Source organism: Phyllostomus discolor, chromosome 8 (assembly GCF_004126475.2).
Source record: "Phyllostomus discolor isolate MPI-MPIP mPhyDis1 chromosome 8, mPhyDis1.pri.v3, whole genome shotgun sequence".
NCBI lineage: Eukaryota > Metazoa > Chordata > Mammalia > Chiroptera > Phyllostomidae > Phyllostomus > Phyllostomus discolor.
The window spans coordinates 42,018,091-42,090,179 of record NC_040910.2 but is presented as its reverse complement, the minus strand read 5'-3'; the positions used below and the strand labels follow the sequence as shown (position 1 = coordinate 42,090,179).

Here is a 72,089-nt window from a genome sequence, read left to right as displayed (position 1 = left end):
CCATGGTAACTTATTTAAATATAGAAATAAGCAAGTTAGCCTGCGCTATGGTGAAAGCCTTAAATACCACCTCTCAAACTATTAGTGCCACATGCTGAGTCTAAGTACTGAGTTTAAGTATAGTCCTTCCCACTGTGGGAAAGGAACCAGGATTAAAAGAGATTGATGGTTAAATCTGGATGTGTAAAAGTTATGTATAAAGGATGTGAAAGTTTTAAACCTGAAGTAAAGAAAACCTGAATTGTTTTCTGGTTTTGTAGGAAATGAGCAAGATTTCTAACATTGGTGTTGTTTCTGATCAGAAACCTTCTGTACTTTAAGACCTAGGAAAGGTTGCCTGTAACTGGTTGGGGAGGATGCCTTTGCCACTCGGGACCCAGGCAGGGTCATTTGGGGCTGATAAGTGCTTCAGCCATGGGCAAAGCAGCATGTCTTTGCCAAAAGACCGGGCCTGAAGAAGTGTGTCTCTGTGCAAGAGAATGCCCCTACCTGTGCACTGTTCTGGAAACTCTGTGTTTTGGATTTTGCTCTGTATTTGCTCTAAAAAGGAAACTGAAAATTCCAGGGAAGGTTGAAACTTCATACTCTGTAGGAAAGTAAATAAGAAAGTGAAAGATATATAAATGAAGAAGGTGTATAAAAAAGAATAAAGAGTTTGTAAATGTTAAAAAAGGTCCATAGAAAACTATAAAAATAAATAGAAAAGTTTTAGAAAGAAATTATATGGTGTTAGTTAATAATAGAAGGTATAAGGCATGGAGTTCAATCTTGGTGGATATCAGAAGCTGTATAAAATAAAGGGTTTGTGGATGTTGCAGGAAGTCTGTGGAAGTAAAGGTTTTAAGAAGCCCAGCGGATATCAGAAGGGAAAAGATTTTCCTTCAGGCTTTGTATTTTTCTTCCTACCTGATCCCTCTAGAATTTGGCAGTCTGAAAAAGTGAGTAAAGACATAAGGTTCCTTTGCATAAAACCAATAAGACCAGTCGTTAATAGTGGTTTTGCTAACCAAGACTTTGACTGGAATGTCACGCATGAAGGAAGCATGTATGGGTTCTGGTCGTCACCAGAAAGCCCTGAGGAAGTATGATTGACTTTTGAAGCCACGAGAAGAGCCTGGTACTTTGGTTGGTTGTGCAGTTCATGGCAGTCTTTCCAGGGAAGGAACGAAGGTTGCTTTCATAAAAGATAGCCAAAAAGGAACCTGTGGGCACAATAGAAACCTCAAGGATCTGAGTAAAACAACTGGTACAGGCTAAGCCAGGTGGCAGATGTGTAGCTCTGCTTCTGTGCCCTGAGGGGCAGACTGAGAAGTCAATCTGAAGGTTCCCTGTGTGAGTTCCAGCAAAGCAGAATTAAAGACCATAAGTAATCCAGGCTGCTCTTGGTGTGTTTATGCAAACGAACAGTCAAAATAAAAAACAGAACTCAAAGTAGTCCCTTTGATAACAGTAAGGGTGATCTTAAGGAGAAAAATTATGGTTCAAGAAAAATCACACTGCTCAGTATTAAACACCAGAATAACGCAGCTAACTGTCTTAAAAGTTTGTTTTCATTTCAAAGTTGAAACTGGGTTTGTAATATCACCAAAGATGTTCAATTTACAGGCATAAGGGACCTGTCAAATTGCCACTATTAGATGTACCTTGTAGCAAAGGCCTTGCAACTGGATGTCTTCCCAAAAGATAGTCTCACAGGCACAGAGACTGGTTTGGGGATTGTTGTGTAAATTAACCTGTGTGTTTTTCTGCTTTCATAGGGCGTATGCCTATAACCTCATTACCTGAGTAATTTCTTGCAATATAAACCTCATTTAAGGAGCCCATCATCATCATCGCCCCCTGAGACTCAACGGTTTGGCTAAACTAATTGGTTGGGTTGGTAAACAGTTTGGGCGGTCTGTGGGCTTCACTTAAAACTGATTTTCCCTTTTCTGTCCCAATAGCTTGGACAGAAAGGGCTCAAAAATCTGAAAGGAGGGAAATCATAATATAATCCCTCAGCCTGAGTAAAGTACAATGGACTACAAAAGCTTTGGATAGGTGTAGCATGTCTTGTACACCTTCCTCCAGATAAGCCATACCTAAGCCCCTGCCTTTGTCATTTAATGGTTATGATTTAATTGTGCCTTCCAACTCTTTCCAAATCTGTCACCTCCAGGATGCCAGCGGTCCAGTAATGCCAGCCTTTGGACACCGAGCCTGCGACTTCCTAGTAATAGCCAACTGACCAGGATTCTGTAAGGTCCTTCCCCTTACAGGAAGGACTCCCTCCATGCTGCACCCCCTTTCAGGGCACCCCAAACCCACGGGTAGGTAGAACAACGTCCATTTCCAGCCAGAAGCAGTTACAAGAAGATAAGACATTCGTCCATTGTCCTTTAAAAGAATTTAAAGTGGGTATATCTGAAAGGAGGGATTTGTAGGAGGGTGCAGCCAAAGGGTCCCCAAATAGAGATTTGGAGGACAAAATCCCCAGAAAATCAATTAGAAGAAAAGTGGACTGGACCTTGGGATATACTCCTGCTAGCAATCACTATAGGGCCTATCATCCTAAATATAATTCTTGCCTACATCAAACAAAGAGTAGAAATAGTCAAACTGATGGTGCTTTCCCAGCCTTATATCATCCTCCCAGGTGATGAAAAGTCAATGGTTTGACTTATTTTAAAGAAAACAGGGGAATGTTGGGAACAAGAAAATTAAGAACTAAATGTGACCTCAATAAACAGGAACCTCATTGTAGCTACAAGGAACTAACGAGGGAGACAGAGTGCAGGATGTAGTTGAGCAAACACCCTGTGTTGTGCAGATGTTCTCCCCTGCTGGGTATGGTAGATAAGCAATGCCTTGTTTAGTTTTAAAATTTTGAATTTTACCCTGTTCCCGTGCGTGGTCTCTGTAAGCAAATAGCTCACTCCCACATCAGCTTCCTTGAAACGCTTGCTTGCTCGCGCCAAAACCCCTATATAAGGACTTAGCGGTAAGCACTTGGTGCGACTCTCATCTGCAGCCCTTGTGGGTACCATGTCTCCGGACACTTTGAGAGTTCGCCCCTGTGCAGGTTAAACTTGGCCAATAAAGCAACATCTTTGATACCCTGAAAGTCTCCGACATTTGTTCTCGAGTTTCCTGGATGCAACATTCAACACTTGCAGGGGCACATAACTGGTATAGGTTGTCCCAAGGAAAATTTTTCAGCTTGTTGTAAGAGTTCGCAGGTGGCTGCCATTCTCAAGTATGCTGGCCAACCCTGGACAGTGTGATCTAATTTCCTTGACAATTAACCAATGGGCTGCAAATGTCACTAAACATTTGCGTGAGGAAACCTGGGGCAATGCCCTATCTCTCATGCTCATATCATTGAAAGGGCTCCAATAGGTTTGGAAGCCCCAATGCCAGAGCAGAAGCCAGGTGAGCCTTCAGGGACTCAAAAGCCTGAGTGCACTCCTTTGTCCATGCTAAAAGGCTATATTCTGGTCCCTTCCCAGCCTCATACAGTGGTTTAGCAATGAGTCCAAAGTTTGGAATCCAAATGCAGCAGTCACTTGCCATTTCCAGGAATCTCCTTAACTGTTTCCTGGTGTTGGGAGGGGTCCTCTGTGGACTTTTGTTGCACTGCCTGCACCGTACTCAGACTTTTCTGCTCAGGGATGCCTTTCCCCACTCCCTCAAGGAGGCATCTCTTATAATGCTCTAAGAGAGGAAGGCTGTGCCCATTAGGGTCCCTGTTGGACTCGGTTAGAGGTATTGCCCTAGTAGGGCCCAGAGCCCCATCTGGATTTTCTAGGTGCAACCTCTGAGCCTCTTCATTTGCCATATCCAACACCAGCCTCTCTGCTGATCACCCATAAGCGTAAATTCTGTAAGGCTTGTACTCCTGCCCAGTTGGGATGATGAGTGGCCAAAATTGACACAACCAAATCAGTCATTTTAGCAGGATCATCTCTATAAGAAGGGTCTGAGCTTTTCCAGTTTAACAGATCTGATGTAGAAAATGGAGTATGTGCCCAATAATATCCAGCAGGCTGGCCCTCTGGCCCTACTCTCACTGGAAGTCTCAGAAAAGGATATTGCCCTGCCCTGGTAGTGGCTTTTCTGCCACCAGATTTGGTTCTGATAGGGGACACAAGAGTTGGAAAATTTTAGCTTAAGGTAAAAAGTTATAAGCCTAGAAAGTAATGTATATGTTAAAGCTTTTGTTTCAGAAACTACAGATAAGGCCCATCCTGGCTCCTGGGAGAACAGCTGACCTCCTGGGGCACAACTAAAGATTACTAATTGGGGACAACTGAAGGGCATCATGGCCTTTGTGTTCCAGGGGGAGACAGATGACCATTGCCCTTGGGAGCAGCTAAGTGCCCAGGACAGGAATGTTGCAGCTTCTGAATCTCAAAGCTCTCACTGCACCTGGTTTACTCCCCCCATTATAAAAAGTCTGGCCTGGAAAGACAAGACAAGATGGTCTGTTAGGTATGAACCCTCCATCTTCTCAGATCACTGGCCATCTGAATAAAACACCTATGAAAATTTAATTGCTGTCATTGCTTATTGGTTTTGGTAGTGATAGGCAGCCCGAACATCTGTGTTTTTTCTTGTTTCAGTTCCCTGACTGAGTCAAGATAGTGATGCCAGTTGAGGCACACTTTCCCCTTTTCCCTTATCTGAGTAGATGCCCTGGGGCTGCATGAGCTCTTAGCAGCTTGCAGTGCGAGTAATATCTAGATCTTCCTGGTCCCTCCCCTCTGAGCTTCTATCTTTCATATGCAAATTCCTTTTTTCTCTGAGCCATTAACTTATTTTCTGTTTTTTTTTAAACTCTGCATTTTTATCATGTAAACTCAAATGAAACAAAACAAAACAAAACACAACACCAAACTTCAAGGTAAGGCATTTTGTCCCAATTCCTTCATTTTTGACAAAACAACATTAGTTACAGTATAATACAGTAATTTAAAGACCCATTCAGTGACCATCACTCTCCTGAGTCTAAATTATACAGGACACAAGCAGAACAGTATTACAATAAAACCACATATGCTCTAGATATATGCTTATAAGTTGATGAATTAGCCAGTACTGGCCCCAAAGTGCTGTTTCTTGGAACAGGGGCTGTTTCCCGAAACAGAAGCTTTTCCTCCCATTCTATCAGATGGAGATCCAAATAGAGGGTACTCAAACCAGATCAAAAGATGTCCTTTTCCAGACAAAGCTCCTTCAGAGAGTACCCAAACCAAATTGGATGCCATTTTTTTCAGACCGAGCTCTTTAACCAAGAAAGGTACCTTTACCAGACAAACTAAGGTGTGACCCAGGATTTTAAGCTGAACCAGAAAGTGCAAAGATTCAATCAAACATGATGAATGACGAGAAGTGCTGGGAGTGGGCGGTATCCCCAAGTGAAATCACTTAGCAGCTGCTTGGGATTCTCCAAACCCAAACCCCCGGGGCCTCTCAGCCCAGGCAGCCAATGGGACTCCCCGCCAAATACCCAGAATTCTCAGGGAGTCCCAAAGTCTGTCCTGGAATGGAGTCACCAAAACATGAACCTGGAAAAGACACTGGCATTTGGGCTACCTGTCACTTCCAAACCCAATAAGCAATGACAGTGATTGAAACTTTATGGGTGCTTTATTCAGACCGTCTTGTCTTATTTCTTCAGGCTAGACTTTTTATAACTGGGAATAAACAAGGTGTGGTGAGAGCTTTGAGATTCAGAGAGCATTAGGTGAAAGAAACTGCAACATTCCTGTCCTGGGCAGTTATCTGCTCCCAGGGGTGGGTGGTCATCTGTCTCTCCCTGGAACACAAAGGCCCTGATGCCTCCAGCTGTCCACAGGCAGTAATCTTTAGCAGGGCCCCAAGAGGTCGGCTGTTCTCCCAGGAGTCAGGATGGGCCTTACCTGCTGTTTCTGAAACAAAAGCTTTAACAAATACATTACTTTCTAGGCTTGTAACCTTTTACCTTAAACCAAAATTTTCCCACTCTTGAGTCCCCTATGAATACCTTTGGCAAATATCTTCTCCTAATAGGTAGGTGTGGTTTGCATTTTGTTGATGATTTCCTTTGCAAAAACTTTTTAGTTTGATGTAGTCATATTTGCTTATTTTTCCTTCTGTTTCCCATACCTGAGGAAATATATCAGAAAAAAATATTACTAAGACCAAGGTCAAAGAGTTTACTGCCTATGTTTTTTCTAGGACTTTTATGGTTTCAGTGTTATGTTATAATCTTTAATCTATTTTGAGTCTGTTCTTGTGTATGGTATAAGAAGGTGGTCTAGTTTCATTCTTTTGCATGTACCTGTGCAATTTAAGGCAGGAGGATTTTTAAAGCTAGGGTGAGCCAACAGATAAGTACTGGAAGATGTTAGCAGGAGGTTGGATAATGTGATTAGGCCTTATGTGTTTACTGATTGCTTCTTACTGCATTTAGACTCCTAGCCTCCTCCAGAAGCTGGGTGATAGGAATGGTCCCCTTCTTGATGACTACATTTCAAAGGGAAAGCTTCCAGGTGTTTAAGAAAGATATTCTTTGGTTGTGAAACTGACCAGAGGCCTGAGGAAAACTTATCTAAATTTCAAAGGGGCTTAAGAACTCTGCAGTGAGAAGTTTTCCAAAGTAAAGGATCTGAGCAAAGAGAGGTCAGGGGCCTAAATCAGGACTAAATGTGCTTGGGTTTTTAATTTTGAAAAACATTTTCCTTTAAAAAAAGATTTTATTTTTTTATTTTTAGATGGAAGGGAAGGAGTAGAGAGAGAAAGAGGAGAGAAACATCAATGTGTGGTTGCACTCACACGCCCCCTACTGGGGACCTGGGCCACATCCCAGGTCTGTGCCCTAACTGGGAGTTGAACTGGTGACCCTTTGGTTCTCAGGGTGGCACTCAATCCACTGAGACACACCAGACAGGGCTATGCTTTGAGTTTAGCTGAGATGAGGTAAAGGTTAAGTCAATTGATATCCAAAATTTCCACAGTTGTTTTGATATTGTAATTCTTGGTTTTTGAATTTGGTCCCTTTCGTGCAACTCCTAACCAAAGTAGAGGCCTTAGATTATGTTTCCAAGTATCTTAAGGTTTAAAATCAGATGGCAGCTGGAACTGTGAGAGGCAAGGTAGGTAGATGATTGAACAACAAATCCAGAATGGCAGCCGGGGTCTGTGACCCACAGATCTGTCCTGGTGGCAACATATCATAGACAAGGAGACATGAAAAGCAGTGCTCCACTTAGACAACCCCAAAATATCGATGGCAAGCCAGAAACTGTCAGATGTCAACTATCACAAATAAAAGTCAGGATTCATTTTCCAGTTTCCAAACCCAAGCTTGATTTCATATTCAAATCCTAAAAGTTAATTGGATGCAGTTCCCCCCTTGGAGGCCAGTTGGTGGCAAGGTGACTCCATTGGACTCTGTCCATTCTGGAGTAGGCAGCAATTCATGTTTACCAAGGTGAATATTCATGCATTTATGTCATCCTTTCCTGCCTGCAGTGCCTTGGGAAACACCACTATCCAAAGATTTAAGACACCCAATTTCTTTATGGTGAAGAAGATATTGAAACCGGAAAAAACAGGCATTTGTGTTTCCTGTCATATACTGAACTCAATAAGCAGAGACAGGGATTGCGTCTCCATGGGCACTTTATTCTGATGGTCAGTGATCTGAGAAGATGGTGGGTTTGCACCCTAACAGACCTACTGACATCTCCTTCTAAGCCAGCCGTTTTATAACTGAGAACCACGTGTGGTGAGAGGTCTTGAAATTAAGGGAAAAGTAGAGTAAAACCGAAACTACAGCATTCTCACCCTGGGCATTTTGCTGTTCCCAGGGGTGGTAGTCTTCCCAGAACACAATGGTCAGGATGATTCTCTTGTCCCCTGGCAGTAATCTTTCGTGGTGCCCCAGGAGATCAGGTTTTTCTCCCAGTAGCCAGGATTGGCCTTATCTGCAGTTTCTGAAACAATAGATTTAACATATGTATTACTTACTAGGCTTATAACTATTTACCTCAAACTAAAATTTTCCAAATCTTGAGTCTCCTATCAATATGGAACTAAACATGATATATCAGGAAATCTACGGGTTCTAACATATTCTGTATCAACTGAGTCTCTCAGCATCACATACCTGGAGTGCCAATTCTGTGGTTCAATTAGTGCTCTGGAGCTGTGAAGCAGTGCTCTGCCCTGGAACCATACCTAAGTATATGTCCCCTTTTCTGGTAGACTGTCATCATCTGGATTCTGATATTTGTGTCTCAAGGAATTGACCTGAAAATTAGACTGGACTGAGCAACTTACTAGTTTTTGATGAAATGTGTGTGTTTTATAGAGTCACCTTATTTATTTATTTATTTATTTATTTATCTATTTATACTGCTCACATTTTTAATATTTGTAAATTAGATATGTACTCATTTTCCATCTTGGTGAATCTTTACTGAGCAACATGGGGGGATCATGGCATTAAATTTTGTGGAGAATGCCATCTTTCTCTTTTTTAAACTTTTTCATTCAGTTACAATTGTCTTATCTTTCCTCATTTCCCACCTCCGCCCTGTCCCACTATTCACACAGCCAATCCCCTTCATTGTCTGTGACTATGAGTCCTCTACTGGTGTTCCTTTTCTTTCCCTTTCTTGTTCTTTCCCTTGTTATCCCCTTCCCCCTGTCATTGTCAGTTTGTTCTTTATTTTGAACGAAATGGAAAGGGAACCAACTGTATGGGAAAACATACTTGTTAAGGATACCTTGGACAAGACTTTGATCTCCAAAATATATAAAGAACTCACATCATTCTGCACAAAGGAAGAGAAGCAATCCAATTAAAAAATGTGCAAAGGACCTGAACAGACACTTCTCCAAGAAGGACAAACACAGGGCCCTAAGTCACATGAAAATGCTGAACATCAGTAGCCATCAGAGAGATGCAAATTAAAATCACAATGAGATACCACTTCACACTGGTCAGAATGGCCATCATTAATAAATCAACAAACAACAACTGCTGGCAAGGTTGTAGAGGAAAGGGAACCCTAGTACACTTTTGGTGGAAATGTAGACTGGTGTAGCCATTGTGGGAAACAGCGTGGAATTTCCTCAAAAAGCTAAAGATTGAAAGGCTTTTTAATCCAGCTATCTTACTGCTGGAACTATGCCCTAAGAATTCTGAATCACCAACTCTACAGAACCCAATGTTCATAGCAGGTTTATTTACAACAGCCAAGTGCTGGAAACAGCCTAAGTGCCCATCAGTAAATGAATGGATCAAAAACTGTGGTACATTTACACAATGGAATGCTACATAGCAGAAAGAAAGAAGGAACTACTACCCTTTGTGACAGCATGGATGGAACTGGAAAACATTATGCTAAGTGAAATAAGCCAGGTGGTGAGAGACAAATGCCATATGGTCTTACCTTTAAGTGGAACATAATCAACAAAACAAACAAAGGAGCAAAACAGAACCGGCCATTTACAAATGTGTTTTTTTAATCTCTAGTACTTTTCTGGCAATGTACTAAGAAATCATATAGAAACAAGTTCAACCTCATGAATAGCCAAATAAATAATTTATCCATCATTTTATATTTTATTGAACATATGAGGGAAGTCACTCCTCAAAAAAGGTATTTATTTATAAAATATTGTGTAATTATTATTACATGTTAAAACTTCAGTCACCTCAAAATATTACTGTATTTGATGTAATACACTTATTGAGACATAGGCTCCAATGCTCAGAATAGATTTTGAACTTCGATTTTGATGCAACTTCGTGCTTCTGCTGTTTTTTGTACCATCTCTTCCATATTGGCAAAACATTTCCCTTTGACAACTACTTTCATGTGCGGAAACAACAACAAAAAAAGTCACTTGGGGGGAAGATCAGGTGATAGAGGGGGTGGAGCATGGAAATCATACAGTTCAAGGTCAAAAACTGCTGAATACTTAGCACAATATGGGCAAATGTGCTTATAAATCACCTATCATGAAATAGGCAAATACATTGAAAGAGTCTTAAAAAAAATTAACTGAAGCCAAACGTAGCATCTCACAACAATGCCAGCTGGCACACTGATACAGATCAGCTCCTACACCACTCATCTGTGGAGGAAGCCTCTACTACAGGGGGCCCACCCTCTAGAAGATAATTCCAGTTTTTTGGGGGGGGTCCTTCTCATACAAAGTGATATAATGAACTCTGAGATGCAAGATTTAAGCTGTACGAGGCCAAAGTAATTTTCTTCACTGCTGTATTCCATACACCTACAACAGCATGGCACACCAAAAGTGTTCAATAAATATTGTTGAATGAGTGACTTTGGTGAGAATTAGCAATGGTTCTGAACAAATTGTACTATGTCATAATTCTTATTCAAGTCTTCCCAGTAGGTTCCTGAAGTGGCTGGTATGGACCTGCAGGGCTGGAAATCCAAGATGAGGTGCAGTAATACATAATAAAAAGAGGGTATGAGGAGAGTAGAAATGAGAATAACAGAGGAATCACCATAAGAGGTTAAGGCAAAGTGCTTAAAAAGCCATCCTAACCAAAGTTACTTAGAGAATGGATGACAAGCAAATTCAATGTGATGAAGAGGTGGGATTTCTTTAGCTAACTCCTCCTACCCTTGTCGGCTAAGAATCCCAGGATGTGTGTTCCCCTTATGGAACATAGAGCTTTCCCCCAAGAACTTTCTGTAGAGCCCTCTTGATGTCCCTGTTCCGCAGGCTGTAGATGAAGGGGTTCAGCATTGGCGTGACCACAGTGTACATCACTGAGGCAATCATGGTCCTCCAGGAGGGTGCATAAGAACTGAGATACACACCAAGGCCTGTCCCATAGAATAAAGAAACTGTGGACAGGTGAGACCCACAGGTAGAAAAGGCTTTATATTTGCCATCTGCTGATGGGATTCTCAGGATTGAGGAGACAATTCGAAAATAGGAGAAAAGAATCCCTGAGAAGGGAACAATGCCAAGAAGGCTAGTTACCATATAGAGTAGGATGTGATTGATGAGTGTGTCTGAACAGGCTATGGTGAGGACCTGAGCAAGTTCACAGAAAAAGTGTGAAATCTCCCAGTTGGTACAGAAAGACAGCTGCAATGTCAACAGACTCTGGGTCAGGGAGTATGTTATGCTGATGAACCAAGACATGAGAACCAGCAGGCCACAGAGGCGGAGGTTCATGGTGAGTGTGTAGTGTAAGGGGTGACAGATAGCCACAAACCTGTCATAGGCCATTATTGTTAGGAGAAAAATATTTGTAATTCCAAAAATATTAAAAAAACACATCTGAGTGATGCAACCTGCATAGGTGATGGCTTTGCTCTGTGTCTGGATGTTCACCAGCATCTTTGGGATGGTGGTGGAGGTGAAACAGATGTCAACCAAGGACAGGTTGTAGAGGAAGAAGTACATGGGTTTGTGGAGGTGGGAGTCAGAGGTGATGGCCAGGATGATGAGCAGGTTTCCCAACACAGTGATCAGGTACATGGACAGGAACAGACAGAATAGGATGGGTTGATTCTCTGAGTCCTGGGAAAATCCCTGAAGAATAAAATATGACAGTCTTGTTTGATTCCCTGCTTCCATACCGCTGACATATCAGCTAGATGATTGAGAAAAGAAAATAGCATGAAATAAACATTCATCATGTAATGGAGAATGAACACTCTACTCATATAAAGCTGCCCCTAATAATTCTAGTAAATGTTAAACCCAGCATGTTACTCTAACCTGATTTTTTTCCTCAAAGTTAGATCTTGCATGTTAAATTTTTTTTTAGTATGTTTTACAGTTCAGCAGTTTCAGATCCTGTGTGAATCTGAGGAGCAGCCTGACCTCACGGCGCCTGCCAATGCCAACTGCCCAGACATAGGAATGCAACTGACATAAGCCAGAAGGCCAAATCCAGGACACCGACCATTAAAACCCATATTGAGACCATCAACAACACTGCCTGCATATCCACGGCCCTGCCTACATCTCTTTGTTCTGCTTTCCCTCTCCCTCCTATGAAAACCTTTGCCTGCACTGAGATGTTATGATTGGCTTTGGGACCACAGACCCCATTTTCTCATGTGGCCAGCAATTAAATATACCTCTTTCCTGTTCACCAGCATCTGTCTCGTGACATTGGCTTCTGTTGTGGCACGCAGCCAACCTGGGATTAGTTCCAGATAGCCCTAGATTATTTCTGCTTTTTAAACTTCTAGCAGTAAATGACTGGACACGAAAGCCTTAATACAAAATTTAGGAAATGTATATTGTTTTGTTACTTGCAACATTTCATATTGTTGATCAGCCCTTATTTCTTGTCCCATGGAACACTCATTTACCTTCTTTATCTCTGGCTTATAATTATCAGTACACAGTTCAGAGCAACCTTGGAGTTTAGAGACAAAATGGTTTGTACTGGCTAAAGCACAAATGTGGAGCATGCAGTCTAGTGAACTCAGTAGCTTGATCTGGGTTGTCTGTCATCTCTGGGACGCACAAAAGGGACAGATAACCGTGTGTCAGAGGTGAGAGAATTTGAGAAATTTTCTCAAATATCTGGACAAAGTATTAGAGGATGAGTAGAATGTAGATTTACTTCTTAAGGAAAAAAGACAGATAAAGGAACTTTTTCACCGAATAATAAACTACAGTCATGAACACTTAGGGCTTAGTGTACCAGGGACCAGCAACACCTTGTAGGAACAGGCCAGATGTTCCCTTGACATTTGTCACTTGACAAAATACATTTCATCTGTGAAGTGAAGGGATTGGTTGAAATGTCCACGGGAAGAACCGGTAGCAAGACTTAAATTATTTCAGTACCTTAAGGTACTCTTCAAAGATCACAGACAAAATTTTGAATCATTGTCAATGCTTTTCATTAAATACTGCGGGAGGAGACGTTGCAAAGGATTTTAAACTGTAAGCCTGAAAGGATGAGAGTTGGATTTGCATTCACAGTTTAGTGATGTTAACAGTGCAGAGGTAACAGGGCTGTTAACATTCACCACCCACCTACTTTCTCCTCTCTTTACTCCAGGTGCTTAGGGTCCTGTAACCAGACACAGAGGAATGGGTCTTATAACCAGGGAGAAGAAATAGCATGAAACCATAGAGTGATCTCCGGTGTCCTATTTTTCTTTGTTATAAGTGTTTTTCTGTACTTGCTGTTTGGTAATGCCCTTAACTACACAGGAGACCATCATTAGCTGCCATCACTGTCAGTCTTCTTAGGTATAAAAACCAAAGTGGGCAGAGAAGGCAGGGCATCAAATGGTAAAACCTTCCAGTTATAAAATGAATAAGTCATAGGCATACAATATATGGCATAGTAACTAGATAATACTGTATTGAATTTTTGAAAGTTATTAAGAGACTGGATCTTAAAAGTTCTCATCCCAAGAGAAAAATTTCTGTAAGAATGTAAGGGGATAGATGGTAACTAGACTTATTGGGGAGATCATTTTCTTTTTTTTTAATTTTAATCATTGTTCAAGTACAGTTTTCTGCCCCCTACTCTAATTTTCAATATATACAAATATTGACCATCATGTTGGACACCTGAAGCTAATATAATGTTATATATCTATTACATCTCAATTAAATGAACTCCAGAGCTGAGAGTGTCTCTGGAATGATAAAAAGGGCCATTTCATACCCAATTTTTTAAGCAATGAATGAATACCTTTTCTGGCCCTTTGGGGTAGAGACAGTTTGTAATCATCTCTAGTTGTTTTTCATCAATATTGTCATGACGCATTTCTGAAGTATGATAGCTGGCAAAAATTTCTCCTGGCTTTCAATAAGTGTAGCTTGCTTTCTCACACTGGATTTTTTTTTTATATAGCAGAATAGGAGAGAGAATGTGGGAGATGCCAGAGATTCCAGTTATTCCCTGGAGTGTGCTCATGTGTTAACAGCAATGACTGATTGGAAAAGAGAAAACAATTTCATAACTTATCATCTATTGAACAAACTTCCCTCCTGATCTCCTTTCACCTTTGATTCTGCACATGTCCCTCTGACTCAGATTTCTAAAATGGAAATCAGATTGAATCACTCTCCTGCCTAAAGTCTTTGAAATGCCTTATATCACCTGCTAAAAACATCCAAACTCGTCAGTATATCATGGCTCCATGCTTATGCCCCAGACTTATTTCTCACCACTTCTCAATTTTTATTCTAAATTCTGGTCATTCTACAAAACTATTGTTTTCCTACATGGCCCATACCACCCACCATATATTTTTCAGGCTAGTCAGGACCTTCCCCCTTTGCCTAAACTTCTCTCTACTTTCTTCTTTTCATTCCTACCTGTCACCATATGGATGGCACAGGCTGTCACCTTCTTGGATAATTCCAAGACACCTCAGTTCTCAATAACAGGTGAGTTCTTAGCACAAAGGGTACTCTTTGTATTGGTTTTGTGGTAAAATTAATAAAAAGATGCACTACAGACCAATATTATTTCATTGCTGCAGCTCATCACATAGTCTTTGGGTGTTTACTGCTCCAAAACTTTTAGCACTTCTTACCCACCAGGAGGTTACTATATGGAGAGAGGATGTTGAGGAACAAAAGAGAGAAGAGGAGACAGAAAATAGAATATAAGGTTGCTGCTTATTAAATAGCCATGTCTTCTTCTCAGTCCTGGACAACATGCATTCCCAGTGTTGACCCCTATCAGGCCCAAACAATTTAGCCTATTTTCTCTTGTTCTTGCAGCTCACCTGGGATCTTTACCCAGAGCAACATCAGCAACTGCTTCCCCACAGCCTTTACCTGAAATACCTGCACACACACCCCTGACTTTCTGTCCTAATTATCCAGAGGCACAAACACAAGATGACTGAGAGGAAAAAAAAAGACAAATGACAAGTGTACAAAAATTTCACAAAAGACTAGTTGTCAGGAAATTATTTTTCTGGGGTTATAAAGGAGGACGTTCATTACCTTTTAATTCCCTTCCTGGAAGTCACTCAACATTCACATTCTTAGTCCTTTTTCTTGCATATGAAACTGTTAAACACTCTTTTCCATGCATGAGCAGACACGGCTAACTTGGTGCTCTCTCCCCAAGCACATGAAGACCCACTTTCCAGAAGAGGGTGATAATGGGAAAGCAAATGAAGACACCCATTCTTTTCTCTCTGGTTCCAGAACCCCCAAGACCTGGCAAGGAGAGAGCCAGAGGTAGGCAGAGACTGGACCAATGCCCCCTCTCTCCACCTTACCAATGCTACTTTAAGTATCATTTCTTGTCTGACCCTTATGCTTTTGGGCTGATATGCAAACATTCTGGTATAATTTCTGTCCTTACAAGTACAGCAGGTCCTCAAGTAATATTATTTCATTCAATGTTGTTTTACTATAAGGTTGATGATTGCTATAAGAATGTAACTCTTCTCTGTACCCATTAGATTAACTTACAGTAAAATTGGTTTTGTTACATGTTGTTTCCCAGTTCCAAGAACTGATTGAATACATTAATAGAGAACTGATGTATTTCATGAGGACCATGTAGGACAGTATTAAAATACGTTTCCAGACCTTTGCTGCTTGGAAGAATGGTTAAAAAAGGGGTCAGCCTCTGAAGCTGAACATAGTCTGAGATGCTTATTGCTTCCTCTGAGGGAGGGTAAAGAGCCCATGCAAACCTTCCCGGTTAAGAAGGTAAGTGTGTTTGATAAAGGTACAAGATGGGTTTCTGCTAGAATTGTCAAATATTGTTTCCTAAAGACAAATAAAAAAATTGAGACAGTGAAAAATATTCAATGAAAATAATAATGAACATAAGGGAGAGACTAATGAGAAATAATTTTGTTCTGATGGACAAAGCCAGGGGTCTGGCTGCTGCAGGGTTTGCTCTTAGTTTCTTGGAAGTGAAATCTACCATGTGACTTCTTTTCTGCTTAAGTCCCATTTGGAGTTGCAGGTGCAGCTGAATTATTACTTAAATTGTTGCGAGAAGAATAATGACATTCATCTTAACAAGTTTCCCACATATTAGAAACCTTTAACTTAAGGACCAGAGGTTAGAAATCAAAATCGGAGGATACAGGCCTTTGTCAGTTATACTTTTTTCTCTACTGATGCACCAAATGAATATGTTCTCTTCTGGTTCTAGTAGCTAATGGTGATGGATAGTTTTGTTGAGCCATGTCGGGGGTTAGAATATTAAACTAGGCCTTTTGTCACACACTGAAGAATTCCCAGAAGCCACTTGGTGTGAAGGGCTTTTTGGGGACAGGCTACATGTCAGCTATTGGGTCTTCAACCTCAGGGAGCCATTTTCCAGAAGTGGATGCACAAATAGGTCATTGTATTACAGTGCCTTAAATGGTAAGATAAAGGCAGTCTGGAGGATGGATGCTGAGAAGAGAGGAGTTCCAAATGCAGCCTGGAATGATGGAATCAGTGAAGAATTCCTGCAAGAAGAGGTCCCTGGACAAGAAGTTACACTAGTGGACTATTAAATACAGGCTTTCCTAACAGAGTTAGAGCAGGGGAAAGACCATGAGTAAGAGGCAGCATGGAACAGAGTGCTTTTAGCCATTAGCTGAAGTACACACTGGGGATGGAATGGTGAAGAATTAGATTGAAGAGGTGACCACATCCCTGGGAACCTTGAAAAGAGTCATAAATAAAGGATGGGGATGTGGAGGAAGTGCAACCAAAGCAGGGTCATGATTTGTATCACAATTTCCTCTGGTGTCCAGGGTGAAAGATGGATTTAAAGGTGACAAAACTGAGGGCAATGGAAATTGGTAATGAATTTTTACATCATATATTTTAAGAACCCAGTCACTCATTTTAAATAAGAAAAACAAATGTTAAAATAGATGAAGAAATAATTCTGATCTTGCTAATGATTTCATGTCCCTGCTTAAGAATGAAACTAGACACCCAAGTGGAGTCAATGGGAACTATGAGAAAAGGACATGCCAATTCCAGTATTTCCAAGATTTTCCAGAGCAGATGAGTAAGATGTCAATAAGGTACTGGATGTTGGACTTTGTACATCCTTCACCTTCCCTCTCTCACCCACCTGACCACAGTCTTCATACACTGTGGCCCTAGACACCAGGGACCTCAGACCCTTCCTTCTTGAAGGACACTAATGAGAATAATGGATAAGGGTGGAGAAGAAGGGGAAGGGCAGATCCTTTCTGAGACACAGGGGATGTTCCCAAGAAAATGAGGTGGTAAAGAATAATTACGATTTGTGTAAGTTGAATGAAGATAGAGGTGTTGGAGCTCTTGGGCTGGTTAACAAGGGAAAAGAAGAAGATCAAGACTTCACTGTCACTGTCATTTTTTAAATCTTTATGCATGCCAGGAAAGTCTTACCATTTCTTCATATATATTTTGTTTATTTCATGTTATGTTTTTTCCTTATTTATTCTGCAGTTCTCATGGTCATAAATGGTTTCTTTTTTTCCTATTATGTACTGTAAGTGATTTTTGATATGGAATACGAATTCTTTTGATTTTTGTTCATTGATCTTTTATTGCATGCCTCTTGACTCTTGTATTAGTATCAATAAGTTGTCATGAATGCAAAAAATAAATAAATAGATAAAAAACTTCACTATAAAGGACCTAAGGTTCTATCAGTACCTGGGGGCATCCATTTGCACACCAAAGACTAGTGACTGTACCCCTACACAGCATGATTGTGGGAAGTGTGATGTTGTCAAAGGGGAGTGTTGGTTTAGCCTCTGCCTTCCCATTCCTATAATTTCCATCACCCACCTAAACAAACAACATATAACTGAATGAAAAGCCCATTACACAATGGCAGCTTCAAACAAGGAGTTTAGCCATTCACCCTCCCAAGCAAGTAACCTCTAGACCTCATTTTCCATAGACAGCACAGTGTTTTCCCTGCCTTTTGCTTAACAATAGTCAATACCACATACACTCTACTATACCTTTTTCTTATTTTCTACAACACTTACTGGGCCGTGAAGGTTTGACAGTGTGAATCTTGTTTTTTCACGGAAGGTGGGTGATGAAAAAGGAAGGTCTGTCCTCCATAATAGCAAGAATTCAGATCCCAGCATATGGGACAGGGCCTGGCTATATCTGCTGGAGAAGGAATGAATGTGTTGGGTCTGGCACATGAGAGCCTTGATGACTGACTATAAGTTGATATGTTTCAGGTTATGTGGCCCTGGTGGCAGATTCCCCTCTGAAACTTGTTAGATAAATTAATCAATGCCTCTTCCATTCCCTGATCAGGTGACTCCTCAGGGGCAGGGTCACAGAGGAAAGTGTCTGTGTCTTGTCAATTCCTTATCTCTGAGAGACTAACAGTGAGACCAGCTGTGATTCTCTTCCTCTGGATCCCATTCCGCTGGGAACAGTCACTCTAGTCTTCCTTGGATCTCCTCTTGGAATAATGTGTCATCGTTTTCTTTTCAAAAATATTTGTTTATGTCTTATTTATTTATATTAGTGACAGAAAGAGAGGGAAAAAAAGAAAGAGAAACATCAATTTGGGAGAGAAACATCAATTGATTTCCTCTTGTAGGCATCTACACTGGGGGCCAAACTAGGCATGTGCCATGATCTATAATGAAATCAGCAGCCTTTCACTTTGTGGGACAATGCCTGATCAACTGAGCCACACAAGCCAGAGACAGCTTTCATCATTTTCCAACTTGTAGTTTCCTCATTGGATAGGTTGTTGAGTAGCAAAGTGTCCCAGGATTTACTAGGGGATGTCTCTCAGGCTTTAGCTTGCACTGAGAGAATTTTGAGCATTTGTCAGAATAGATTTCAGAGTCTCATTCCCCAATTTTTGTCTTTGTGGACTTGAGTTTGGATCTGATAATTCAGAATTTTCACAAGTTCCAAATTTTGTTGATCCATATTATAATCCATTGAAACTCATTTCTCTTGAGGAATGATTAATAATTTTAGCTTTATCAAGATATCAACTGAGGGTGTTGTTAATATATATCTTCCCAGACTTATACTTTTCCTAGACTCATCTCATCAACATCTCCAGGGGGAGAGCACAAGAATCTACATTTAAAAGAAAATTGCAATGGTTTTACTTTATTTTACTTTATTTTACTTTTATTTATATATATATTTTTATGATGGCTATGTATGTTCACATAGATGAAGTGTTATGTGTATGGACCATTTTAACCATTTTAAAATATATAAATATACAAATTTGTAGTGTTAAGTATATTCACAATATTATGAAAACAGTACCAGTATCTATTTCAACACCTTTTTCATCATTCCAAAGAGAAGTTCTATGCTTATTAAACACCAGCTCCCCATTCTTCTCACCCCCTCCACATTGAAACCTTTATTCTACTTCTATCTCTATGAATTTGATTATTTTAGGTACCTCATAAAAGTGAACTCACATGATACCTGTCCTTTTGTGTCTGGCATATATCACTTAGCAAAATGGTTTCTAGTTTCAATTACATTGCACATGATTCATAATTTCATTCCTTTCAAAATTTGAATAATATTCCATTGCACATATATTTCATGTTGTTGGACATGAAATGTTGCACATATATTCGTCTGTTGATGGACACTTGGGTTGTTTTGATATTTTGGGTAATTCTGCTATGGACATTGGCCTGCAAGAATCTCTGTGAGTTGTTTCTTTTTAATTCTTTTGAGTACCTACCTGGACATTGACTGATGGGTCCTGAGAAACTACTTTTAAAAGCATACCAAAGGATCAGGTGTTTGAGGGACACTGTCTTAGGGCCTTGAACAACAAATCCTGGAGAGGCCTAATGACCTCACTTCTGCACTTTAAAACAAATGCTACTGTGAGAAAGACACTACATAATGATAAATGGAGCACTATAACAAGAGGATATAATTCTTGAAAAACACTTATGCACCCAATTTAAGAGCACCTAAATGTATAAAGTAAATCTTGATGGACACAAATGGGGAGATGGATACTAAGGCAGTCAGAGTAGGGGATTTTAACACCGATTAATATCAATGAACAGACTGTGCAGACAGAAAATCACAAGGAAAGAGCAGCCAGCAGCCATAAAGGACACACCAGATTAGATGGATTTAGTGGATATCTTCAGAGCATTCTACCCCAATGAGCAAAATATACATCCTTTTGAAGGGCATGTGGAAAGTTTTCCTGAACAGACCACATGTCAGGATACAACACAAGTCTGGTGAAATTTAAGATGATTGATATCACATCAATCATCTTCTCTAAACATAATGATATGAGCCCTGACTGGTGTAGCTCAGTGGATTGAGACCGGGCTGCAAACCAAAGCATCACAGGTTTGATTCCCAGTTAGGGCACATGCCTGGGTTGCAGGCCATGGCTCCCAGCAACCACACATTGATGTTTCACTGTCTCTCTCTTTATCCCTCTCTTCCCTTTCTAAAAATAAATAAGTAAAATCTTAAAAAAAATACTCTATAAATAAAACATAATGATATGAAACCAGAAAACAATCACAAGAAGAAAAACTGGAAAACACACAAAGACATGCAGGCTAAATAACATGTTACAAACAATAAATGGATTAAGGGTAAGATCAAGGAAAACATTTTAAAAATACCTTGAAACAAATGAAAATGAAAACACAACAACCCCAAATCTATGGGGCACAGTGAAAGAAGATCTAAGAGGGGAATTGATAGTATTACAGGTTTTCCACGATGAACTAGAACAACCTCAAATAATGAATCTTCCTTTACATTTAAAAGAACTAGAAAAAGAACAACAAAAAAGCCCCAAGTGAGCAGAAGAAATAAATAATAAAGATTGGAGCATAAGTAAGTGCAAACAAATCTATGAAACCATGTCAAAGGTCAGTGAAACCAAGAGCTGTTTCTCTGGAAAGGTAAACAAGATTGAAAACTCTTTAACCAGACTCATCAAGAAAAAAAGAGAGAGGATCCAAATAAATACTGTAAAATCAGAAATGAAAGAAGAGGAGTGATAACTGATTCCAACAAAATACAAGGGATAGTAAGAAAATATTATGGAGTGAGGCTGTCAGTGAGACTGACCTGCAGATGGAATTGGAACCTCCAGCTTCAGCGTGATAATGTTTCTCCAATATTACCTCAATGAACAGTGAGACCAGATCTATACCCTGAAGAAGTTTGACCCAAGAGGACAACAGACCTGCTCAGCCTATCCTGCATGGTTCTCCCCACACGACAAATACTGTAGTTACAAAACCACCATCAAGAAATGTTTAAAGGTGCTGATGACCCAGCAACTGCACTCTGTACTCTGAGGGTCCCTTACATTTCATGTCTTTCCTGCCACCTGCTACCTCTCTGAGGCTTTCTGAAACAAAACTCTTCAATTTGTGAGCCTTGAATTCTACTGGCCACCCTTGTTTTTTTTGGAATCTGGTGTCACCATTACCTTTGATCATGAGTGTGCAAGACATTTGTGGTAGCATCACCTTAAAGGAAGCAAGTTTGAATTTGCTTTTTATATTTGACTCACAATCAGGTTATTAAAATGATTTGTAAGAGAATAAGAAAAAAGAAAATATGAAAACCTATAAGCCAACAAATTAAACTATGTGGGTAAAATGCATAAATTCTTAGAAACACACAGTGTTTTAAAACCAAATCAGGAAGTATCATAAATTATGAAAAGACAGATTTACAATTAATGAGCTTAAAGTAATAAAAAATATAAAGAAAAACTCCCAGTAATAAAAAACTCCCAAGAAACAAAAGTCCTGGACCTGATGGCTTCACAGGTGAACTTTACCAAACATTTAAAGAAAAACTGACACCTACCCTTCAAAAAATTCAAGAGGAGTGAAGACTCCCACATTTATTATATGAGGCCAACATTATCCTAATTATAAACCAGATGGTACAAAGAAATAAAATTATGGCCAATATCTGTAATGAACTTAGATAGTATAGTCCTCAACAAAATACTAGCTAACTGGATCTAGCAATACATTAAAAAGATCATATCCCATGATCAAGTGAGTTTTATTCTAGGGATGCAAGTTTGGCACGTTCACAAATCAGTAAATAAGATGTATCTCCTAAACAAATTTAAGGGTAGAAATCTTATGATTATGTCTATAGATTCAGAAAACAACAACTGATAAAATCCATCCCCCAGCTGTGGTAAAAACTCTCAGCCAAGTGGGAATACAGAAAACATACTTCAATGTTATGAAGGCCAAGTATGACAAAATCACAGCCAACATCATACTCAATAGACAAAAACTAAAAGTGTTTCCCTTAAGATCAGGAATAAGACAGGGATGCCTGCTTTCCATACTCTTATTCAACATAGAACTGGAAGTCCTAGGCACAGTAATCACACAAGAAGAAAAACTAAAAGGCAACCTATTGGAAAGGAAGAAGTAAAACTGTCATTATTTGTGGATGACATGATATTGTATATCAGACAACCCTGAAAATTCCACCAAAAAAACCTACTAGAACTGATAAATGAATTCAGTAAAGTAGCAGCACACCAAATAAATATCCAGAAAGAGTTGCCTTTTTGTACATCAATAACACTCAGAAAAAAATAAAACTAACACTACAATGTCATTTACAACTGCATCAAAAAATAAAATACCTAGGAATAAATTTAACCATGGATGTAAAAGACCTGTACTCGGAAAGTTATAAGAATCTGTAGAAATGAAAGAAAAATACCACATGATCTCACTTGGATGTGGAATCTAATGAACACAGTAAACTATTGAACAATAGAGTAACAGAAGATTAGGTGCATAAAACAGACTGACAGCAGCTGGAAAGGAGAATGGGTGATGGGATGAAAGATGATGAGGAGATTAACCAAAGAACATTTATGAAAAACCCAGGGACATGGACAACAATATGGGGATTGGCTTGAGATGGGCAGAGGGTGAGTGTAGGGTAAATTGAGGCAGTCTGACTTCCTCACCTAGGTGTCTGGGTAACTAAGGGAAGCAGTGTTTCCATAACCTTGAATGGGCCTGAGAAGTAATGTTCTCATGGCTTTGAAACTGGATATGATAAACAGTTCTCATAACAAGAAGTGGGCTCTCATGGGCAGAATTATGTTATGTGATATAATTTTCTGGTTGAAGCTGGCCTTGTTTGTTCTAGTATTTGAAAGGGTCTAGGGGTTCCCTGCTGTGTGCCACCCTGGGGAGCAAAGGGCACACTGCATGCCATGCAAGGGGACAGGTGATATGCAGAGACTCCCAGAAACATACAGAGAGACATGCAGCTTGCAGTGTGCATGGCTCGCCCACCTGTGAATAAATGCATGCAAAGCATCCTTACAGCTCTACACATTTTCTTCTGTCTCCCAGAATCTAGAGTGGACCTGCCAGGCCTTGATAGGCTGCAACACAGTGGGGCTGGGTAGATGTGGGGAAATGGAGAAAAAATTGTATCAACAGTAACAGCATAAACAATTAAAAAATAAAAGGAAAATGCTCCCCACCCAAAAAAATCTGAAGGAAGAAATTGAAGAAGACACAAATAAATGGAGGCATACATTGTGTTCATGGATAAGAAGCATTATTAAAATGTCAATACTACCTAAAGAAATCTATAGGTTCAATAGTATAGTTTCTTTCTTTTTATTTATTTTTATTTTTTATTTTATTTTTTTTTATTTCAATCATTGTTCAAGTACAGTTTTCTCCCCCCTACTCCCGTTCCAGCCGTATAGTTTCAAAAAACTAGAACAAATAATCCTAAAATTTATATGGAGGCACAAAGACCCAGAATAGCCACAGCAATTTTGAAAAAGAAGATATTTGGAGGAATCACGCTACCTGATATCAAACTATACAACAAGGTCAAAGTAATCAAAAGAACATGGTACTGACATATAGATCAATGCAATGGAACAGAGTGTAGAAATAGTCCCATGCTTTTATGGTCAATTAAGATTTGACAAAGGAGGCAAGAAAATACAATGGGGTAAATGTAATATATTCAATACATGGTGTTGGAAAAATTGGATAGATATATGAAAAAAATTAAATGTGACCACCTTCTTACACCATACACAAGAATAAACTCAAAATGAAGTAGAAACTTAAATGTTAGAGTTGAAACCATGTAAATCCTAGGAGCATAAGGAGTAAAATGTCAGACATTTCTCATAGCAATATTTTTCTGATATATCTGTTTGGGCAAGGGAAACAAAAACATAAAGAAATGGTACTATATCAAAATAAAAATCTTTTGTCCTGGCTGATACAACTCAGTGGATTGAGCGTGGGCTGAGAACCAAAGGGTTGCTGGTTGATTCTCAGTCATGGCACATGCCTGGGTTGTGGACCAGGTCCCCATTGGGGGCATGTGAGAGGCAACCACACATTGATTTTTCTCTTTCTCTCTTTGTCCCTCCCTTTGCCTTTCACAAAAAAAATGAAAAAATTAAAACAAAATCTGTTGCACAGCAAATTAAACCATCCCCAAATTGAAAAGACAACCCACTGAATGGGAGAACATATGTGCCAGTTACAAAGGGTTAATATTCCACATTTATAAACTTGTACAACTCAAACCAAAAGAAAACAAAACAAATAATCCATTTAAAATATGGGCAAAAGGACCTGAATAGACACTTCTCCAAAGAGGACATACAGATGGCCAAGAGACATATGAAAAGATGCTCAACATCACTAATCACCAGAGAAATGCCAATTAAAACCACAATGACTTATCACCTAACTCCTGTCACAATGGCTATCATCAATAAATAAACCAGGGACATTGACATTAAGAACAAGCTGACAGCAACCAGAGGGGAAGTGGGGGGGGATAACGGGGGGGAAAGGGGAATAGTTTTCAGGAACATCTATAAAGGACACATGGACAAAATCAATGAGGGGTAGGTAGGATCAAGGGTGGGATGGAGGGAAGTGGACACAACTACTACTTGAGCAACAATATAAAAGTTAAAAAAAATAAATCAACAAGAAGCAAGTGTTCATGAGGATGTGGAGAAAAGGGAACCCTTGTGCACTGTTGGTGGGAAGTGGATCGATGCAGCCACTATGAAAAACAGTATGGAGTTTCCTCACAAAATTAAAAACGCTACTGCTTTATGACCCAAAGATTCTACTTCTGCAAATATATCCAAAGAATGCCGAAACACTGTTTTGAAAGAACACATGCACTTCAGTGTTCATTGCAGTGTTTTTGGCAATAGCCAAGACTTGGAAGCAGCCTAAGTTCCCATCAGTAGATGAGTGGATAAAAAAGTTGTGGTACAGTTACACAGTGAAACACTGCTTGGCTATAATTAGAAAGAAAATCTTACTTCTTGTGACAGCATGGATGGACCTGGAGAATTATTTTGTTAAGTTTTTTTCTTTTATATATTTTTGTTTTTATTATTATTATTTTTAGATATGAAGAGTAGTATGCTAAGTGAAATAGGTAAGTCAGAGAAAAATGAGTACCATATGGTTTCACTTATATGTGGAACATAATGATCAAAATAAACTAACAAATAAACTAGAAACAGACTCATAGATACCAAGAATGAATGGACAGCTGTCAGAGGAGAAAGAGGGTGGAGTTACATGGTGAAGGGTTTAAGCAAAAATAAAAAAAAAAGGAAAAGAAAATTCAATATAGACACAAGCAACAGCATGGTGGTTACCAGAGAGAAAGGCTGTGGGGGAGGCAGAATAGGTGAACAGGGGATTAAATGGGGATGGAAGGAAACTTGACTTGGGGTGGTGAACACACAATACAATATACAAATGATGTAGTATAGAATTGTGCATTTGGCAGCTATATTAACCAATGCCACCCCAATATATTCAATTTAAAAAAAGAAGAAAAGGACTTGAAATGACTACATCAGCCCTCCATCTAGAACACAGACATCTGTAAGACCCCCAGATGGATTTCTGAAAATAGCCATTCAGCATATCAAAGGACCATATTTTTCAGACCATAAGATGCACCTAGGTTTAGAGGAAGAAAATAGGAAAAAAAATTTTGAAGCAAAAAATGTGATAAAATATTTAATAACATAAATAACATAATATTTCACCAATGTAAATGTAAACAGAATTCAACAGCAGCATTAACAACCAATATTTCTCCCAAATTGGGGGGAGGGAGTGCATCTTACAGTCTGAAAAATATGGCAGACGGCTGTGTAATTTAGTAGCAAACATAAATTCTATGGAAAAAATAATGATTTGGGCTGCTTTTCAAAATAGCAACAACAACACATCTCTTAATGCACAATATCCAACATCCTAAACCAGACTTAAGAAGAAAAAGAGAAAGTTTCTCCTTAGAGACATAAATTTAAATGAGAAAATGGAAATTATAATTATATAATATTTTTGGTAGAGACAGCATAATTATCTTCATATAGAATTATTAATCCAATGAATGGGCAGACATACAAGTCAGACATTGCTTTTTGTAATTGAAAAATACTTGTCTGAATTTATGAAATTCCTGCTACTTGGAAGTTGGAAGTGAGGAGTATAGGGGAGCTTCCTGCTGACAAGGGGCCAAATCCTTGGAAGTACCTTTCATTTCCCTCTTCTGTTAATAATAGCAAGTCCTCAGAGACTGGGAGAACACAGACTGATTTGGCTAATTATGAGCTGTGAGCATTGCTCTCCCAAGCCCATGCAAGAATAGATCATCAGTGTTGCCTCCATCACTTGAAGTTCCCCATCTCAGTCCAGTGGGCTTCACATCTGAGTCTTCTTGTCTCATGTCACTGCGTCAGGAGGCCCACGACAAACTCGGCCAACTGCCAGCCCTGAAGTTGGAGCCTGAAACTTCAGTGCCATGCAGGGCAGCAGCAGTGGATTCTCACTGCCTGGTCCTACTGCAGCAGAGACAGAACAGCCCTGTGAGTACTGTGGAGATGATGGATGGAGAAGAGACTGTCAGGGGCATTTTCCCTTTCATCCTTAGGACAAATCGGAGAGTTGGGGCAATTAGAGGGGAGGGCACGAACATGGAAAATTTCATATATTTTGGTCCCTGTACAGGCAGAATCTGAATACGTGGAGGGAAACAATTGTCCAATTCATTACTGATCCCCCAGGCCCTACACTCTGCTCATCAGAGAACAACAACAATCTCTGTTAAATATTGAACAGACTTTGCCTTGGATGTCAGAATCCTAGAGAAATTTGGATCTCAGAGAGTAGGCAATATTGCTTCCACACAGCAGGTGCTCTCCTTGCTGTGCTTTCATTCTTCCAGCAATGTCTCATAGGACTAGACGGGAGATACAACAGTGCCTGCATGTATCAATGGCACTGATTTTCTAAGAAACCTATCAATTTTCATTTAATAAGATCTGAAACACTTAGACAGAAAGAAAAACTGGAGATTTTCATAAATAGGAAAAAATTTTAAAAGAGGAAAAGAGAAATAGAGGTAAATCTTACTGTGTTCTCAGAGACATATGTTAGGACTTCCACTCACTTCTGTGAGTGAAGTACATGGGACCTGATAAGTTTCTCTCCCTTGCTGCTATTTAATGGAATAATATATCATTACACCTTTCTCACAATTATTTTCATCAACAAACCAACTATTTCAACCTGATTTCAAAGGCATGACTGAACATTTCTTGAGGGAAAACCTCTGTTGGATGTCACATGTTTCCCAGAGGTGGGTGTTACTCCCCTATTTCTATGTAAGAGATAGCAGCCCAGAGGGGTGGGAAGATCACACACACCTCACATTGAGTGTCTGACAGCTGGGGAACTCAGTCCCTGATTCCCACCTCAGGACTCTGTCCCCTCCACTGCAGCACAACAATTGTTTCTTTCCAAACCTGCTTTATCCTCAGATGAGCTCAACCACCAATTCTTTCTCTTGGGATTGGAGGAGTTCACCCATGAATTAGCAAATGAACCCAGTGGTTTGCAGGGACCTTTACTGAATGAATGTGTGTAGTGTGTATCCTAGGGGTTTCTATGAATAGTGACACATGTATGAGCACATTTTGTAAAGCTGAGATATGGAAATACCATTCCCCATAGGAGATGGGATTTTTATGTGGCTCTACCATGAAAAGGCTACTGCTAGTCAGATGTCAGAGAACTTTCTAATTTCACCCCTTGGCAATCATTTTTTGTCTCATTTTTCTATTGGGAAAATCAATATAGGTAATTAATAGTAAAATTACACATATATCAATATTTTTACAACTCAAATAATTCTTTAATGCCTATGTCTTTAAGAAATTCTCACTGTGTGATGTGGAAAGGGGCATAAGAATTTTCTTAACCAGTGTCACAACATAAAATTGAAGAATGGGGGAAGGGTTTTCAGGAACAACTACTATAAAGGACACATGGACAAAACCACAGGTTTGGAAGCAATGGAGGGAGGGGGATTTGGCTGGTGTGGGGGAGGTGTGGTGGGGAGTAAACTCAGACAATTGTAATTTAAAAACAATAACATATTAAAAAACATTAAAAAAAGAATAAAATGGAGTTTACCTCATAGGTAATGCTGTGCATCATTTAAAGTGCTGAAATATGCCCTGGCTGGTGTGGCTCACTGGACTGACCACTGGCTTGTGAACTGAAAGGTCACTGGTTCGATTCCCAGTAAGGACATATGCCTAAGTTGTGGGCCAGGTCCCCAGTTCGGGGTGCATGAGAGGTAACCACACATTGATGTCTTTCTCCCTCCCTTCCCCTCTCTATAAAAATAAATAAATACAATCTTTAAAATATAAAGTGCTGAAATGAATGTATTTCACACAGAGACTTAAAATGCCAAGCCATGGTAAGTGAGAACTCTGGGAACCATGTGTGTAGCATGTGAGCATTTAGGTTAGTTTTTAGGAAAACTGCTATGAATACATAAATCACTACTAATATGAAAATATTGAAAAGAAAATGCATCCACCAGATTCATGACAATGTTTGCCTTTGGACAACTGAAGCACAGGGGAAGATCATGCAAGGATAGGAAAAACCCTCAGATTTTATCAATAATAAATGTGTAAAGTACCCATGGACAAAGAGAAGGGCAGGTGGAAGGGTTAATGTGAGAGGTGGGGGTGGGTAGGGCAGGGTCTAAATGGGGACAACTGTAATTGAAGAACAATAAAAAATAAATATAAATTCTATGGCATGTATTATTAAATACTTATATTTTAATATGGGTAGTGATTAAAATGGTATTGAAAAGAATTGATAACATTAATTCATGTACCAATTGTCTGACAATGGTTGTCTGCTCTAGCTTTATGATAGTATGCAAAAAGGACTTATGTATGGAATTTGTGATTTAACTGGTTTCAGTTTATGGCCAGCCCATAACTAAATTTTTTTATTATTAGTTTTTTTGTATTTTTTCCATTACCATTGATCTCCCCTAAACCTTTTTCCACCTATACTGACTCATCCCTACCACAATCACCACACTGTTTTTTGTGTCTCTAGTTCTTTCTCTCTCTTTCTTTTTTGCTCAGTTCCCCCCTCTGAATCCTCTACTCCCAGAGCTGTCAGTCTGTTGTCTATCTATGAATCTGTTTCTATTTTGCTTGTTAGTTCAGTTTTTCATTTGATTTCATATATGAGTCAAATCATATGGTACTTGTGTTTGTCTGACTGGCTTATATCACATATCTCTAAATTTTAAAAGATGGATAGGTAACTATAATATCAACCAGCATTGATAACCACTATTTAACTATTTTTCTTTATACTTTAATTTTATTAATCAAGGCTGGATAGAATCAGGGGAGGAAGGTGGGGATGGCTAGGGTGGCAGGGAGGGGGGAGAAAAGGCAGACAACTGTACTTGAGCAATAGTAAAATTTAAAAAATGGAAGAAATAATTTAATTTTATTTCTTACAACACTATAACGTCAGTTCAATTAATATACCTATTTTACAGATGAGTACACTCTCCACATGTTGTAATATTAGTCTTTGTTTTTTCTCTTTTCATTTTTCCAAGTTATATAATTTTTGATGCAAAATAGTTATGACATAGTTTATGTAAATGTAGGTAGTGTTCACAAATCAGAAATGATCAGCTATATCCATAGGAATCTAGATTATCACACAAAGGAAGAAATATGTTGACAATGGAATGCTTCAGTAATTCATCATGTTTTGACCTGTCTGGAGAAATGACCTGAGTAGCCTTTAGGGAGCTGAATTGAGGAGAAATGCAATTCCTCTCTCAGGAAGAATTGACTTGAAAAGACTTAGTCTGGCATAAGAAGGCCAACATATGGTTTGAGGCCTGGCTTTACCCTCAGTTTCTCAACTGTTTGTTAGAGGGTTGGATTTGATGAGAAATCAACTTTCACCAAGGTCTGTGGTTAGAGAGAAATATAAGTTTTACCTAGCCATGATGAACAAAAACAGTACAGGGGAAACTCAAGTGCAAATGTTTCTCTGAGGTTGTGTATCATTGACAGACAATAAGCTTTCACTAAAGAAAAATGAGTACAGAGTATTCATAAAAATGAATCCTTATTTAATCATTGGTGCACTGTAAACTAACATGATCTTTAGGGTCAGGGATGCTGTATGATTTTGTGCATTTAACAAAGACATATTTTGCAAAACGTGAAGTCCACTAAGGCACAAAATATACATATTTGAGTTAGAGTTGAAGGACTGACTTTGATCAGACAACCCACACATTTGAGTGAATACTTGTCTCCCTGGAAGATAGATGTCATAAATTCAAGTAAAGATGAAAACCCTTGAAGATAATTGCCATACAAAAATCTAACTGCTTATTCTAAGTTAGAATGCAGTTAATGTGGTTGTAGCTCTTCAAGACTACATTCTAGATTAAGGGAATTTCTGGTACAGCATCCGAGTGAGATAAAGTACATTCAGCTGCCTCTTAGTGTCTTCCAATTAAGATGATTTTTCCTTAGAAAACAATATGTCCCATTCCATATTTTTACTTGCAAAAGAGAAGGCTGATATTTTGCTATTGATGGAATTTTTTAATCTGCAGTGTCCTTTTTTCTCTAATATTCTTTGAGCCAGTGTTTCTAAAGTGGTTGTTTACAGAAACAGGTAAACAGCCCAAACATCTATAAGGAAAGAGTTCTAAATCAGTTCCCAACTGAGAAATGTTGCTGAAGGGTGAGGGTTGGTGGTGGTGGGTGGTGTTTGGTCCTCAAGCTCAAGTATGATTCCTTTGTTTATGAATTGCTTGAATGCAAAAAAATGGATGTGTCTACACTTGTTTCATTTATTCAGCACACTCTTCTTTTTCAAACCGTGTCCTATCTGCATAGTACCATAGAATTGAACAGGTGACTCTGAATTCTTCCTCCTGGGATTGTCAGATGACCCAGAGCTGCAGCCTCTTCTGTTTGGCCTGTTCCTGGCCATGTACCTGGTGACCATGCTGGGGAACCTGCTCATCATCCTGGCCATCATCTCTGACTCCCACCTCCACACACCTATGTACTTCTTCCTTTCCAATCTATCCCTGGCTGACATCAGCTTCAGCAGCACTACAGTCCCCAAGATGCTGGTGAACCTCCAGACATACAGCAAGTCCATCACCTATGCAGGCTGCTTAACTCAGGTCACGTTCTTTACTCTATTTGGAAGTTTGGAGAGTCTACTTCTGGCTGTGAAGGCTTATGACCGGTTGGTGGCCATTTGTCAGCCTCTACACTACCTGGTCACCATGAACCTCCGCCTCTGTGGCTTGTGTGTCCTGCTGTCATTTTTCATCAGCCTTTTGGTCTCCCAGCTGCACTACTTGATGGTGTCACAACTCACCTTCTGTGCAGATGTGGAAATTCCTCATTTCTTTTGTGACCCTTCTCAACTCCTCAACCTTGCCTGTTCTGACACCTCCATTAATAACATATTGATCTATTTTTCTGGTGCTGTCATTGGTGGTGTTCCAGTCTCTGGGATCCTTTTCTCTTACACTCGAATTGTTTCCTCCATTCTGAGAGTCCCATTATTAGGAGGGATGTATAAGGCCTTCTCCACCTGTGGCTCTCACCTGTCAGTTGTTTGCTTATTTTATGGAACAGGCCTTGGGGTGTACCTCAGTTCCACAGTGTCATCTTCCCTGAGGAAGGGTGCAGTGGCCTCAGTGATGTATACTGTTGTCACCCCAATGCTGAACCCTTTCTCTACAGCCTGAGGAACAGGGACATCAGGAGTGCTCTATGGAGGGTGATCAGAAGAATAGCCTAGAGTTATACCTATGGATCTTTTTTGGCTCATAGACTGGAAATAGCAGCACAATCAAACATGTGTAACAATCAATTCTGAATCTGCAGTCTCCTGGTGTATTTGTTCCCATATGGATCTGCTCTCTATCTACATGATTTTTCCTCTTAGCACAGTAGTAATGGATTCAGAGTTAATTTGGACTCTGTACTTCAGTGAGAGTCCCTCCAGTTTGATGCGCAGTCTGTCAGTATACCCCTCTCACTTCCCTGTGCATTATCCAGGGCTCTTGGTCCTGAGTTGCCATGATTGTATCATTATAAAAAATCATAGCTCTCTGCTTTTTGGTATTTATTCATTTTACAGTTTCCCCATGATTCTTCTCCATTTTTCCATATTTTTGCTCCTTCATGATTGTGGTCAGATGCTTCAGAAGATAGAGTATTTAATTTCTTTTCCAAAGAAGGTATTTTGAAATTGAAATGGGATGGCAGTAATACTAAATTTGAATAAATACTTATCAACTGGGACATTCATAGAAAAACTAGGATGTATAGTTTCCAATATTGTGATAAATCTTTTTCCCATTCCATCTAACATCTCCTCATTAATTTCACAGCAGACCTGAAAGGACAAATACTGTATAATTTCACTTATGTGAGGCACCTAAAATAGTGAAAACCATAAGCTATAAACTAGAATATTGGTTGTCTGGGGATGGGAGAAGAGGGAACAGGGAGTTAGCATTTAATTGGGAAATGACAATTTTCACGTTTACAAGATGAAAAGACTCATGGAGATGGATGGTGTTGATGGCTGTACAGCAAATATGAATGTACTAATTGCCACTGAATGAGACACTTAACATGGTTAAGATGGCAAATTTTCCATTAGATTATTTTACTACATAAAAGAAATGATGTCATACTAGAAATGAGGGACATATTGCCCCAAATGTCAGTTGTACCACTAGCCATCAGCATCACCTCCCATAGGGACCTTCCTCAGCTGCCGAGGGCCACTATAAGCAAGGTGACATCTCCTTCTGCAGCTGCCCACATCCCATGATATTTGGCCCCTTGGCACCAGTTCCAATCATCTCTAAAGATTCATCCTAGATCCAGAGGTCCCTGGTAATTTTAGGAGGGCTTTGATGGGCTTCAAGTTGGCTTGATTTTCCCACTGCCCTTGGTTGCTACAAAGTGTCCACCAAACCACAGAGTAAGGGAACAATGCCTGTAGCACTGTCTTCACTTAAGACCCCAGGCACACATTCAGGAGTTCCCAGGCCACCCTCACTTCAGATCAGCTGGCCAAAATTAAGGGACTCCCTTGCAATGATTTGCTAGATATCAGATAAGCAAGGCAATTCCCTCAGGTTCAATAATTCACCAGCTTGAGTCACAGAACTTAAGACAGTGCTAGTCTTATGATTATACTTTTCTTATAGCAAAAGAATACAAAATAGGACTAGACAAAAGAAGATACACCTGGGGAAATATCTGAAAGGTCCCATAGGTAAATCTTGTTGTTGTCCTCTCCCCATGGGGTTCAAATCCATTACCTCACCCTGGCGACAATGTGAGTCAACAGTCAGAGTCTGGCTAACCAGGGAGCCCACTTGAGCTTCAGTATCCAGAGGTTTTATTGAGACTTCATTCATTTCATTGGTGGGATAAATTGAATCATTTCCCATTTGATTGAACTCACTCTCCAACCTTTCTCCCCAGGTACTGGGTTGACCTCAGTTCTCCTGAAGTACCAATCCTTCACATACACGCTTGGTCTCTTTGGCAGAACCAATTGCCAATTTCAGTCATCTCATTAGCACAAACTATCAGGTATGGTACATGGGGTCCCCCACAATAACCAATCACTTCTATCACTAGCTAAATTTCAAGAGCTTAAAGGTTACCTCCCAGGACCTGAGGCAAAGGTCATATCTCTCTGTAAGTGAGGACAAATTCTTTCCCACACATGTGCTCTTCTACAGGTGTTGATTGCAGGGGCACTACCTGGTAACCATTCTGCATGCTCATCACAATCTCTGAGTCTCTTGGATGAAGCCAACTTGGCATATCTGCTTAGTAATAAAACTATTTTGGGATGATGTTAAGACAATTCCAAGGTAGTTTTAAAAAAGTAGTCAGCAATGCTTTATAAATTAGAAGCCTGGTGCTTGGGTCAGTGATGGAAAATTCAAGCAGAGGAGCTGAGGTATTGAAATTTCAGGGTAGTAGGTAGGTCCCTGTAGAAAATCTTAATGAATCTAGAAATCCAAACTCAGAAATGCTTGATACAAAGGGAGAACACATTTAAAGGACACATGGAGAAAAACGAGGGGGATGATGGTAATGGGAGGAAAGTGGGGAGGTAAGGGCAGGTGGGCTGGAATGGGACTTAAAAAAAGAAAACTGTACTTGAACAATGATTAAAATAAAAATATATAAAAAAACAAAAAAACAAAGGTAGAACACAGTTTGAGATAATAACATCTGCATGAGTGTTATACTTCAAAAATGTTTATTTAAAAATATTAAACCTTGGAGTGTAAATAAAAGATGAGTTAAGAATGATAATTTATTTGGCCTGTTTCATTTTCTTGAAATTTCTAGAGGCCCTAAGTTCCTATCAGAAGCACCCACTTGGCCCTGATTTTTGTTCCAAGTTAGGTCAGGTTCTCCTTATTCTGTTGTTTAGGCTCAGAAAGCATTGAGAATATGAGAGTGTCTAACACTAAGGATATTGCTTTCCTCCTGGGAAGAGGTACCTGAAGACTTGAGGCATGTACTAAGTCTTGTCCATTAGAACACAGAGATGCACACACAGATGACCTGAAAGAGTGGAAGGAGCTTGAACTGCAAGCTGGCTGACATACTACTTAACTCTCTTCCTGTTTCCTCTCAAAATTCATGAGAATATAGCTGCTCAGATTTGCTGGTGATTTGTATTTCCTACTCTTGCAAGGGTGTTCTAAAAGGCTTCTGAATGTTCACTTTCTCCTGTTTTACATGGAAACCAGTTTTTGTTTTTGTGTTTGGTGTAACTAAAACTCCTTACCAAGGTCTATAAACTCTTTATGGTTTAGTTTCTTCGATCCCTTTCCAACTCCATCACTGGCACTGGCCCATTTATAGGCATTCTGTGGGAGCTTATACATGCTAAATTTCAGGTCCTGCTCCAGACCTGCTGAACCAGAACCTCTGCAGGTGGAACACACTGCAAGCGATTTTGTTACATGCTAAGTTTGTTTACACTTATGGTCTTTCTTGTAGTTCTTCAAACAGACCATGTTCTTTGTAACCTGAAGACCATTAAAGTTATTATCTACGTCTAGCATGTTCTTCCTCTTTTTTACTCAACTTTCCACTTAAATATCAGCAATTGAAGATGCATAACCAGTACCCTGGCTGGTGTGGCTCAGTCAGTTGAGTGCTGGGCTGTGAACAAAAGTCTTGCTGGTTTGATTCCCAGTCAGGGCACATGCCTGGGTTTAGGCCCAGGTCCCTAGTAGGGGGTATGTGAGAAGGAAGCACACTTTGATGTTTCTCTCACTTGCTTTCTCCCTCCCTTCTACTCTCTCTAAAAATAAATAAATACAATCTTTTTAAAAAAGATGCATTACCACCCATCTGAATTCCGATGTTCTCTCCATCCAGTTAGTCTGCATTCATCTTGTATTGTCATTACCTTCTCAGTGGACTCACATGTTTTGAATAGTATAAAAATATCTTATACCTGGCTGTATCAATTATTGTGTCCCAAATTAAACTGATGCGGGTCTTCAAGTCAGTGAGTTTTGGTCCTCTCTCAATCCAAAGTCTTTTGTGAAACATGATATCATTGGCACAAACAGGCAAGACATCGGACACTTCCCAGTCATAAAGATTCTTTGGTAGAAACTAGTTGTAAATAAATTTGTATAATAGATGGTGATTATAGCAAAGAGAAATTGCATGAGACATGGTCAAACATGTAAGGAGACTTCATTTAAGACTATACAATGGAGTTCCCGATAATTGCAATAAGGGAGAGTGATTGAATTCAACTCCACTGAAAGAAAAGGCAGGGGGATTTTTAAAATGGTATGATTGAACTTATATGAAATTCCCAGAATAGGTAAATCCATAGAGACCATAATCCATAAGTGCTTAAAAAGCCATCATATCCAAAGTCACTTACAGAGGATGGATGATAAGGAAAATTCAATGTGATGAAGAAGTGGGATTTCTTTTTCTTTTTATTTCTTTTTATTCTTGTTCAAGTACAGTTTTCTGCCTTTCCCCCCACCCCAGCCCAACACCTCAGCCTTTCTACCTCCCTTCCATTTTCATCCCGCAACCCATTATTGTCCATGTGTCCTTTATAGTTGTTCCTACAAACCCTTCACCCCTTTAACCTGAAATTCACCCCCCTCTCCTCTCTGATCAATGTCAGCCTGTTCTCAATTTCATTGTCTTTGGTTATCTTTTGGTTGTTTCTTTGATTTGTTGTTTAGGTCCCTGTTAAAGGTGACATCATATGGTATTTGTCTTTCACCACCTGGCTTATATTTTAGGTAGCATAATGTTTTCCAGTTCCATCCATGCTGTTGCAAAGGGTAGGAGCTCCTTCTTTCTTTCTGCTGCATAGAATTCCATTGTGCAAATGTACCATAGTTTTTTTATCCATTCATTTACTGGTGGGCATCTAGGTTGCTTCCAGCATTTCGCTATTGTAAATTTTGCTGCTATGAACATTGGGGTGCATAGATTCTTTTGGATTGGTGTTAATATTTTAGGATGTAATCCTAGCAGTCAAATCGCTGGGTCAAAAGGCAGTTGCATTTTCAGTTTTCTGAGGAAATCCCATACTGTTTTCCATAGTGGTTGCACCAGTCTGTAATTCCAACAGTGCACTAGGGTTCCCTTTTCTCCACAGCCTCTCCCACACTGGTTGTTTGTTGGTTTATTTATGGTGGCCATTCTGACTGGTGTGAAGTGGTGTCTCACTCTTGTTTTAATTTGCATCTCTCTGAAGGCTAGTGATATTGAACATCTTTTTATATATCTCTGGATCCTCTGTGTGTCCTCCTTGGAGAAGTGTCTGTTCAACTCCTTTACCCTTTTTTAATTGGTTTGCTTGTCTTCTTACATGGAGTCATCTGAGTTCTTTATATATTTTGGAAATTAAACCCTTGTCTGAAGTATCATTGGCAAATATGTTTTCCCATACAGTTGGTTATTTTTTTATTTTAATATTCTTTTCTTTAGCCATGCAGAACATTTTTATTTGGATGAGATCCAATTTGTTTATTCTTTCCTTGATGCCCCTTGTTCTAGGGGATGTATCAGTGAAAATACTGGTGTGTGAAATATCTGAGATTTTCCTGCTTATGTTCTCCTCTAGGACTTTAATGGTATCACGACTTATGTTTAAATCTTTTATACAGAAAAGGTGGAATTTTTTTAGACAGCTGCTTTTATTACTGTCAGTTTAGAATCCTAGGATCAGTGTTCCCCTTACAGAACATAGAGCTTTCTCCCAAGAACTTTTTGTAGAGCCCTCTTGATGTCCCTGTTCCGCAGGCTGTAGATGAAGGGGTTCAGCATTGGCGTGACCACAGTGTACATCACTGAGGCAATCATGTTCCTCCAGGAAGGTGCATCAGAACTGAGATACACACCAAGGCCTGTCCCATAGAATAAAGAAACTGTGGACAGGTGAGACCCACAGGTAGAAAAGGCTTTATATTTCCCATGTGTTGATGGGATTCTCAGGATTGAGGAGACAATTCGAATATAGGAGCAAAGAATCCCTGAGAAGGGAACAATGACAAAAAGGGTAGTCCCCATATAGATCAGGATATGATTGATGAGTGTGTCTGAGCAGGCTATGGTGAGGGCCTGAGCAAGTTCACAGTAAAAGTGTGAAATCTCCCAGTTGGTACAGAAAGACAGCCGCAATGTCAACAGACTCTGGGTCAGGGAGTATGTTGTGCTGATGAACCAAGATATGAGAACCAGCAGGCTACAGAGATGGGCGTCCATGATGAGTGTGTAGTGTAAGGGGTGACAGATGGCCACAAACCGGTCATAGGCCATCAGTGTAAGGAGAAGAGTGTCCATAACTCCAAAAATATTAAAAAAACACATCTGGGTTATGCAGCCTGCATAGGTGATGACTTTGCTCTGTGTCTGGATGTTCACCAGCATCTTTGGGATGGTGGTGGAGGTGAAACAGATGTCAGCCAAGGACAGGTTGGAGAGCAAAAAGTACATTGGCATGTGGAGGTAGGAGTCAGAGGTTATGGTCAGGATGATGATCAGGTTTCCCAACACAGTGATCAGGTACATGGACAGGAAAATACAGAATAAGATGGGTTGATTTTCTGAGTCTTGGGAAAATCCCAGAAGTATAAAATATGACACTTGTGTTTGATTTCCTGTTTCCATACTGCTGACATATCAGCTAGATTATTCAGAAAAGAAAATAGCATGAAATAGATACTGAACATGTAATGGGGAATGAATACACTGTACTTATATAAGGCCATCCATAATAAACCTAGTAAATGTTAAACCCAGCATGTTACTGTAACATGAATTTTTTCCTCAAAGTTAGATCTTGCATATTAAATTATTATTTTTTTTAATTAGCAGTTTCAGTTCCTGTGCGAATCTAAGGAGGAGGCTCACCTCAAGGCCTCAGCCAATGCCAACAGTCCAGATATAGGAATGCAAGTGACATAAGTCAGAAGGCCAAACCCAGGACTCTGCCCTTTAAAATCCATAATGGGACCATGAACCATACTACATGCATCCCCATAGCTCTTCCTTGATCTTTGTTCTCCTTTCTTGCTCCCTACTTATAAAAACCTTTGCCTGCATTGAGATGTTAAGATTGACCTTGGGGGTAGGGGTCCCCATCTTCTCACGTGGCAGCACTTGAATAAACCTCTTTCCTTTCAACAGCACCTGTTGCATAAAGTTGGCTTTTGTTGTAGCAGGAAGCTGAACTGTGACTGGTTCCAGATAGGCCTAAATTACCTCTACATATTAAATTTCTTGAAGTAGACACTTCCAGTGAAGATGGAGGTGTAGCTAGATACACTTTGCCTCCTTGCACAACCAAAAGAAGGACAACAACAAATTTGAAAACAAAAAGTAACCAGAACTTCCAGGAAATGGAACTATATGGAAGTCTGACAACCAAGACGTTAACGAAGAAACATTCATTCAGATTGGTAGGAGGGTTGGAGGCAGACACCTGGGGCAGGGAGGGCACATGGCAAGGCACTGGCTGGAGGGATGGGTGTGTGAGGTGACAGCTGATCGACTACATGGTCCCACTTTTGCATGAGTATAAACTAGGAGGAGCAACTGGGTAGTGAGACAGACCATGCAACCCAGGGTTCCAGTGTGGAAAAAGAAAGCCTCAAAACCTCTGGCTGTAAATCCGGTGGGGGTGAACATGGTAGGGGAAACTCCTAGTCTCACAGGAGAATTTGTAGGAGAGACCCACAGGAGAGTCGTACAACACAAACGAACCGACCCACCTGGGAATCAGCACCAGAAGTCACCAGTTTGCTTGTGGGTAATGGGAGAAGTGACTGAAAGCCCTCTGAGAGCTGAGCAAGCAGCATTGTTCTCTTTTGGACCGCTGCCCACATACAGTGCCACAATGCAACTATGAGGGTTGCCTAACCCTGGTGAATACCTAAGGCTTTGCCCCTTACAATGTAATAGATACACCAAAACAAAGAAATAGGGCCCAAATGAAAAAATAGATCAAAACTCCAAAAATCGAACTAAATGATGAAGTGATAGTCAACCTATCAGATGCAGAGTTCAAAACATTGGTGATCACGATGATCACAGAAATGGTTGAATGTGGTTGCAAAATAGAGAAAGAAGCGAAGGTTATGCAAAGTGAAATAAAGAAAAATATAAAGAGAATCAAGAGTGAAGGGAAGGAAATCAGGACTCAAATCAATGACTTGGAGCAGAAGGAAAATAAACATTCAACCAGACCAGAATGAAGAAACAAGAATTCAAAAGAATGAAGACAGGCTTAGGAATCTGTGGGACTCCTTTAAATGTTCCAATATCCAAACCGTAGGGGAGCTGGAAGGAGAAGAAGAAGAGCAAGAAATTGTAAACTTATCTGAAAACATAATGAAGGAAAACTTACTCAATCTAGCAAAGGAAATAGTGTTCAAGGAAGTCTAGGAAGGTCAGAGAGTCCTAAAAAAGTTGGACCAAGGAGGAACACACCAAGGCACATCATGATGACTGACATTACCCAAGATTAAAGATAGGGGAAGAATCTTAAAAGCAGTAAGAGAAAAGGAGGCAGTTACCTACAAAAGAGTTCCCATACAACTATCAGCTGATTTCTCAAAAGAAACCTTGTAGTCAAGAAGGGGTTGGAAAGGGCATTCAAAGTCATGAAAGACAAGGACCTACATCCAAAATAATGCTATCCAACAAAGCTACCATTTAGAATGGAAGGACAGATAAAGTGCTTCCCAGAAAAGGTCAAGTTAAAGGAGTTCATCATCACAAGCCCTTATCATAGGAAATGTTACAGGGATTTATCTAAGAAAAAGAAAATGATGAAGAACATGAACAGCAAAATGAAAACAAACTCACAACTATGAACAACTGAACCTCGAAACAAAAACAAACTAAGCAGACAACTAGAACAAGAACAGGATCACAGGAAAAGAGATCATATGGAAGGTTATCAGTGAGGAGGAGGGGAGAAGGGAGGAAAATGCAGGGAATAATAAGCATAATTTGCAGATACAACATAGAGAGGAGGAGATTCAGGATAGTATAGGAAATGGAGAAGTCAAAGAACTTATACGTACGACCCACGGACATGAACTAAGAGCGGGAATGTTAGTGGGAGTCAGGGTGCAGGGCAGAGAGGAATAAAGAGGAAAAACCGGGACTAATGTTATAGCATAATCTATGAAATGCATTTAAAAAATAAAAATAAAACCTAAATAAATAAATTTCTTGAAGTAAGTGGACATAAAAGCTATAATAACAAAATTTAAGAATTCTACATTGTTTTATTTGTTACCTGCAACATATCATATTGTTGATCAACCCCTGGTTGTTGTCCTCTGGAACCCTTATCTATCTTCTTTATCCCAGGATTATAATTATCAGTAAACAGCAACTTTGCACCTTAGAGATAAAATGGTTTATACTCACTCTAACACAAAAATGAAACATGAGGTCTTGTGAACTCAGTAACTTGATCTGGGCTTTCTTTCCCCTCTAGGATTCATGAAAGGGTCAGATAACCATGTCTTGGAGGTGAGAAAATTTCAGAAAATATCTCAAATACCTGGACAGATGATTGGGGGATGAGTAGAATGTAGATTCACTTCTTATATATGTCACTTGACAAAATACGTTTCATCTGCGAAGTTAAGGGATTGTTTAAAATGTTCAAAGGAAGAGCCGATATCAAGGCTTAAATTATTTCAATACTCTAAGATACTACTTCAAAGGTCACAAACAGAATTTTGAGTCATGTTGTCTATCCTGTTCATTAAATACTGGAGGCGGGGAGTTGGGGGGGGGAGCAAAATTGCCCAGGATTTTAACACAGCCTGAAAGGATGAGAGTTGGATTTGGCATTCACATAGGGTGCTGCTTACCATGGGGCTGGGAACATGGATGCACTCATTCACAGTCCACTTATTTTCTCCTCTCCTCACCCCTGGTGTTTAACGTCCTGTAAGCAGGCACAGAGGGATGGGTCCTATAACCAGAGACAAGGAATAGCATAAACCCATTCAGTGATCTCCAGTGTTCTATTTTTCCTTGTTATAAGTGTTTTCCTACACTTGCTATTCCATAATGCCCCTCACTACAAGGGAGGCTGTCAGTATTGTCAGTCTTCTTAGGTATAAAAACCAAAGTGGGAGGGGAAAGCAGAGGATCCCAAGGTCCAAAATTCCAGATATAAAATAAATAAGTCATGGGGATGTAATATATGGCTGATAACTATATTTAACACTGTATTGCATGTTTGAAAGTTGCTAGGAAAGTATATCTTAAAAGTTCTCATCACAAGAAAGAAATTTCTGTAAGGATGTAAGGTGATAGATGGTAACTAGACTTATTGGAGAGATCATTTGCAATATATACAAACTCCAAATCATTATATTGTATACCAGAAACTAATATAATGTTATATGTCAATTATATCTCAATTAAAGAAACTCAAAACTGGATATTGTCCCTGGAATGATAAAAATGGCCATATCACATTGGATTTGTTTAGCAATGGATAAATATCTTTGTTTTGACTCTTTGGAGTAGGGGCAGTTTGGAATCATCTCTGGCTGTCTTTGATCATGTGGGAGATATTCTAAGCAAACTGTCAGGATACATTTCTAAAGTATAATATTGCAAAATATTGGAATATTTTTATTTCAATAATATTGCAATAATACTATTTGCAATAATATTGCAAAAAATTATCTTGTGTTTGAATAAGTGTGGCTTGTTGAGTTGCACTGGGTTTTCTCTTATTGAGCAGAATAGGGGAGAGTACATGGGAGATGTCTGAGATTCTGGATATTCCCTGGTGTGCTGTGTGTGTTAACACCATCAACTGCATTGGAAAAGAGGAAACAATTTCATGGCTTACCAGACTATTTCAGAGACTTCCTTCCTGGTCTCCAGTTTCACCTTTGATTCCTCCACACGTCCATCTGATTGAGATTTACAAATGGAAATTGGATCCTGTTACTCCCTTACCTGACATCTTTGAAATGCCTTTTTAAAAAAAATTTATTTTAATCATTGTTCAAGTACAGTTTTCTGCCCTTTACTCCCATCCCAGCCCACCCTCCCATCCCTCTCCACCTCCCTCCCATTTCCACCCCTCCCCTGGTTTTTATCCATGTGTCCTTTATATTTGTTCCTGTAAACCTTTGTGCCACCTGCTGAAAACATCCGAAATCCTTGGTATATTGTGATTCCACTTTGACACCCTAGCCTTGTTTCTTACCTCCTCTCATTTTTTATTCTAAATTCTGATTATACTACAAAGCTTTTCTTTTCCAAAAGGGCCATACTGCCTTACATGTCTGAAATTTGTCAAGATCTTCTCCCTTTGCCTAAACCTCCCTCTACTTCTTTCTCTTCATTCCTACCTGTGGTTATATACATGGCACAGGCTCTCACCTGGTTAGGTAATTCCCAACCACATCAGTTCTCAATGGTAGTTGAGTTCTTAGTGCAAAAGAGACTCCTTGCATTGGTTTGGTGGTAGAATTAATAAAAAGATGAGCTACAAACCAATATTATTTCATTGCTGCAGCTCATTATATAGTCTTTGGGTATCCACTACCCCAAAACTTTTAGCAATTCTTACCCACAAGGAGGTTACTATATGGAGAGAGGATAAATAAGGTGGTGATGGAGAAAAGAGAGAAAGGGAACCAAAAAAGGGAATATAAAGTTAACTGCTCATTAAATAGCATTGTCCTCTTCCCAATGCTGGGCAACATGCATTTCCAATGTAGATTCCTATCAGGTCCAAACAACTCAGCCTATTTTCTCTTGTTCTCTTGACGTTTTGGGAAAGGACCTGGGCTTCTTTCCCAAATAGCATCAGCAACTGCTTCTGCAAAGCCTTTTTCTGAAATACCTGTGCACACACCCCTGACTTTCTATCCTAATTATCTGGAGGCACAAACAAGGATGACCGAGAGACTAAACAGGAAAATGTCAAGTGTATGAACAATTATATAAAGGATAATCGTTACACATTTTTTTCGCTGAGATTATATATGAGGATATCCATCATCTTTTAATTCCCTTCCTGGAAGTCCCTGAACATTCACATTGTCAATCCTTTTTCTTGCATGTGAAACTGCTAAACATTCTTTTCCCTGTATGAGCAGACATGGCTTCCTTTGTGCTCTCTCCCCAAACACGTGAAGATCCACTTTCCAGGAGAGAGTGATGATGGGAAAGTGAATGAAGACACCCATTCTTTTCCCTCTGGTTCCAGGACCCCCAAGACCTGGCAAGGAGAGAGTCAGAGGTAGGCAGAGACTGGACCAATGCCCCCTCTCTCCACCTTCCCTGTGCTACTTTAATTATCACCTCTTGTCTGACTCTCATGCTTTTGGGTTGATATGCAAACATCCTGGTGTAATTTCTGTCCTTACAAGTACAGCAGGTCCTCAAATAACATTGTTTCATTCAATGTTGTTTTATTATAAGGTTGATGATTGCTGTAAGAACTTAATGCTTCTGTGTAGTCGCTAGACTAACTTATACTAAAATGTGTTTAGTCACATGTTTTTTTCCAGTTTCAAGAAGCTATTGAAGACACTAAGGGAGGCCCTAGTGTATTTCATGAGGACCATGGAGGATAATATTAAAATACTTTCCAGACCTTTGATGCTTGGAGGAATGGTTAAAGAAGGGGTCAGCCTCTGAAGCTGAACGTGGTTTCAGATGCTTATTGCTTCCTCTGAGAGAGGGTGCAGAGCCCAAGCAAACCTTCCAGGTTAAGAAGTTAAGTGTGTTTGATAAAGTTACGAGATGGGTTTTTGCTAGGATTGTCAAATATTGCTTCCTCAAGACAAATAAGAAGATTGAGACAGTGATAAACATTCAATGAAAATAATAATGAACAAGAGGGAGAGAAACTAATGAGAAATAATTTTGTTCTGATGGACAAAGCCAGGGTTCTGGCTGCTGCAGGGTTGGCTGTTAGTTTCTTGGAAGCGAAATGTACCACAGTAACGTTTTTCCACACAAGTCCCACCTGGAGTTGCAGAAGCAGCTGAGTTATGATTTAAAGTGTTGTGAGAAGAATAATGACATTCATCTTAACAAGTTTCCCACATATTAGAAACCTTTAACATTAAGACCAGAGGTTAGAAATCAAAATCGGAGGATACAGGCCTTTGTCAGTTATCCTTTTCTCTCTACTGATGCCCAAATATGTTCTCTTCTGTGTCTAGTATCTAATGCTGATGGGCAGTCTTGTTGAGCCATGTTAGGAGGTAAAGAATTGAACTAGGCCTTTTGTCACACACTGAAGAACTCCTGGAAGCCACTTGGCAAAAAAGGCTCCTTTGGGACAGGCTAAGTGTCAGCTATAGGGTTTTCAATCTCAGGGAACCCATCTTCTAGAGATGGATGCACAAACAGGCCATTGTAATACAGTGACTTAAATGGTAAGATAAACGCAATCTAGAGAGATGGATACTGAGAGGAGTCCCAATGCAGCCTGGAGTGATGGAATCAGGGAAGAATTCCTGGAGGAAGGGGTCCCTGGGCAAGAAGTTACACTGGTGGACTATTAAATAGGGGCTTTCCTAAGAGAAAATAGAGCAGAGGAAAGACCATGAGTAAGAGGCATCATGGAACAGTGCGCTTTTAGTCATTAGCTAAAGAACAGTGGAGGACAGGGATGATGAGGAATTAGATTGAAGAGGTGACCACATCCCTTGGAACCTTGAAAAGCGTCATAAATGAAGGATGGGGATGTGGAGGAAGTGCAAGCAAAGGAGGGTCATGGTTTGTATGACAATTTTCTCTGGTGTCTTGAGTGAAAGATGGATTTAAAGGTGGAAAACTTAAGGCAACGGAAATTGGGTAGTGAATTCTTACATCATATATTTGAAGAACCCAGTCACTCATTTTAAACAAGAGAAATAAATCAAAATAGATGAAGAAAAAATTCTGATCTTGCTATTGATTTCATGTTACTGCTTAAGGATGAGACTAGACAACCCAGTGGTGTCAAGGGGATCTATGAGAAAGGGACATGCCAGTTCTAGTGTTTCCCAGAATTCCCAGAGCTGAAGGGGAATATGTCAATAAGAGCCTAGATGTTGGACTTTTGTACATCCTTCACTTTCCCTCTCTCACCCACCCAACCCCAGTCTTCATACACTGTGGTCCTAGACACCAGAGACCTCAGACCTCTCTTTCTTGAAGGTCCCTAATGACACCAATGGATAAGGGTGAAGAAGAAGGGGAAGGGTAGATCCTCTCTGAGACACAGGGGATGTTCCTGAATAAATGAGGCTGGTGAAGAAGAATTAAGATTTGTCTAGGTTGAATGAAGATGGAAGTGTTGGAGCTCCTGGGCCAGGTAACAAAGGAAAAGAAGTTCAAGACTTCACTGTCACTGTCATTTTTAAATCTCTTATGCATGTCAAGAAAGTCTTACCAGTTTCTTCATATACATTTTGTTTATTCCATGTTATGTTTTTTCCTTAGGTATTGTGCAGTACTTATGATCATAAATGGTTTCTTTTTTTCTTTATATGTTCTAATTCATGTTTGTCATGGAATAGAAATTCTGTTGATTTTTGTTCATTGATCTTTTATTGCACTGCTTTCTTGACTCTTGTATTAGTACCAATAAATTGTGATGATGCTAAAAAATAAATAAATAAAAAGGCATCACTGTAAAGGATCTAAAGCTCTATCAGTACCTGGGGGTGTCCATTTGCACACCAAAGACTAATGACTGTACCCCTACACAGTAAGAGTGTGGGAAGTGTTATGGTGGGAAAGAGATTGGGGGTTTAACTCTGCCTCCCCATTCCTATAATTTCCATAAATAATCTAAGCAAATAACAAATCACTGAAGGAAAATCTCATCACACAATGGCAGCTTCAAACAAGGAGTCTAGCCATTCACCCTCCCAAGCAAGTAACCTCTAGAGCTCATTCTCCATAGTCAACAGAGGGTTTCCCCTGCCCTGTGCTTAACAATAGTCAATATCCTATACCCTCTACCATCCCCTTTTTTAAAAAAAGATTTTATTTATTTATTTTTAGAGAGGGAATGGAGGGAGATAGAGAGAGAGAGAGAAACATCAATGTGCGGTTGCTGGGGGTCATGTCCTGCAACCCAGGCATGTGCCCTGACTGGGAATTGAACCAGCGACAGTTTGGTTCACAGCCCACGCTCAATCCACTGAGCTACACCAGCCAGGGCCTATCCATTTTTCTTATTTCCTACAATACTTACTGGGCTCTGAAGTTTTGACAGTGTGAATCTTGTTTTTTCATGGAAGGTGGGTGATGTGAAAGGAAGGTCTGTCCTCCATAATAGCAAGAATTCAGAGCCTGGCATGTGGGACAAGGCCTGGCTGTATCTGCTGGAGAAGGAATAAGTGTGTTGGGTCTGGCACTTGAGAGCCTTGGTGACTGACTATAAGTTGATATGTTACAGGTTATGTGGCCCTGTGGGAAGATTCCCCTCTGAAGCTTGTTAAACAAATTGATCAATGCCCCTTTCATTCCCTGATAAGGTGACTCCTTGGGGGCAGGGTCACAAAGGAAGGTGTCTTTGTCTTGTCAATTCCTTATCTCTGAGAGACTAACAGTGAGACCATCTGTGATTCTCTTCTTCTGGATCCCTGTTCTGGGAAGAGTCACTCTAGTCTTCCTTGGATCTCCTCTTGGAAAAATGTGTTATTATTTTCTTTTTTAATATTTATTTATGTATTATTTATTTATTTCTTATTTATTTATTTGAGTGAGAGGAAGGGAGGGGAAAAGAGAGGGAGAAAAACATTAGTGTGGGAGAAAAACTGATTTCTTCCTGTAGGCACCTAGTGAACTCCATACCCAGGCATGTGTGATGATCTGTAATGGGACTGGCAGGCTTTCATTTTTGGGGATGCTGCCCACCCAACTGAGCTATACCGGTCAGAGCCAGCTTTCATCATGTTCCAATTTGTAGGTTCCTAATTGGATAGATTGTCGAATAGTAAAGTGTCCTAGGTTTCACTAGGGGATGGCTCTCAAGCTTAGGCTTGAACCAGAATGATCTTGAGCATTTGTCAGAACAGATTTCAGAATCTCATTTCCCAATTTTTGCCTTTGTGGACCTGAGTTTGGATCTGATCATTTGAAATTTTCAGAAGTTCCAAGTTTTGCTGATTTGTATTATAATCCATTGAGACTCATTTCTCTTGGACAATATTTCATAATTTTGGCTTTATCAAGATATCAACTGAAACTCTTGTTAATATATATATTTCCAGACTTATATTTTTCCTAGACTCATCTTGTCAACATCTCCAGAGGAAGAGCCCCAGAACCTACATTTAAAAGAAAATTGCAATGGTTTTACTTTATTTTACCTTAATTTATTTATATATATATATATATCATGGCTATGTATGTTTATATAGTTAAAGTGTTATGCATATGTGCCATTTTAACCATGTTTAATGTACAATTTTGTAGTGTTGAGTATAATCACAATATCATGAAAACAATACCAGTGTCTATTTCTGCACCCTTTTAATCATTCCAAAGAGAAGTTCTATGCTTATTAAACACCAGTTCCCCATTCTTCCTACCTCCTCCACATTGAAACCTTTATTCTACTTCTACCTCTATGAATTTGATTATTTTAGGTACCTCATAAAAGTGAACTCATATGATACTTATCCTTTTGTGTCTGGCATATCTCACTTTGCAAAATGGTTTCAAGTTTCAACTACATTACACATGATTCAGAATTTCCTTCCTTTAAAAATTTGAATAATATTCCATTGCACATATATTTCATGTTGTTTATGCATTCATCTATTAATGGACACTGGATGGTTTTGATATTTTATGTAATTCTTCTATGGACATTGCCCTGCAAGAATCTCTGTGAGTTGTTTCTTTTTAATTCTTTTGAGTACCTATCTAGACATTGATTGATGGGTCCTGAGAAACTTCTTTTAAAAGCATGCCAAAGGATCAAGTGTTTGAGGGACACTGTCTTAGGACACTGAACAACAAATCCTGGAGAGGCCTAATGACCTCCCTTCTGCACTTTAAAACAAAGGTTACTGTAAGAAAAACACTACATAATGATAAATGGAGCACTATAACAAGAGGATATAACTCTTGAAAACAATTATGCACCCAATTTAGGAGCACCTAAATATATAAGGTAAATCTTGATGGACATGAATGGAGAGATGGATACTAAAGCAGTCAGAGTAGGGGATTTTAACACCCATTGACATCAATGAACACATTGTGCAGACAGAAAATCATAAGGAAACAGGGCAATAAAGGACACATCAGATCAGATAGATTTAATGGTTATCTTTAGAGTATTCTACCCCAATAAGCAAAATATATATCCTTTTCAAGGGCACATGGGAAGTTGTCCTGAATAGACCACATGTCAGGATACAACACAAGTCTCATGAAATTTAAGATGATTGATATCACATCAATCATCTTCTTTAAACATAATGATATGAAACCAGAAAATAATCACAAAAAGAAAGGCTGGAAAGCACACAAAGACATGCAAGCTAAATAACATGTTACTAAACAATAAGTGGATTAAGGGTAAGATCAAGGAAAACATTTGTAAAAAACCTTGAAACAAATGAGAATGAGAACACAACAACCCAAAATCTATGGGGCACCGAAAAGAAGACCTAAGTGGGTATTCATTGCATAAAAGGTCTACCATGAGGAAGTAGAACAACCTCAAATTAGGAATCTTCCTTTACACCTAAAAGAACTAGAAAAAGAACAACAAATGAAGCCCCAAGTAAGTAGAAGAAATACATGATAAAGATTGCAGCAGAAGTAAGTGAAAATGAGTCTATAAAACAATGCCAAAGGTCAGTGAAACTGAGAGCTGTTCTTTCTTTGGAAAGGTAAGCAAGATTGAAATTCTTTTAACCAGACTCATCAAGAAAAATAGAGAGAAGAGCAAAATAAATACTGTAAAATCAGAAGTGAAAGAGGAAGAGTGAGAACTGAATCCAACAAAATACAATGGATAGTAAGAAAATCTTATGAAGAATATAGGCCAACAAATTAAACTATCTAGGTAAAATGGATAAATTCTTAGAAAGGCACAATTTTCTAAAACTTCTGAATCAGGAAGTATCGGAAATTCTGAATAGACAGATTTACAACTAACGAACTTAAAGCCATAATAAAAAAAAAACAACAAAACCCCAACAAACAAAAGTCATGGACCTGATGTCTTCACAGCTGAATTACCCAACATTTCAAAAAGAAATAACAGCTATCCTTCAAAAAATTCAAAAGGAGATCTCAGGTCAGGATGGAGGCATAGGTAGACAGTATGTGTCTCCTTGCACAAACAAAAGAAGGACAACCACATCTTTACAAACAAAAAACAACCAGAACTGCCAGAAAATCAAACTGTATGGGGCCTTACAACCAAGAAGTTAAAGAAGAAACATTCATCCAGACTGGTAGGAGGGGTGGAGACAGGCAGCCAGACAGAGAGGACTTGCAACAAGGCAGTAGCTGGAGGACTGGGGTGGGGGGCAGGTTGGGGCTGGTGGACCTGGAAAGGTAGTGGCTGGTGGACTGGGTGTTCCCACATTCATGTGCAGATAAACCAGGAGGAACAACTGGGGAGTGAGACAGACTGCACAACCCAGGGTTCCAGTGTGAAGAAATAAAGCCTCAAAGCCTCTGACTGAAAACACCTGTGAAAGTTGAAGCAGTGATCTTGGAGCAAATTCCAAGCCTCACAGGAGAGTTTGTTGTAGAGACCCACAGGGTCCTAGAACATACACAAACCCTCCCACCCAGCAGTCAGCACCAGAAATGTCCAATTTGCTTGTGGGTAGTGGGGGAAGTGACTGAACATTGGAAGAGAGTGCAGCAAGCAGCACTGTTCCCTCCCAATCCCCTTTCTCACATTCAGTGCCACAAGGCAGCTATGCGAGTTGCCCTGTGCTAGTGAACCCCTAAGGCTCCACCCCTTACTACATAACAGGCATGCCAAGATTGAAAAAAAAATGGTCCAAATGAAAGAACAGATCTCCAGGAAAATACACCTAAGTGACAAAGAGATTGCCAAACTATCAGATGCACAGTTCAAAACACTGGTAATCAGGATGCTCACAGAACTAATGGAGCTTGGTTGCAAACTTAAGGAACAGATGAAGGTTACCCAAAGCAAAATAAAGGAAAATCTACAGGGAACCAACAGTGACAGGAAGAAAACTAGGACTGAAATCAACAGTTTGGACCAGACGGAAGAAATAACCATTCAAGCAGAACAGAATGAAGAAACAAGAATTCAAAAGAATGAGGAGAAGCTTTGGAATCTCCAGGACATCTTTAAACATTCCAGCATCTGAATCATAGAGGTTCCAGAAGGAAAAGAGGAAGAGCAAGAAACTGAAAACTTATTTGAAAAAATAATAAAGGAGAATTTCCCTAATCTGACAAAGAAAATAGACTTTCAGGAAAACCAGGAAGGTCAGAGAGTCCCAAAGAAGTCAGACCCAAGGATGAACACACCAAGATGCATTATAATTACATTAGCCAAGATTAAAGATAAGGAGAGAATCTTAAAAGCCACAAGAGAAAAGGAGAGTTACCTACAAAGGAGTTCCCATCAGACTGCAGCCGATTTCTCAATAGAAATCTTGCAGGCAAGAAGGGGCTGAAAAGAAGTATTTAAAGTCGTGAAAGGCAAAGACCTATGTACAAGATTACTCTATCCAGCAAAGCTTTCATTTAGAAAGGAAGGGCAGATAAAGTGCTTCCCAGATAAGGTCAAGTAAAAGGAGTTCATCATCACCCAGCCCTTATTATGTGAAATGTTAAAGGGATTTATGTAAGAAAAAGAAGATAAAAAACATGAACAGTTAAATGAGAACAAACTCACAGTTATTAACAACTGAACCTTAAAACAAAAACAAACTGAGCAAACAACTAGAACAGGAACAGAATCACAGAAGCAGACATCACATGGAGAGTTATCAGTAGGGGACTGGGAGGGGGAGAAGGGGAGAAAGGTACAGAGAATAAGCAGCATAAAGGGTAGGTAGAAAATACTGGGGGAGGTTAAGAATAGTATAGGAAATGAAGAACCCAAAGAATTTATATGTACAAACCATATACTTGAATTAAAGGGAGGGAATGTGGGTGGGAGGGGGTGAGCAGGGTGGAGGGGAATAATGGGGGGAAAACGGGACAACAGTAATAGCATAATCAATAAAATATATATTTAAAAGTTCAACAAGTATAAAGGACACATGGACACAAACTAGGGAGGATGGAAATTCGAGGGAGGTGGGGAGAGCTAGGGGGTGGGCTGAGATGGGAGTAAAAGACAGAAAATTGTACTTGAACAACAATTAAAATAGAGTAAAATAAATTCAAGAGGAGGGAAGACTCCCACATTCATTTTATGAGGCCAGAATTATCCTAATTATAAACCAGATGGTACAAAGAAATAAAATTATGGCCAATATGCATAATGAACTTTGACAGTACAGTCCTCAACAAAATACTAGCCAACTGGATCTACCAATACATTAAAAAGATCATATCCCATGATCAAGTGAGTTTTATTCCAGAGATGCAAGTTTGGTACAACATTCACAAATCAATAAATGTGATATGTCACCTAAAAAAATTAAAGGATAGCCATCTCATGATTGTATCAATAGATTCTGAAAAAGCATCTGATAAAATCCAGCACCCATCTATGGTAAAAACTCTAAGCAAAATGGGAATACAGGAAACATACCTCAACTTGATAAAGACCAAGTATGACAAAATCACAGCCAACATCATACTCAATAGACAAAGACTAAAAGTGTTTCCCTTAAGATCAGGAAAAAGACAGGGATGCCTGCTTTCAACACTCTTATTCAACATAGAATTGGAAGTCCTAGGCACAGCAATCAGACAAGAAGAAGAATTAAAGGCATCCAATTGGAAAGGAAGAAGTAAAGCTGTCAGTATTTGCAGATGACATGATACTGTGTATTAGAGAACCTTAAAATATCTACCTAAAAATCCTACTAGAGCTGATAAGTGAATCAGTAAACTAGCAGTACACAAAATAAATATCCAGAAACAGTTGCATTTTTTATATATCAACAACACTCTGAAAAAAAAAAAAAAACTAAGACTACAATCTCATTTACAACTGCATCAAAAAATAAAATACCTAGGAATAAATTTAACCATGGATGTAAAAGACCTGTACTAGGAAAGTTGTAAGAATTTGAAGAAATGAATGAAAAATACCACATGATCTTACTTATATATGGATCTAATGAACACAGTCAACTATCAAACAATATAGGAACAGAAGCTTAGGTACATAAAACAGACTGACAGCTGCTGGAAAGGAGGGAGGGTTACGGGATGAAAGATAGTGGAGGGATTAACCAAGGAACATTTATGGACAACGCATGGACTCAGATGACAATATGGGGATTTGGCTTGGGATGGGAGCAGGTGGGGCTGGAGGAGGAGAGGGTGGAACTTGGTGGGGTTGGAGAAAGGCAGAAAAAATGGGATCAACTGTAACAGCATAGACAATTTTAAAATAAAGGAAAATGCTCCCCCCACAAAAAAGTCTGAAGGAAGAAATTGAAGAAGACACAAATAAATGGAAGTATACATTGTGTTCATGGGTAAGAAGCATTATGAAAATGCCAATACTACCCAAAGCAATCTATTGATTCAGTGCAATTCCTATAAAAATACCAATGGTATATTTCACAGAACTAGAACAAATAATTCTAAAATTTATATGGAAGTACAAAAGACCCAAAGTAGCCACAGCAATTTTGAAAAAGAAAATGAAATTTGGAGGAATCTTGCTACCTGATATCAAACTATTGAACAAGGTCAAAGTAATCAAAACAACATGGTACTGACATGTAGATCAATGGAACAGAACAGAGAGCCTAGAAGTAATACCTTGCCTTATGGCCAATTAATATTTGACAAAGGAGGCAGGAAAATACAATGGTGTAAAGATAATCTATTGAATAAATGGTGTTGGAGAAATTGAGCAGATACATGCAAAAAACAATTAAATATGACCATCTTCTTACGCCATACACAAGAATAAACTCAAAATGAATTAAAGACTTAAATGTTTGACTCAAAACTCTCAAAATCCTGGAAGCATAGCAGTAAAACCTTAGACATTCTTATAACAATATTTTTTGGGGATATATCTGTTTACACAAGGAAAACAAAAGAAAATACAAAAAATAGGGAATCACATCGAACTAAAAGCTTTGGCACAGCAAATTAAACCGACCCAGAAATGAAAAGACAACCAACCAAATGGGAGAACACTTTTGCCAATTACAAAGGATCAGGATCCCAAACTTATAAACTTGTACAACTCAAACCAACCGACCAACCAACCAACCAACCAACCAAACAAACAAACAAGAAAGCAATGCAATTAAAAAATGGGCAGAGGACCTAAAGAGAAACTTGTCCAAAGAGGACATACAAATACCACATGATATCACCTTTAACAGGAATCTAAACAACAAAACAAAAAAAACTAGCAAAATATAACCAAAGACACTGAAATAGGGGATAGTCTGACAGTGACCAGAGGGGAGAGAAGAGGGAATTTCAGGGGGGAATGGGTAGGGTTTACAGGAACAAATTCGGAGGACACATGGACAAAAACTAGGGGTGGGGGGGAATGGGGGGGAAGGGGGGAGGGTTGGATGGGTGGGCTGGAATGGGAGTAGGGGGGAGAAAACTACTTGAACAATGATTAAAATAAAATTAAAAAAAAAGAGGACATACAGATTGCCAATAGACATAATAAAAGATGCTAAACATCACTAATCATCAGAGAAATGAAAATTAAAACCACAATGACATATCACCTAACTCCTGTCAGAATGGCTGTCATCAATAAATCAACAAGCAGCAAGTGTTCATGAGGATGTGGAGAAAAGGCAACTTCTTGCACTGTTGGTGGGAAAGCAGACTAAAGCAAAACTATGGAAACAGTTTGGAGTTTCCTCCAAAAATTAAAAATGGAACTGCCTTATGACCCAAAGATTCCACTTCTGAAAATACATCTGAAGAATCCCAAAACACTGTGTTGAAAGAATATATGCACCCCAATGTTCATTGCGGTGTTACTGACAATAGCCAAGACCTGGAAACAGCCCAGGTACCCATCATTAGATGAGTGGATAAAAGGTTGTGGTGCATTTACACGATGAAATACTGCTTGGCTGTAATTAGAAGGGAAATCTTACTTTTTGTCACAGCGTGGATGGACATGGAGAATTTTTAATTTTTTTCTTTCTTTTTTATATATTATTATTATTATTGTTATTGTTATTATTATTATTATTATTATTATTATTATTATAATACTTGGGTAGCATTATGCTAACTGAAATGGGCCCAAGAAAAACAAGCACTGTATGGTTTCACTTACATGTGGAATTTAATGAACAAAATAAACTAACAAACAAACTAGAAACAGACTCATAGACATGGAGAATGAATGGATGGACAGGTGTCAGAAGAGAAAGGATGTAGGGGGGCTGGGTTAAAATGGCAATGGGATTAAGGAAGGAAAAAGTCCATCTAGACACAGAGAACAGTATGGTGGTTACCAGAGGGAGAAGGAGTGGAGGAGGTAGAAGAGGTAAATGGGGGATAAATGGTGATGGAAGGAAACTTGATGCCTGGTGGTGAACTTGCAATACAATATACAAATGATGTATTATGGAATTGTACACCTGAGAGCTAATAATTTTATTAACCACTGTGACCCCAATAAATTAAATTTTAAAAAGATGACATGACTGCAGCCCTACATCTAGAACACAGACATCTGTGAAACACTCTGTTGTATTCATGAAAATTGTTATTTGGCATATCAAAATAGACAGTTGTCTAATATAATAACACACATAATTTCTGTGGAAAAAATAGAACTTTGGAAAAAATAGTTGTGTAATGTAATAACACACATAAATTCTATGAAAAAAATAGGCCTTTCAAAATAGCAACAACAACCCATCTCTTAACACATAAAATCCCAAACCCCAAAACAGACTACAGAAGAAAAAGAGAAAGTTTCTCCTTAGATGGACACATCTTAAATGAGAAAATAGAAATTATATCATATTTTTGGTAGAGACAGCATAATTATCTTCACATAGAATTATCAATCCAATGAATGAGCAGATATACAAGTCAGACATTGCTTTTTTTAACTGAAAAAAACTTGTCTGAATTTATGAAATTCCTGCAACTTGGAAGTTGAAAGTGAGGAGTACAAGGGAGCTTCCTTCTGACAAGGGGCCAAATCCTTGGAAGTACCTTTCATTTCCCTCTTCTGTTAATAATAGCAAGTCCTCAGAGACTGGGATAACACAGACTGATTTGGCTAATTGTGAGCTGTGAGCATTGCTCTCCCAAGTTCATGCAAGAATAGATCATCAGTGTTGCCTCCAATCCTTGAAGTTCCCCATCTCAGTCCAGTGGGTTTCACATCTGAGTCTTCTTGTCTCACGTCACTGCATCAGGAGGCCCATGACAAACTCGGCCAACTGCCAGCCCTGGGGATGGAGCCTGAACCTTTAGTGCCCATGCAGGGCAGCAGCAGTGGATTCTCACTGCCTGGTCCTACTGCAGCAGAGACAGAACAGTCCCGTAAGTACTATGGAGATGATGGATGGAGAAGAGACTGTCAGGGGCATTTTCTCTTTCATCATTAGGACATATAGGAGAGTTGGGGCAAATGGAGGGGAGGGCACCAACATGGAAAGTTTCAGATATTTTGGTTCTTATACAGGCTGATTCTGAATACGTGGAGGGAAACAATGGTCCAATTCATTTCTGATCACCCAGGGCCTACACTCTGCTCACAGAGAACAATCATAATCTCTGTTATATACCGAACAGACTCTGCCTTGGATCTCAGAAACAGAGAGTAGGCAATATTGCTCCCACACAACAGGTGCTGTCCTTCCTGTGCTTTCATTCTTCCAGCAATGTCTCGTAGGACTAGACGGGAGGTAAACCATGCTTGCATGCATCAATAGTACTGATTTTCTAAGAAACCTATCAATCAATTTTCATTAATAGAATCTACAACACTTAAATATAAAGAAAAACAGTAATTTTCATAAACAGAAAAAAATGAAAAAAAGAGAGGAAAAGAGAAAGAGAACTAAATCTTATAGTGTGGACTGAGACACATGTTAGGATTTCCACTCACTCTGTGAACCAATTATCTGGGATCTTATAGGCTTCCTCCCTTCACTGCTATCTGATGGAATAATATGTCATTACACCTTTCTCATGATTGTTTTCATCAGCAAACCCTAACTATTTCAACCTGATTTCAAAAGCATGACTGAACACTTCTGGAGGGCAAACCTCTGTTGGATGTCACATGTTTCCCAGAGGTGGTTGTTATTCTCCCATTTCTATGTAAGAGATACCAAGTCAGAGGAGTGTAGATATCACACACACTTCACATTGAGTGTCTGGCAGCTGGGGAACTCAGAGCTGCACAATGATTGCTTCTTTCCAAACCTGTTTTATCCTCAGATAAGCAAACGGAGGCTTACCCACCAATCCCTTCTCTTGGAATTGGAGGGGGGGGGGGGAGTTCACCTGTGAATTAGCAAAGTGGAGCCAGAGGTTTGCATGGACTTTTACTGAATGAATGTGTGGATTCTAGGGGTTTCTATGAAAAGTGACACATGTGTGAGCACATTTTGTAAAGCTCAGATATGGAAATACCATTCCCCATACGAGATGGGATTTTCATGTGGTTCTACCATGAAAAGACTACTGCTAGTCAGATGTCAGGGAACTTGCTAATTTCACACCTTGGCAATTATTTTTTGTCTCATTTTTCTATTGGGAAAATCAATATAGGTAATTAATGGTAAAACTGCACATATATCCATTTATTTACAACTCAAATATTTTATGCCTATGTCTTTAAGAAATGCTCACTTATGTGATGTGGAGAGGGGCATAAGAATTTTCTTAACCACTGTCACAGAAAACAATTGAAGAATAAAATGAAGTTTAACCCACAGGTAATATTAGACATCACTTAAAGTGTTGCAACACATGTATGAATATCACAAAGAGACTTAAAATGCCATGCTGTGGTAAATGAGACGCAGGGAACAGTGTGTGTAGTATGTGGTAAGTTTTTAGGAAAACTACTATGAATGCATAACTCACTACTAATATTATAAAAATATTGTAAGAAAAATGCATCCATCAGAGTCATGACAGTGTTTGCCTTCAGACAACTGAAGTGCAGGGGAAGTTGATGCAGGGAAGGGAAAAAACCCCACAGGTTTTTTCAGTAATGAGCAAAAATTCTACAGCATGGATTATTACATACTTATAGTTTAATATGGGAAGTGGGTAAAAATGATATGGAAAGGAATTCCTATATACAATGTTTATTCATTGTCTGAGAATGGTTCTCAGCTCTGGCTTTATGATAGTATGCCCAAAGGACTTACATGTACAAGTTCTGATTTAATTGGTTCCAGGTTATGGTCAGCCCATCACCACATTTCTTTGTTATGTTTTTATTTTATTGTATATTTTCCATTACCATTTAACCCCCATACACCCTCTTCCACCTACACCCACACACCCCTACCACAATCACCACACTGTTGTCTGTGTCCATAAGTTCCAGGAGTTGAATTGAGAGGAAGTGCAATTCTATCTCTCTCAGGAAGAACTGATTGAAAAGCATTTAAGCTGGCATAAGGAGGCCAATTTATGGTTTGAGGTATGGCTTTGGTTCTCAGTTTGCCCACTGTTCATTAGGGGGTTGGATTTGATGAGAAATCAACTTTTACCAATGTCTGTGGTTAGAGTCAAATTTAAGAAATTTATACAGCCACGATGAACAATAACAGTAAAGTGGAAACTCAAGTGCAAATGTTTCTCTGAGACTGTGTATCATTGACAGACAATAAGCTTTCACTAAAGAAAAATGAATACAGGGTATTCGTAAAAATGAATTATTATTTAATCATTGGTGTAGTATAAACTAACATCATTTTTAGGATCAGGGGTGCTGTATGATTTTGTGCATTTAACAAAGACATATTTTGCAAAACGTGAAGTCCACTAAGGCACAAAATATACATATTTGAGTTAGAGTTGAAGGACTGACTTGGACCAGACAACCCACACATTTGAGTGAATACTTGTCTCCCTGGAAGATAGATGTCACAAATCCAAGTAAAGATGAAAACCCTTGAAGATAATTGCCATACAAAAATCTAACTGCTTATTCTAAGTTAGAATGCAGTTAATGTGGTTGTAGCTCTTCAAGACTACATTCTAGATTAAGGGAATTTCTGGTACTGCATCTGAGTGAGATACAGTACATTAAGCTGCTTCTTAGTGTCTTCCAATTAAGATGATTTTTCCTTAGAAAACAATATATCCCATTCCATATTTTTACTTCCAAAGTAGAAGGCTGATATTTTGCTATTGATGGAAATTTTTAATCTGCAGTGTCCTTTCTTTTCTAATATTCTTTGAGCCAGTGTTTCTAAAGTGGTTGTTTACAGAAACAGGTAAAAAGCCCAGACATCTATAAGGAAAGAGTTCTAAATCAGTTCCCAACTGAGAAATGTTGCTGAAGGGTAAGGGGTGGTGGTGGGTGGGTGGGTGGTGTTTGGTCCTCAAGCACAAGTGTGATTCCTTTATTTGTGAATTGCTTGAATGCAAAAAATGGATGTGTCTACACTTGTTTCATTTATTCAGCACACTCTTCTTTTTCAAACTGTGTCCTATCTGCATAGTACCACAGAATCAAACAGGTGACTCTGAATTCTTCCTCCTGGGACTGTCAGATGACCCAGAGCTGCAGACTCTTCTGTTTGGCCTGTTCCTGGCCATGTACCTGGTGACCATGCTGGGGAACCTGCTCATCATCCTGGCCATCATCTCTGACTCCCACCTCCACACACCTATGTACTTCTTCCTTTCCAATCTGTCCCTGGCTGACATCAGTTTCAGCAGCACTACAGTCCCCAAGATGCTGGTGAACCTCCAGACATACAGCAAGTCCATCACCTATGCAGGCTGCCTAACTCAGGTCACGTTTTTTACTCTATTTGGAAGTTTGGAGAGTCTACTTCTGGCTGTGATGGCTTATGACCGGTTGGTGGCCATTTGTCAGCCTCTACACTACCTGGTCGTCATGAACCCCCGCCTCTGTGGCATGTGTGTCCTGCTGTCATTTTTCATCAGTCTTTTGGACTCCCAGCTGCACTACTTGATGGTGTCACAACTCACCTTCTGTGCAGATGTGGAAATTCCTCATTTCTTTTGTGACCCTTCTCAACTCCTCAACCTTGCCTGTTCTGACACCTCCATTAATAACATATTGATCTATTTTTTGGGTGCTATCATTGGTGGTGTTCCACTCTCAGGGATCCTTTTCTCTTACACTCAAATTGTTTCCTCCATTCTGAGAGTCCCATCATCAGGGGGGAAGTATAAGGCCTTCTCCACCTGTGGCTCTCACCTGTCAGTTGTTTGCTTATTTTATGGAACAGGCCTTGGGGTGTACCTCAGCTCCACTGTGTCATCCTCCCTGAGGAAGGGTGCAGTCGCCTCAGTGATGTGCACTGTGGTCACCCCCATGCTGAACCCCTTCATCTACAGCCTGAGGAACAGGGACATCAAGAGTGCTCTATGGAGGGTGATCAGAAGAATAGCCTAATTTTATACCTATGGATCTTTTTTTGCTCATACACTGATGATAGTAGGAAAATAGAACATGTATAACAAGAAATTCTGAATCCACAGTTTATAGTGTATTTGTATCCATATGGATCTGCTCTCTGTCTACACATTTTTTCCTCTTAGCACAACTCTAATGGATTCAGAGGTCTCTTGTACTCTGTACTTCAGTGAGAGTCCCTCCAGGTTTATGCACATACTGTCAGTTGCTCCTCTCACTTTCCCGTGCATTAATTACCCAGGACTCTTGGTCCTGAACTGCCTTGATTGTATCATTATGAAAAATTGTACCCCTCCTTTTTGGTATTTATTCTTTCTTCAGGTTCCCAGTGATTCTTCTCCTTTTTCCATATTTTTGCTCCTTCATGATTGTGGTCAGATGCTTGAGAAGTTAGAGTATTTATTTTCCTTTCCAATCCAAGATATTTTGGAATTGAAATGGGATAGCATTAATACTAAATTTGAATAAATACTTATCAACTGGCACATTCATAGAAAACTGGGACTTCCAGTATTTTGATAAATCTTTTTCCCATTCCATCTAACATCTCATCAGTTTCACAGCCAGACATGAAAGGACAAATACTGTATAAATTCATTTATGTGAGGCATCTAAAGTGGTGAAATCTATAGAGACATGGAGTAGAATGTTGGTTGTCAGGGGACAGGAGAAGAGGGAACAGGGAGTTAGCATTTAATTGGGAAATAATGATTTTCCCATTTGCAAGATGAAAAGATTCATGGAGATAGATGGTGATGATGGTTGTACAGCAATGTGAATATACTTAATTTCCCTGAATGGGACACTTAAAATGGATAAGATGTCTAATTTTCCATTAGATAATTTTACTACATAAGAGAAATGATGTCATATTAGAGATGAGGGAAATGTTGCTCCAAATGTCAGGTGTGCCACACAGACCTCAGCATCAGCTCCCATAGGGACCTGCCTCAGATGCCGAGGGCCACTGTAACCAAGGTGACATCTCCTTCTGCAGCTGCCCACATCCCATGATATTTGGCCCCTTGGCACCAGTTCCAACCATCTCTATAGGTTCATCCTAGATCCAGAGCTCCCTGGTGATTTTAGGTGGCCTTTGATGAGCTTCAACTTGGCTTGATTTTCCCACTGCCCTTGGTTGCTACAAAGTGTTCACCAAACCACAGAGTGAGGGAACAGTGTCTGCAGGACTGTCTTCACTTCAGACACCAGGCACACATTCAGGAGTTCCCAGGCCACCCTCACTTCAGATCAGCTGGCCAAAATTAAGGGACTCCGTTACTTGCAATGATTTGCTAGATGCCAGATAATCAAGGGAATGCCCTCAGGTTCAATAATTCACCAGCTTGAGTCACAGAACTTAAGACAGTGCTAGTCTTATGATTATACTTTTCTTATAGCAAAAGAATACAAAATCGGACTAGACAAAAGAAGATACACCTGGGGAAATATCTGAAAGGTTCCATAGGTAAATCTTGTTGTTGTCCTCTCCCCGTAGGGTTCAAATCCATTACCTCATCCTGGCTACATTGTGAGACAACAGTGAGAGTTTTGCTAACCAGGTAGCACACCTGAGGCTCAGTGTACAGAGATTTTATTGAGGCTTCATTTCATTGGTGGGATACATTGAATCATTTCCGATTTGGCTGAACTCACTCTCCAGTCTTTCTCCAAAGACACTGGTCTGACATCACTTCCCCTAAAACACCAACCCTTCACATACATGCTTGGTCTCTTTGGCACAACCAATTACCATCTTCAGTCATCTCATTACCATAAACTATCAGGTATGGTACATGGGGTTCCCCACAATAACCAATCATTTCTATCACTAGCTAAATTTCAAGGGCTTAAGGGTGACTTCCAAGGACCTGAGGAAAAGGTCATATCTCTGTGTAAATGAGGACAAATTCATTCCCACACATGTGCTCTTCCACAGGTATCGATGCCAGGAGTGCTACCTGGTAACCTTCCTGCATGTTCTTCACTGTCTCTGAGTCTCTTTGTGAGGAAGCCAACTTGGGATATCTGCTTAGTAATAAAACTATTTGGGGATGATGTTAAGACAATTCCAAGGTAGTTTTTAAAAAGTAGTCAGCACTGCTTTATAAATTAGAAGCCTGGGGCTTGGCTCAGTGATGGAAAATTCAAGCAGAGAAGCTGAGGAATTGAAATTTCAAGGTAGTAGGTAGGTTCGCATACAAAATCTTAATGAATCTAGAAATCCAAACTCAGAAATGCTTGATACAAAGGGAGAACAGAGTTGAGATAATAACATCTGCAGAAGTATTATACTTCAAAAATGTTTATTTAAAAATATTAAACCTTAGAGTGTAAATAAAATATGAGTTAAGGATGATAATATATTTGGCCTCTGTCATCTTGAATTTTCTAGAGGATGTATGGTCCAATCTGTCCCTGATTTTTGTTCCATGTTTTGTTAGGTTCCCCTGATTCTGGTTGTTTAGTTTCAGAAGGCATTGAGGACTATTTTAATGACAGTGTCTAACACTAAGGATATTGCTGTCCTCCTGGGAAGAAGAGGTGTCTTAAGACCTGAGGAATGTATCAAGTCTTGTGCATTAGAACACAGAGATGCACAGACAGGTGACCTGAGTGGAAGGAGCTTTAACTGCAAGCTGGCTGACATACTTAAAATGTATGTTAAGAGAGTTAAGTACTCTCTTCCTGTTTCCTCTCTCAAAATTCATGAGACTATAACTGCTCAGATTTTCTGATGATTTGTATTTCCTACTCTTGCAAGAGTGTCCTAAAAGGTTTCTGAATGTTCACTTTCGCCTCTTTTACATGGAAGCCAGTTTTTTGTTTGTTTGTTTGTTTTAGGTGTAATTAGAACTCCTTGCCAAGGTCTATAAACCATTTATGGTTTAGTCTCTTTTATCCCTTTCCAACTCCATCACTGGTCACTGGTCCATTTATGGGCATTACTCTGGGAGTTTATATGTGCTAAATTTCAGGACCTGCTCCAGACCTGGAGAATCAGAACCTCTGTAGCTGGAACCCATTACAAGTGATTCTGTTGCATGCTAAATCTGTTTACACATATCTTCTTGTACATCTTCGAACAAACCATGTTCTTTGTAACCTGAAGATCATTAAACTTAATTATCTATGTCTAGAGTGCTCTTCCTCTTTGTTACAGAAGCCTCCACTTAAATATTGCACTTAAGATGCCTGAACACTCACCTAAATTCTCCTGATATTCTTTCCATTCAGTTAGTCTGCATTCCTCTTGTACTGTCATTACCTTCTGAGGTAACTCACATGTTTTGAGTATTATAAAAGAAAATATTTTTACCAGGCTGCCTCAATTACTCTGTTCTAAATTAAACTGATTTGAGTCCTAAAGTAAATGAGTTTTGGTCCTCTTCCAATCCAAAGTTTTTTGTGCAATGTGGTATTATTGGCATAAACAGAGAAGATACCAGGCACTTTCACTGCCATAAAGAATCTTTGGAAGAAACTCATTATAAAGAAATTTCTATAATAGCTTGTTGATTATGGCAAAGAGAAATTGCATGAAACATCATCAAACAGGTAAGGAGACTTCGTTTAAGACTATGTAATGGGGCCAAGTTGATTGCAGTAAGGGAGAGAGATTGAACTCAACTCCACTGAAAGAAAAGACAGGAGGATTTCTAAAATGGTACGATTCTACTTACATGAAACTTGCATAAGAGGCTATGGGTGTGCCCCACCCCCAGAGACACCCCCAACTGCCAGGGATGAGTATAAATCTACCAAGACATGATCTGCCTGGGAAGTAAAAGTCACCAATCTCTCAAAGGAGAAGGGCCAGTAGTCTGTCCTCAAAGGGCTTTTGTTGCATTTATTTGCATAGGAATATAGGGAGTATATATAAAGCTCACAGGTTATTGTCAGGCAGTAATGGCTAAACAATAGGTAACATTCAAAGAAGTATGAGGGTTTATTATGAGTCAGGGTCAGATAGCTAAAGGGCCAGAAAACTTTGGAGAAACAAACTCATTTCATGCTTGGACTCTTTTCATTTAAATTGAGAGTATAAGCAAAGCAGGTTTCATAGGATTTTATGCATTCTTTCTTAGGTCTGATCACCCCAGGGAACCTGTGCTTTCCAGGACAGGACCACACCCACCTCTGGCATTGTTTCAGGCTTAAGTCAGGCAGGGGAACTAAGGCAGCCTAGAGATTAGGAGACTTTTTGCAGACAGAATGGGGAGTCAGGCTATGTCAAAGATGAGTTGTGAGGGTCCATCTCCCCCTTTTTCTATAGCCCCCCAAGTGCTTCCCTGAGGGCCCCCTCATGACTGTGCCTGTTTGAGGATGTCCCACCTTTGAGGAATCATATCCATCATTGGCTAACCAGTCATATACTCGGGCCAGGCAGGGTGAAGTAAAGGGGGCAGAGGTGGCACCCCTGCCAGGTAAGCTTTGTCTCCTTCATGGCTTAGGGTTCCAAGGTCTCTCACTTAGCCTTAGCCTTAGGAGGCTACAGCCTCTGAAACCAGGTAGGGTGGTTCCAGGCACAAGCGAATCCATAGAAACAGAAAGCAGACGAACAGTTGTCAGGGGTAGGGGCAGTGTGGGAATGGGGAATGACTTACCACAGGTACAGGTTGTTTCAAAAACATTTCTTAATCACAGTTGACATTTAATATTATTTTTATGTTAATTTAGGTATACAATATAGTGGTTAGATATTAAAATCATTTATGAACATAAAATAAGGAGACGGCAGGATGTGGCATGGTAGGAGAGAGTAGATTCCACTTCCCCCTACACATGGGAGAAAAATCTAGCCAATTCAATGAGGGAAAAAACAAACAGCCAACAGTAGCACAACATATATGAAAATAGGAGATCAAAATTTGTAGCGGACACTGAGAAACCAGATGGTAAGGAGAGTGCTTCAGGACAGTAAGGGCCCAGGGATCAGCAGGGGGGACCAGGAAGGCTGCAGCCCTAGGCCCTGGTGCTTACAAGGCCTCCCACAGGGCTCTGGGAGAGAGCTGGGTCAACCACTCCCTCCCCAGCCAAACAAGGATTGAGCTGCACCAGGGGAGGGCTGGTTGCTTGAAGGTGCAGAGAGGGGAGTGAGGACTGAGTGGAAAACACACAGGGACTGTGAGCACCCACACATAGCCCTGGGAAGAGTGCATGCCCCAGCCGTGAGACCAAGGGCGGCCTGGCCATGTGCCCGTGCCCACAACCTGGGGATAGTGTGCTTTGTGGAAGATCTGGAGCCCACATGCATAAAGCTGGAGGAATCAAGCACTCCATAGGAGCCCTGCAGCCCACACAGGTAAGCCCGAGGGAAGTGCCTGCTCCATAGGAGTTCTGGAGCCTACAACTGTGAACCCTGGGGAAGTGAGAGCTCTTCAGGAGTCCTAGGGCTACACCCATAAATCTGAGGGAAGCACGAGCTCCCTAGGAGTCCTGTAGACCACAACCATGAACTCAGTGGAAGGACGCTTAGGAGGGCCCAGATCCCACATTCAAGGCCCTACAGAGAGGCACCAGACTGGCTCTGGGGAGAGTGAGTGACTGACTGATGAATAGGAAGGGAGAAAAGGAAACCGATTGCTCCTCAGCTTGCTGCAGCCAACAAGACCAGAAAAACCAGTTTGACCAGTTTGAAACCAACAAGTGGGTATTGTTTGTTTGTTTGTTTGAATTTTTTAAGTAATTTTTAAGTTTTTATATTATTATATCTCTCAATTCCTTTTGCATTTCTTTCCTTCTTCCTGGTTTTATTCCCTCTTCCTTTCTTCCCAATTTTATTTGTTCTTCCTTTCTTCTTCTGCTGTTTTTTCCCCTTTTCCTTTTCCCTTTTTAAATACCCACAAGTGAGACAAAAAGAAAAGAAAAAAACAAAACAGGAACTGTGAAAAGACCACATTTGGACCCAAGGAGGAGACATTTGAACAGCTGAGACAGTGAGCAAGACAAATTTCACTTTGCTATTACAGACAACCTGCAAATTATTGCATATTTACATTATTATTTTTTCATTATTCTTACATCTTTATTTTAATAGTGTTTTTGTATTTCTCTTCTTTCTGTATAGTCTTCTTTGCTTGGCTGGTTATGTTGAATCATTTGACACGTTCCCCTGTTATCTCATTCATAGTGTATTGCTAATTTACTATTCTTCCCTTCATTTGTGTTCCATTAGTACACTACTCAAGGTTCTATACTCCCTGTTCTTGTTATCTAGATCTCATAGATTCTGTAATATGATTGTTGCTCTAATATTACTGTCAATAGTAGCTGTTCCATACAATTGTAAATACTACACAACACCCCCGCCCCAGATCTTAGCCCACTCAACGGTTTACTGAAATCTATTACTGTAGTGGTTAACTCTATTCTCTCACATACTTCACCTGTTTACTATCCTATACTCCCACCTTACTTCAAAATCTGACCTCCCACAACCTCACTGCTTTCTAGATCCAGCTCACAATCCTTCTTTCCCAACAAGAGTCTTATCTTCTTTCCATCCTTTCTAAAAAGTGGCTATTTGGGTGGAATATCACAGTTAACAGTATACATAGCCAAAGGATCTCCTATTTCTTCTCTACTGGCTGCTACTGCAAATATCATAGAATCCTCTCTTGCTGTCTTCAACCATTTTTCCCTTTCCCCTCCAAATGATCACAGAAAAGAGTAGGTGGAAGCTGTGAACACCAGGATACCTGAAGGAGACTGCACCACTAAATCTCACAGGTATTCTACCACAGAAGTGCACACGAAAAACCCAGGGAGCCAGGACAGATCCATTTAAGAAGCAGGGGCTAGCAAGAAGAGTCTCACAAACAATGGGAAGACAAAGAAAAAATCCCCAAATGAAGGGAAAGGAGGAAGCCTCAGAAAGAATGCTAAATGAAATAGAGGCAACTCAACTATCAGATATTGAGTTCAAAGCAATGATCATCAGGAAGCTCAATGAGCCCACAATGAGCTATCAGAAACTACAGGGAAGTTACAATGAACTCAATGAAAACTATATCAACATGAAAAAGGAAATAGAAACTATCAACAAGGGCCAAGAGGAAATGGAGAATACAATTTCTAAAGTGAAGAACACAGTAGAAGGAATCAAAAGCAGGATCAATGAAGCAGAAGATTGGATCAGTGAGCTGGAGGACAAAGTAGAAAAAAGTACCCAGAAAGAGCAAGAAAAGGAAAAGAGGCTCAGAAAGAATGAAGAGGGATTAAGATAAATGCAAGATAATAGGAAACGTAACAATATCTATGTAATAGGGATACCAGAAGGAGAAGAAAAAGAGCAAGGGATAGAAGACCTATTTGAAAAAGTAATGATGGAAAACTTCCCTAGTTTGATGAGAGAAAAAGTCACCCAAATTCAGGAAACACAGAGAGTCCCAATCAAGAGGAACCCAAAGAGGCCCACCTTAAGACACATCATAATAAAAATTGCCAAATTTGAAGACAAAGAGAGAAATTAGAAATACACTATGAATGAGATAACAGGGGAACCTGTCCTCAAGTAACATACAAGGGAGCCCCAATAAGGTTAGCAGCTGACTTCCAAATGGAAACACTACAAGCCAGTAGAGAAAGGCAAGAAATATGCCAAGTAATGAGAACCAGAGGTCTGCAACCAAGGCTACTTTACCCAGCAAGGCTCTCAATCAAGATAGAAGGACAAACAAGGAGCTTCCAGGAAAAAAGAAGTCTAAAAGAATACACCTCCACCAAACCAACTATGCAAGAGATGCTAAAGGACCTGCTTTAAGGAAAGAAAAAAAGAGAGAAAGAGAGAGACAGAGAGAGACACACACAGGTACAAAAATGGCAATGAATAAGTACCTATCAATAATAACCTTAAATGTAAATGGATTAGATGCTCTAATCAAGAGACAAAGAATAGCTGAATGGCTAAGAAAGCATGACCCACACATATGCACCTACAAGAGACCCACCTCAGGACAAAAGATACACATAGACTGAAAGTGAAGGGCTGGAAACAAATTTTCCAAGCAAATGGACAGGAAAAAAAGCCTTGGTAGGAATACTCATATCAGAGAAAATACACTTCCAAAAGAGGGCCATAAAGAGAGACCCAGAAGGCCACTTCATAATACTCAAGGGAAGAATCTACCAAGGAAACATAAACATTGTAAATATATATATGCACCCAACATAGGAGCACCCAAATACATAAAGAAAATCTTATAGGACTTCAAGAAAGACATTGACAGCAACACAATTATAGTAGGGGATTTTAACACTCCACTGTCAAAAATGGATAGATCTTCCAAACAAAGTATCAACAAAGATATTGTGGCATTGGACAATGCCCTAGATGAAATAAATTTAACTGATATATATAGAGAGGGCCCTTCATCCCAAAGAAGCTAAATACACATTCTTTTCAAATGCACATGGGACATTTTCAAAGATAGACCACATGATAGGACACAAAACAAGCATCAACAAATTCAAGAAAATTGAAATCATACCAAGCATTTCCTCTGAACACAAGGGACTGAAACTAGAAATCAACCCTAAGGGAAAAAAATCCAAACACTCAAAATCATAGAGATTGAACAGCATGCTACTAAACAATGAATGAGTCAAGAATGAAATAAGGGAATAAATCAAAAAGTTTCTGGAAACAAATGAAAATGAACTCACAACAACCCAAAACGTAAGGGACACAGTGAAGGCAGTCCTGAGAGGGAAGTTCATAGTGATACAAGCCTACCTAAAAAAGATAGGGACATTCCAAACAAACAACCTAACCCTACATCTACAAGAACTCGAGGAACAACAACAAAGACAGCCCAGAGAAAGTAGAAGGAAGGAAATAATAACCATGATCAGAACAGAATTAAATGACATAGAGACCAAAAGCACAATTCTAAGGATCAATGAATCCAGGAGCTGGTCCTTTGAAAAGATAAACAAAATCGACAAGCCTTTAAGCAGGCTCATGAAGAAAAAAAGAGAGAAGACCCAAATAAACACAATTAGAAATGAAAGAGGAGAGATTACAACTGATACCACAGAAATACAAAGGATTGTAAGAAATTATTACAAAGAACTGTATGCCAAGAAATTTGAACCCCTAGGTGAAATGGATAAATTTCTGGAAAAATATGATTTCCCAAAATTCAATGAAGAAGAAGCAGAGTGCCTGAACAGACCAATAACAGCAGGTCAAATTGAAGCAGTAATAAAAAAACTCCCGACACACAAAAGTCCGGGTCCAGATGGTTTCCCAGGTGAATCCTATAAAGCATTTAAGGAAGAGGTAACCCCTATTCTTCAAAGACTATTCCAAATATCCAAAATGATGGAAGATTCTTAAACTCTTTTTATGACGCCAGCATCATCCTAATCACAAAACCAGATAAAGACACAACAAAGAAAGAAAACTTCAGGCCAATATCGCTGATGAACATAGACACTAAAATCCTCAAGAAAATACTGGCAAACTGCATCCAACGATACATCAAAAAGATCATACACCATGACCAAGTGGGATTCATCCCAGGAATGCAAAAATGGTACAATATGCAAATCAGGAAGTGTAATACATCACATAAACAAAAGCAAAGACAAAAATCACATGATCTTATCCATAGATGCAGAAAAAGTATTTGATAAGGTACAACACCCATTTATGATACAAGCACTCAGCAAAGTGGGGATGGAGGGAGCATTCCTCAACATAATAAAGGTCATATATGAGAGACCTACAGCCAACATCATTCTCAATGGGCAAAAACTGAAATCTTTTCCACTAAGATAAAGGACAAGACAAGGTTGTCCACTTTCACCACTTCTATTCAATATAGTATTGAAAGTTTTAGCCACAGTGATCAGGTAAGAAAAGGAAATAAAAGGCATCTAAATCAGAAAGGAGGAAACAAAACTGTCACTGTTTGAAGATAACATGATAGTGTATATAGAAAATCCTATACTCGGCCAAAAAAACTGCTTAACCGAATAAATGAATTTGGCAGAACAATGGAATACAAAGTCAATATCCAGAAATCAAAGGCATTTTTGTACACCAACAATGAAACAGCAGAAGCAGAAGTCAAGAAAAAAAATCCCATTTGCTATAGCAACAAGAAAAATAAAATACCTAGGAATAAACCTAACCAAAGAGGAAAAAGACCTGTATTCTGAAAACTACACAACACTGAAAAGAGAAATCAAGGAAGACACAAACAAATGGAAACATATACCCTGTTCATGGATCAGAAGAATTAACATCATCAAAATGTCCATACCACCCAAAGCAATTTACAGATTCAATGCAATACCTATTAAAGTACCAATGGCATATTTCACAGACATAGAACAAACACTTCAAAAATTCACATGGAATCATAAATGACCCCAAATAGCTGCTGCAATTTTGAGAAAGAAGATCTCCTAAAGTAGGACGGATCACAGTACCTGATACTAAACTGTATTACAAGGCCAGTGCAATCAAAACAGCCTGGTACTGGCATAAAAACAAGCACATGGAGCAATGGAACAGAACAGAGAGCCCAGAAATAAACCCAAGACTCTATAGTGAATTAATATTTGACAAAAGGGGCAGCAACAGAGTAAAAATAGCCTCTTCAACAAATGGTGTTGGGAGATGTGGACAGCTACATGCAAAAAAATGAAACTCGAGCACCAACTTACACCATACACAAAAATAAATTCAAGGTGGAGAAAAGACTTAAATATAAACCATGACACCATTAAAGTCCTAGAGGAGAACATAGGTAGGAAAATCTCAGATATTTCATGCAGCAACATTTTTACTGGTATGTCCCCTAGAGCAAGGGATATAAAAGAAAGAATAAACACATGGGGTCTCATCAAAATAAAAAGCTTCTGCACAGCTAGAGAAAACAGTATTAAAATTAAAAGAGAACCAACTGTATGGGAAAACACATTTGCCAATGATACCCCAGACAAGGGTTTAATCTCCACAATATATAAAGAACTTACATGACTCCACTCTAAGAAGACAAGCAACCCAATGAACAACTGGGCAAAGGACTTAAACAGACACTTCTCCAAAGAGGACACACAGAGGATCCAGACATACATGAAAAGATGCTCAATATCACTGGCCTTCAGAGAGATGCAAATTAAAACCACAATGAGATACCACTTCACACCAGTCAGAATGGCCATGATAAACAAAGCAACAAACAAGTCTTGGAGAGGCTGTGGAGAAAAGGGGACCCTAGTGCACTGTTGGTGGGACTGCAGACTGGTACACCACTATGGAAAACAGTATGGAACTGCCTCAGAAAACTAAAAATGGATCTGCTTTTCGAACCAGCAATTCCACTGCTGGGACTATATCTTAAG

At 39.5% G+C, this 72,089-nt stretch overlaps 3 protein-coding genes and 2 pseudogenes across 3 annotated transcripts; 3 read left to right on the top strand and 2 right to left on the bottom strand.

Annotated features, from left to right (window-relative positions):
- Positions 1-10,668: 10,668 nt before the first annotated feature.
- Positions 10,669-11,601, bottom strand: LOC114503645 (putative olfactory receptor 7A2). The gene has a single exon (XM_028521293.1). The coding sequence runs from the start codon at positions 11,599-11,601 to the stop codon at positions 10,669-10,671; it is 933 nt and encodes a 310-aa protein (XP_028377094.1).
- A 9,448-nt stretch (positions 11,602-21,049) lies between these two features.
- On the top strand, positions 21,050-21,281 carry LOC114502316 (annotated as a pseudogene).
- A 5,538-nt stretch (positions 21,282-26,819) lies between these two features.
- LOC114503375 (olfactory receptor 18-like) lies at positions 26,820-60,726 on the top strand. Its single transcript, XM_028520912.2, has 2 exons — positions 26,820-26,875; positions 59,782-60,726. The coding sequence occupies exon 2, from the start codon at positions 59,877-59,879 to the stop codon at positions 60,705-60,707; it is 831 nt and encodes a 276-aa protein (XP_028376713.2). The 5' UTR covers positions 26,820-26,875; positions 59,782-59,876; the 3' UTR covers positions 60,708-60,726.
- Positions 31,201-32,310, top strand: LOC114503402 (annotated as a pseudogene).
- On the bottom strand, positions 37,656-38,602 carry LOC114503644 (putative olfactory receptor 7A2). The gene has a single exon (XM_028521291.2). The coding sequence runs from the start codon at positions 38,600-38,602 to the stop codon at positions 37,670-37,672; it is 933 nt and encodes a 310-aa protein (XP_028377092.1). The 3' UTR covers positions 37,656-37,669.
- Positions 60,727-72,089: the final 11,363 nt, after the last annotated feature.

Coding starts and splice junctions, on each gene's coding strand:
- LOC114503645 (XM_028521293.1), bottom strand. CDS start 11,601: ATGGAAGCAGGGAATCAAACAAGACTGTCATATTTTATTCTTCAGGGA.
- LOC114503644 (XM_028521291.2), bottom strand. CDS start 38,602: ATGGAAACAGGAAATCAAACACAAGTGTCATATTTTATACTTCTGGGA.
- LOC114503375 (XM_028520912.2), top strand. CDS start 59,877: ATGTACCTGGTGACCATGCTGGGGAACCTGCTCATCATCCTGGCCATC.